This window comes from Nicotiana tomentosiformis, chromosome 11 (genome assembly GCF_000390325.3).
Source record: "Nicotiana tomentosiformis chromosome 11, ASM39032v3, whole genome shotgun sequence".
Taxonomy (NCBI): Eukaryota; Viridiplantae; Streptophyta; class Magnoliopsida; order Solanales; family Solanaceae; genus Nicotiana; species Nicotiana tomentosiformis.
The window spans coordinates 45,353,213-45,425,301 of record NC_090822.1 but is presented as its reverse complement, the minus strand read 5'-3'; the positions used below and the strand labels follow the sequence as shown (position 1 = coordinate 45,425,301).

Here is a 72,089-nt window from a genome sequence, read left to right as displayed (position 1 = left end):
CCTATGGAAGAGATCGGTACTGATGAACCCTGAATTGATGAAGCAAAGTACGAGCTTTGAGAAGGAAGTGCACTGAAAGATTATTGAACTATACGAGTGCTATAAGAACCATGGCTAGCTGAAGAACCACGAGAAACCTGGCGAGCCATCTGAGCGGGCCTATAAGGACGACCTCTGATGTGATGTGACTGACCTCTAGATGAGGTACCACTAAAACCACCTAAACCATGAGGCATCTTGCCCTCCTACTCCTCGTGCTCAAGCCTGCGAACCTGCTCAAAGTGCTTGGCAATCTCGACCACCTGGTCAAAGGTAGCATTCATCTCGAAAATAACCAATTTGCATGGCAAGAATGTAAGAAAGTAAAGTTTCCTAACTGTTCGGTAGCCTCTCGAAGATAAGTATGGATGTATCTATACTGATCCCCAAGACTCTACTAAACTTGCTCATGACTCGTGATACCTAAGTGACCTAGTGCTTTGATACCAACTTGTCACGACGTAAGAGTAAGTATCTTGCCTAGCTTTGATTGAAGAAATATTTCCTATTAATTGGTATTGTTTGCTACATGCTGGAGTGATGTATATATGAGGTGACGAGCGTATACATATATGCCATGGGTATTCATGCTCGGGGTAGATTTTAGATTAATCAATGCCTTGTTTGGTTACGTGTTCTACTTGATCTTATGTGTTATTCAATTAATTGACTACGTAAGCATAATAAACTAGGATAGAACTAATGCTAAGGCTATTGGTGTCTTAGTTTGAACATGATGAACTAATCTTGAGATTTGTCCTAACTTGCCTCGGAGGTAGATACACGTATGTTACGAACAGACATCCATACTTGTTCTTGTGTTGTGCCTTGATTGGGACATGTGCACTCTGTGACATATATTTGATCATTTGTATGACTATTTAAACTTGGTTGTTATATTTGATTTGGCCATAGTCATGTTTTATATGTTGAACCCTATCCACATTTTTGTTGTTATTATGTCCTTGTGTACTTTATTGATGAGTTATGAGGATATGCCTCTTGATGATGATTTGTTATCTTGCATTGTTGTGATTGTGGCACATACGGAGATGTTGGGCGTATTGATTAGGGTGATGGCACGAGGTTTTTGTCATGCGATTATGATTATTGTGATTTTATCAGGGCGGAGAAAAATGGTTGGATATTGTGATTGTGTCAGGGTGAAGCGATATTATTGGATATTATGATTGTGTTAGGATGGAGTGATACCGTTAGATATTGTGATTGTGTCAGGATAAAGTGATACAGTTGGATATTGTAATTTTGTCAAGTGTAACGACCCGACCGGTCATTTTTCTTTCTAGATCCCTATTCCCCTATTTAAGACTACCTGTATGCCATTTTACTATTTTATGACTTACGGGGATGGTTGTTTTGGTTTTGGAAGGGTTCTGGTTGAATTCGGAATACTTAGTTCCCTAGTAGTGGTCTAAGGTGGCCAAGTTTGACTTGAATCAACACTTTGAGTAAACGACCTCAGAACCGGGATTTGAATATTCAAATAAGTTTGTATGATTGTTTTGGATTTGGGCATATGTTCGGATTGAGTTTCGAGTGGACCGAGAACATTTCGGCGCTTATTGTTGAACGTTGACGTCTTGAAGGTTTTAGCAATTTCTAAGTTTGGTTTGAAGTAGTATTTGTTGTTATCGATGTCTGTTAGGTTTTATTGAGCCTTGGAATAGGTTAGTATAGTGATTTGTGACTTGTGCGTAAAATTTGGCATCATTTTGAGTTGTCTAAGTATGATTCGTCGTGCTCGGAGCTAGTTGGAAGAAGTTTGAAGTTCAAAGGTTTATTAATTTAGTTTTGAGGTGCGATTCTTGGTTTAGATGTTGTTTTATGTGTTCCGAGACTTCAGGTAGGTTCGGATTATGTTTATGAACATGTTGGTATAATTGAACAGGGTCCCAGGTGGCTCGGTGAGGTTCGGACCACCGGGAACAAAATTGAAGTCGGCAGATTTTCTGGTGCTAGTTTTGTTCTTCGAGAACGTGGAGGGAGTCTCGCATTTGTGATGAAGGATTTGGGCTGGAGGAACTTTTTTGCTTCGCGGTCACATTGGTGGGGTCGCGTTCACGAAGGCTTACGGCAGTGAAGCTACGCGTTCGCGAAGGGGAAGACGCGATCGCGAAGAAGTAGTTGGGGGATGCCATGCCGTTAGCCTTCACGTTCGGGAAAGGTTGTCCGTATTCGCGTAGAGTAGACCTGGTTAGCCATCGTGATCACTTGCCCCTGGTCGCATTCGCGATGAGTAATATTTGAGCGATGGAAGTTTTGCCTTCGCGATCACGAGGAGACTTTCGTGATCGCGAAGAAGGGTCACCTGGGCAGAACACATTTTAATATCGGGGCTTAGGCTCATTTTTCCCATTTCTCACTTTTCTTGGCCTATTTTGGAGCTTCTTGGAGGGGAATTTTCATCAAGCACTATAAGGTGAGTGATTTTTATATAATGTGAGTTAAATACATGGATTATGGGTAGATTTTAAAATAGAAATTAGTAGAATTATTGGATTTTGTTGGAAAACCTAGAGTTAGGTAAAAATGCAATTTGACCATGAAATTGATTATGGAATTGGGTATAAATTATATATTTGAGTTCGTAAGGTCATGGGTAACAATTATCCATGAAATATTTTGGAATCTGGACCCGTGGGCCCATGGACGTTTCGAGCGGGTTTGGAAAATCACTCTAATAGATAAATTATGAACTGTTGAACACATTTGATCGATTTATGCGTCATTCGATTAGTTTCGGGTTGCTCAGCGTTGTTTTGAGATGACTAGTGAGGTTTGAGAGTCGAGTAGAGGGCTTGGAAGCGAGGTAAGTCTCTTTCCTAATCTTGTAAGAGGGAATTATCCCCATAGGTGCTTTAATTGTCGTGTGCTACTTGTTGTGGGTGCTACGTATGCACGAGGTGACGAGAGTCCGTACGTTGCTAAAATCATGTTTATGTCCGGGTAGACTTAGTACTTTACCATGTAATATTTGTATTACTTGGACATAACTTGTTAGTGTATATATTTAAATTTATAATTGAAATTTGATTAGAGTTTATGTTAGGCCAAGCCTCAATACCTTGAGTTTTTGACGGGATACTCGATTGTTAGTACAAATCATGATTTCTTTATATTCCTATTCTTGAGTTGTATTTATATGACCTGTAGTTCTGAACGTTCCTCTATTCCTGTGGATCGGGTTGTACGCCTAAGCAATGCTATGAAATATCATTATGGATCGGGCCGTACGACCTCGACAGGATATGTGAGATGCATCCATGGATCGGGCCGTACGACCTCGAAAGTGTACACCATTATTAGGGATCGAGCCGTACGACCTCAGCATAATTCGTGAGTAATATCGCTAGGAGTAGAATATACATGAGATTTCTTTATTGATTTGAGACATGGAATTTACTTGATGTTCCTTATTTGTTGAGATAGTACATGATATTTGAGGATTGCATACTGTCATTACGTTGAAGGATCATGCTAATTACAATTACTTATTCCATTATTACTGTTGTGTTTCATGTCTATCTATAATTCATGTACTTTATTTATTGGACCACTAGTAAGTGTCGATGTCAACCCTTCGTCGCTACTTCTTCGAGGTAAGACTAGATACTTACTGGTATGCATTGATTTACGTAATTATACTACACTTCTGCGGGTACTCAGACAGGTACTTCAAGCGGTCATATGGGCGCGCATACACACTATCCGGAGGCTTAGTGGTGAGCTGCTCTCTATGCTCTGATCTACAACACTCGGAGCCTCCTTCTTGTTATATTTATCATTTCTTTTTTTTTTTCAAACAGTAGCTATAGTGGGTTGTATATATTCTATTATATTGCTCGTACATTTGTGACACCAGATTTTGAGAATTTCTAGTAGATGATTACGGTTTTACCTAACATTATCGTCATTTCATTTTATGTTTCATTTGTACCTTTTGGTATAGTAAGAACGTAATTATGTCTCCATGGTTTCTACTTTAAATTTTATTTACCTATTGAAACCCATGATTTTCAAAGCATAAAAAATGAACAATTAAGTTGATGGTTCACCGTTGGCTTGCCTAACGGCGACGTTGGGCGCCATCACGACCTATGGTGGGATTTGAGTCATGACATCAGGGCAGAGCGATACGGTTGGATATTGTGATTTTGTCAGGGCGGAGCGATACGATTACATATTTGATTGTGTCAGGATGAAGCGATACTATTTGATATTGTAATTGTTTTAGGGTGGAGCGATACATGTGGATATTGTTATTATGTCAGTGTGTATATTGTTATTGTGACTGAAATATGGGCACGAGGTGCCATATGTTTTTGTTTCTATTTGATGATTTGTTGTTATAACCTGGGTGTTACCATGATTATGCAAGTGAATTCTTTATGATTTGTCGTGCATTTTACATGTCTTTACGTGGCATCTAACATGTTAATCTATGCCTCTGTTGCTATTTGACAATTTGGTTGTCAAATGGAATTACCTAGGTTGAGTGAGTTGATATCTCATGTTTTATTGAGTTGTTGGTAGCGTAACGGACTGATATAAAAAGGATATGTAATCAAGCATTGATATATTTGATTTTGGAAAGTTTCTCTTAACGTGTTATTTGGAAATTGATACGAGATCGGATCATATTGGGATGTAAGGACCCAGCCGGTCGTTTTGAGTGTTGTAGCCTCGTTTCCCCATTTACTGCTTATTCTATGCTTAATTGTTTATATGTGACTTGCCGGGATAGTTGATTTGGTCCCAGGGATGTTTCAGAATGAAATGGGATATTTAGTCCCAAGGTTGGAAGCCTAAGTTGAAAGAGTTGATCGGATGTTGACTTATGTGTAAATGGCTCCAGAATGAAGTTTTGACGGTTCTGATAGCTCCATAGGGTGATTTTGGACTCAGGAGTGTGTCCGAATAGTGATTTGGAGGTCCGTAGGTGATTTTGGCTTGAAATGGTAAAAGTTGGAAAATTAAAAGTTTGGAGAGATGAGAAGTTTGACCGAGAGTTGACTTTGTGGTTACTGAGCTCGGGTTTTGGTTCTGGAAGTTGGAATAAGTCTGTTGTGTCATTTATGACGTGTGCAAAATTTGAGGTCAATCGGATTTGATTTGATAGGTTTCGGCATCGAATGCAGAAGTTAGAAGTTCATAAGTGCATTAGGTTTGAATCGATGCACGATGCATGATTTTAGTGTTGTTTGATGTGATTTGACACTTTGAGCGAGTTCGTATGATGTTTTAGGACTCGTTGGTATGTTTGGTTGAGGTCTGGGGGCCTCAGGTGTGATTCAGATCATGTTCGGCGCATTTTGAACCTTGGAAGATTTCTGATTTTGCTGGTGCTAGTTTTCTTGTACGCGATCACGAGAGGAGGATCACGAACGCGAAGTATTGTTGTGGCAGTCGGGATTTTTGTTCTATACGTTCGTGAGCTAGGGTCTGCGATCACGTATGTTGGAGAGTCAGTGAATCACGAACGCGTGGGTTAAGTCGCATTCGCGAAGAGGAAAGGCAGAACCTGGGGTCACGCGCTTTGTTCTTCGCGATCGCGTGAAGAGGGTCGCGATCGCATAGGTCCGGGATTTTGTGAGTCGCATTCGCCTGGGGTTATCTGCATTCGCGTAAAGTAATATTTTGGCATCTTGGATTTTGTGATTCGTGATCGCAAAGAAGAGTCACCTGGGCAGAATATAAGTTTCAAAAACGAGGGTCTGAGTTAGATTTCACAATTTGATTTTGGGAGCTCGTATTGAGGCAATTCTTGGTGAGATTTTCAAGGGAGTGATTGGGGTAAGTGATTCTAACTCGGATTTGGTTAAATTACATGAATATATCATTATTTTCATCATTTAATTAGTATTTTGGGTTGAACAATTGGGGAAAAATTGAAGAAACTTCCTAGGTTTAATTTGAGGATTTCAAGGTCGCGTTGCGATCGGATTTGAGTAATTTTGGTATGGTTGGACTCGGGGTTGAATGGGTGTTCGGATTTTGTAACTTTTGTTGGATTCTGCGATGTGGGTTCGGGGTTGACTTTTGAGTTGATGTTTTGACTTTTGTTTAAGAACTTAGCTTTATCATATGGAATTGATTCCTATAGCTTGTGTTGATTGTATCGAGTTGTTTGTCACTAGATTCGAGTCGTTCAGAGGCTAATTCGCGAGGCAAGGAATTATTGGAGTAGAGATTTGCACGGCTTGAGGTAAGTAACATTTCTAAACTCGGTTCTGAGGCTATGAATCCCTGAATTACGTGTTATGTGGTTGGTATTGAGGTGACACACATGCTAGGTAACGGGCGTGTGGGCGTGCACCGTAGAAATTGTGATCCGGTCGATTCTGTGGTACTGTGTAGTCATCAAACCTTGCAGCCATTCATGTGATATCTACGTGTTAGAGTAATTGAGCTGCAGATTCATGTTAGAAATCATTCTAGGTTATATGTTTATCCTGTTGAGACCCGTTGTGGTCATTTCTGATGTTGAATTATTTGCTTAGATGGCAATTTTGTACCCAGTCACATCCATCATTTGCATATCATATCCCAATCTCTGTTGCTATTTATTTTTGTGTTATATATCATTGTTTGAGCTAATTGGCATGTGATTTGTGAGCCCGAGAGACTGGAGAGATTGATGATTGAGTTGGGGCCTGAGAGCCGTGTTGTGAGTGAGATTTGTGGATCGGGTTGCATGTCGCAGCAGTCCTTATGGCTTACATGTGGATCGGGCTGCACGCCGCAACAGACCTTTTAGGCTTTATCATTATGGGATCGCGTTGCACATCGTAGCAGGCCAGATTGGCTTATTATTAGCGCTTGGGAAAGATCCGCTCTTCTTGAGTCTGACATACCAGCAGTGAGCACAGGTACCGTATAGTGCTGAGTGACTGAGTGTATTGAGCAAGGATTGAGACAGTCAAATTGAGTACTCTGAGAGTGTGAGTACGTGAGGTTTTCATTGTGTTACATCACATGTGATATGCACACTGGCATGTAGATATAGAGATATAATAGCCCTCATATCAGTCATACTTGGCATATTTTATCTTTACTGAGCTTAACCTTTAAACCTTGAAGCATGTCTACATTCCTACATTGTGCACCAACAAATTATGAGTTTCTCCGAGATATTATTGTCATATTTCCTGTCATTTCCGTATTGTTAAACTCTGTATTTGGACTGTATTGGTTGAGCTCGTCACTGCTTTCAGCCCAAAGGTTAGTCTTATTACTTATTGAGTTGGTTGTACTCATACTACACTCTGCACTTCGTGTTCAGATCCAGGTACTTCTGGGCACGGAGGTTGCTAGTGTTGGAGCTTATTTAGTTCGAAGACTATCGAGGTAGATGCCTTGGTATCCGCAGACCTTGACTCTCCTCCTTTATCTCTTAGTTTTATTTATACTGTTCTACCTTCCTAGACAGTGTTTCAGTTGTCAGACCGTGTTATTGTATAGATGCTTATTTACTCAGTGACACCTGGATTTTGGGTAATTCTGTATTGGGTTGCGGTGTTTTCATCCAGTTATTATGAGATTTTTATTTACATAAACCTATTTTAGTATGTTTTGAATTAAAGATGCCTGTATTTGTGAGTTGTCAGCTTGCCTAGTATCGCGATAGGCGCCATCCCGACACATATGATTTTGGGTCGTGACATGGGCATCTTTACTGTTGGTATTCTTTATTCCATAACTGTCTTTCTGGAATAGTTTCGCTGTGTTATACATATAATTGAGCTGCACAGGTTCTACAAAGTGAGTATCTTTTGAATCAAAAACCTCGTCACTACTTCTTTGAGGTTAGTTAAGATACTTACTGAGTACATGGGATCGGTAGTACTCACACTACACTTCTGCACCTTACGTGCAGATTCTAGAGCTGAGTAGTTATGGAAGATGAAGCCTTACATTGGAAATGTACCAGCGTGCCGCATTCGTGCTACCTTTTGTTCATGGTAGCTTAGGATATCATTTATGTTTATGTAACTTTCAAACATATGTTGTATTTATTCCTTACACTAGCTTTATAAATCCAAATCATAATGGCTCATGACTTGTACTACCTGTCTTTGGGATAGTTGTGTTGAAGTTTGTTGCAGATTTATTAATATATTGATGATTTCTCATTATAGTAGTAACTTATAATATTTGGCTTACCTAGATGTTGGTTTAGGTGCCATCACGACTTGGTGAGGCTTTGGGTCATGACACCTTAGGTGCCATCACGACTTGAGGTCGTGACAAATCAGCAGCAAAAGTAAACGACTATGTCAGCATGAACTAGTGTCGTCTTCCAATAGAACTAGTGTCGTCTCTACTCGTCATGAAGCGGAGGCTACGGAGTCTTCCTCTTCTTCTAGATCTAACTGGAGCCACTACGTAGGAAGTTCGTCGACTATGTCAGCATGACGATGAGATGTAGCAGGGTTATAAGAAGTAGAAGGTTTGGAAGCCAATACAAAGATGAAGAAGGTGGTTGAAAGAAAAGAACGATAAGGTAGAAAGGATTTTTAAGAAGAAGGAAAAGGCAAAAGAGAGTAGAAGAAGGTTTTGAGGGTTTGTGATTTTGGATTTATAGAAAAGAGTTGCGTCATCATGGGATTGTCACTTCGAAGTCACAAAGTCGTCGGTGCCAAGAAAACCGCTGCAAATCTCAAAGTCAATCATATTGAGCCATGTGTTCCAAGAAGTAAATGAAGGAAACAAATGTCTCTTCACTTCTTCATCACGTCATTATAATCTCGGAAAGAGGCAGCAGACATTTCTGCCATAAATAAGTTACCAATTTCGAATATTTAGTCGAGATTATCCGAAAAGTGAGGGGACAATCTGTATTAGTGAAAAATAAACTTGCCACGTAGGTCAATTAATAGGTGACACGTGTCAGCAAATTTATAAAGTAACTGAAGGATGAGGTGTAAAGTATGCTCGAAGCTAAGCATAGTAGTACTGTGAGTATTAGCCCCGGGAATGATCGCGAGAAAATAGCACCGGATCAATTCCAGGGAATTATACGTAATTACAAAGATAGAGAGAATTAATTAATCTCTGATTACTTGGGATTCGTCAGTATTATGCCATCGATTATGCATCAGTTATATAACATAGACTAAATACAATAAATGACAGTAACGAGTAGGAGATGCGTAAGGCAATCAGTTACGGACATAAATACAATTTAAACCCCTATTCCTTACTTTGTATCCCTGTCTGAATATTATTCACTTATTCTCTCAATCACATTATTAAATCTCATTATTTTATTTATGGCAACTCAATATTCTGCTTACACGGAAGAAGTGCTACTAACATCAATAAGATTTCTCTTTTCTTTTATCTTTCTATTATTTTGTCCAATTATTATTCATTTTTATATTGTTTATATTTGAAAAAGTTAATTAAATCTGTTGTTACTGTCCCAAAATATAAAGTTAATTGCTTTAACCGAAACCATTTTACCATTTAAACTTATCTAGTTGAGAATATGTAATAGATATATATGTCCCCATGTTTTTGTGGCCTAAGTTATATTCTTTTTGGCTAAACTACTAAAATCAGCTTATTCTGAAAAATATTTTTCTTAAAAGTACTTTTTGAAAAGTAGTTTTGGAGAAGGCAGTTTGTATTCAAAAATATTTTTTCCTCCTAAAACCTTGGCCAAATATCTCAACTTTGAGAGATAAGTACTTTTTGGAAGGAAAAGTTTTGCCAAATAGGCTATTAGTTTGATGTGATTTATGCAAGGGATACACATATTAAAACGGCATGGAAGTTCTCACAATAAACGGTAAAAGAAAATGTCTTAATATAGATTATTTCATCATTCTTATCAACGAAAAGTCCTATTCCACCATTGATGAGCTATGAAGCACTATTTTAAATCTAATTGCTTGTTTGATCAAGCTTTTAAAATCAGTTTATTTTGAAAAGTATTTTTTAAAAAAGTACTATTGAAGAAAAACAGTTTGCGTTTGGTTAATCAATTCAAAAAGCACTTTTGCTAAGCTTTTCAAAAAGTAGTTTTTAGTGTCAAATTACAAACAAGAGCATGATATGAATAGATTTATCTAAAAGTTACTATTATTGAAGTAAATAAATAATTTCAAATATTAAAATTACTCTATTCTTTCAAGTTTCAATTGTTTAAATATATGAAAATATCATTCAACAAATATAAAAGTATTCATCCCAAAAGTCATATAGTAGAAATCCATCCTAAAATAAAAAGAAGTATTAATACATTAGGAGAATTGCATTTTTAATAGCTAAATATTAGGTAACATTGAGTAGGGTTAATTTGGTAAATATAATGTTTTGTCAATGGCATTTTTGCCAAGAGACAAACTATACAGACTCTGCTTATGCTTTTGGGGAGAATGTAACGACCCGACCGGTCGTTTTGAGTATTTTAGCCCCGTTTCCCTATTTGTTGCCTCCTATGTGTTTATTTGTGGTTATGTGACTTGTCGGGGCGGTTGGATTGGTTCCGCAGAAGTTTTAGAGTGAATTGGGATACTTAGTCCCAAACTTGGAAGCTTAAGTTGAAAGAGTTGACCGGAGTTTGACTTTTATATAGACAAATCCGGAATCGAGTTTTGATGGTTCTGATAGTTCCGCATGGTGATTTTAGACTTAGGAGTGTGTCCGGATGTTGATTTGGAGGTCCGAACATCATTTTGGCTTGAATTGGCGAAAGTTAAAATATTGAAGGTTTGGAAGGTTGAGAAGTTTGACAGAGAATTGACTTTATTAATATCGGGTCCGAATTTTGGTTCTGAAAGTTTGAATAAGCCCGTTGTGTCATTTATGATTTGTATGCAAAATTTGAGGTCAATCGGGGTTGGTTTGATATGTTTCGGCATTGGTTTTAGAATTTGAATGTTTATTGATTACATAGGCTTGAAATGGGTTGTGATTCGTAGATTTGATGTTGTTTGATGTGATTTTAGGCCTCAAGTAGGTCCGTTATGTGATTCGGGACTTGATGGTATGTTCGGACGGGGTCCCGGGGGCCCGGGTGTGATTCAGATTGAAATCGGGTTCATTTGGACTTGGTTGATTGCTGAAGAACTATTGAGTCTGGTGCAATCGCACCTACGCACTCTGGGCCACAAGTGCGGCACGGTAGAAGCGGTCTCAGAGCCGCAGAAGCGAGGAGGATCTGGGTTGAGCTGGTATCGCAGGTGCGGACACTTGGGCGTGGGTGCACGCCCGCATAAGCAATTTTCTTTCCGCAGAAGCAGATCTTGGTCAGCCGCATAAGGATCGCAGGTGCGTCGAGCGTCCGCAGAAGCAATCACTGGCCCGCAAAAGTGGTTTCTGACCGCATGAGATGATTTACCTGGGCTTAATGAAAAGCCGCACCTGCGATGGATTTTTCGCAGATGCGGAGCCGCAGAAGCGGCTGTTGGTCCGCAGAAGCGGAATAACTGGGCAGAAAAGGAGTAGATTGAGGGTTTTGTTTTATTTTTCATCTTTTGAATGAGAGAGCTCAGTTTTGGGCGATTTTGGAAGGAAATTTCAAAGAGTTGATCGGGATAAGTGCTTTTGACTAGGATTTGATTATTATCCATGAATCCATCATTGTTTTTATCATTTAATTAGTGTTTTTAGTTGGAAAAATTGGGGAATTTTGTGAAAACTTCCTAAGCTATAATTTGAGGAATTGAAGGTCGATTTGAGGTCGGAATTAAATAATTTTAGTTTAATTGAACTCGTTATCGAATGTGTGTTCAGATTTTGTAAATTTGGTCGGGTTCCGAGACGCGGGTCTGGGGTTGACTTTTTGAGTTGACTTTTTGATTTTCTTTAAAGATTGCAACTTTATTATCCGGAATAGTTTCCTATGGTTTGTATTTATGGTATTAGTTATTTTGGCTAGATTCGAGCCGACCGGAGTTGGATATTTACAGAAAAGGCTTACTAGTGGATTGAGTTAGCTTCTTTGAGGTAAGTATCTAGCATAACTTTGTGTGGGGGGACTACCCCTTAGGATTTGGGTTGATTGTGCTATTTGTGATATGTGAAAGCCGTGTACATAAGGTGACGATTGGGTATGCGGTCTATATGTGGTATTCGACTGGTTTAGGCTATTTGGACTCTTTTCAAGCCTTAATTTGAATTGTCATAGCATGTTATATCTTTCATTGTTAGTCTATCCTTATATGTACTAATATACCCTCACATGCTTTATTTAACACTGTTAACACTTGCTCCACCTTTTACTTGTTATTTACTCTTATATGCTTTAGTTGAAATTATTGTCTTCCTTATTGTCTTGTTACTTCTTTAATTGTTGAATTATTTACTTGAAATTGGTGATTTCATGGAACATCTTCTTGTTGAATTATTGGTATCGAAGTTGTAAAAGTCGTGATCACATTGAGGCAAGGTTGTTAATTGTTGAAATATCTTGTTGAGTTATTCACTTTCAGTTTGCCACTGTTGAGATTCTTGTACACATTTGGTTGAGCCATGGGATATTTGTTGTGGAAATATTGATATTCTTGATTCTTTTGGCAAGTTGTGGCATTGGGAACTTGAGGTATGAGTTGTGATATGTTGTGATATTGATACGCATGCGGTGGTAGAATGCTAGGGGTTTATACGCATGCTGTGGGATAAGGTGGACTTGATAAGCGTGTTCCTAGTTGGGGAACTACTTGAAGTCACGTGGTGTGATAAGGTGGGCTAAAATGCGGGTAGCTATTTTGGAAAAAATGATTTTCAAAACTAAATGTAAGGCTCCAGCGGTGATATAAGGAAAGATTGTGATTTTGAAATGAGATAACGAGGTGGTATCTCGGTTGTTTCTTGTTGTTATCTCTCATTTACCTCACTTGTATTTGTATACATTATTTTCTTGATGTTCTTACTATGTGTTCCTTCCTTGTTGCCTTTATTACTTTAAATTTAGTTGTAGCTTATCTTGTTGTATTACTTTATAGCCTCATTTCCTCGTTTTTATTATTAGATTGTACTATACTTGTTCAGCTTCTTTTTTCTTATCCTAGTAGGTGTCATGACCTGGCCTCGTTACTACTCTACCAAGGTTAGGCTTGATACTTACTGGGTCCCATTGTGGTGCACTCATACTATACCTTTGCACATCGTTTGGTGCAGATCCAGGTACCTCACTTTAGGTTAGGCATTAGTGATTGGCTATACATCTTGGTGACTTCAAGGTATACCTGCTTGGCATCCGCGGGCCTCGGAGTCATCCGTAGGCATCAGTGATTTGTTTTAGCAAAACCAGATTTGGATTATGCCTCACTTATATTTTGCACGTAGGGGGAAAAATCGATCCGTTATACCTTTAGGACCAATTTATCATGTGCACGAAGCCACTCCCTTTTATTAGCTCTTTACAAGTCCAATAAAAAGCAATTCAATATAAAGAGAAGAAAGAAACTTTTCACAACTAATGAGAGACACTTTGTCTTTCATAAAAGACAAAGAAGTGAGAAAGAAAAGGAACCACAAAGGAATATTTGACTATGCATTATTATTTATTAATAATACCAATAATCCCCCGACTAATGCAAAGATAAAGAATAGAATAAGAACAATTCTGGGCAAAAGAAGGAACTTGTACTTAAATGTCAATATTTTTCAATTTGAATTGTCACGCAATGAAATAAGGCAACAACTAACACTTACAAAGTGAAGTACTCTTGAACTGAATGGACATGAGTTGAGACTCCCATAACACATACTATATCCTTAATTTTATGCAAACTCGGTAATACTAACAAAGTATTTTTATGGTCATGCACACACCTTGGGTCTCATATATTCTCTAGAAAGACATCCAAGTATTTCATAAAAGGCAACCGCACCTTCACACTAATATAGGTAATTCCATAAAGTCTATCTATACATAGACCACCTTAAGGCTAAGGAATCATTAAGAGCAAAAATAATCTCAACCATATAAAGCACTACCACAGGCCAAACAGATAGGAAATATAGTGCATATTGAGGTCTCATATGGCTTCGTTTGACCATAAACGGGTATCCAGTATACTTCCTCAATCCATGGGCTTTAGCCCCATCCCCCTCGGCATTTCAAGGATAACTCTCTTTGCTAAACTATTGGTTAAAAGATTCACCAAATTTCTTTCGGATCTTATATATTCCAAGGAAATAAAACCATATTTCAATAATTATTTTACTGCACCATGTCTAATGTGGATATGTCTTCTTTCTCATTGTACACACTATTTTTGGCAATTCTAATTGCCCGCCTGTGAGCCACAATGTAGAGAAACTGGTGAAGCTTGTCTTCCCCACAAAGGCACATCTGCCAATGAGTTTCTCAGCCACTCAGCTTCTTGCCCCGCCAACTCAAGAGCAATGAATTCAGACTTCATAGTAGATCGTGCTATACAAGTCTGTTTTGAAGACTTCCACGAAATAGCACATGCACCCAAAGTAAACGCATAGTCACTAGTGCAACTAACTTCATCATTGTCAGTAACCCAGTTTGCATCACAAATCCTTCTAAAACAACAAGAATTTTATTAAAATGCAAACACCAATCTATAGTACCTCTCAAATATCTTAGACTATGATGAAGAGCATTCTAGTGTTCACTATTGGGGGTGTGAGTATATCTACTCAATCTACTAATAGCATAAGCAATATTAGGTCATGCATAATTCACGAGAAACATTACGCTACCAATTATCTTAGCACATTCGGTTTGAGAAAAACTGAATTCTTTATTCTATCTCAAGTGTATGCTAGGATCATAAGGAGTTCTCATAGCAGCTACATCAAAATAATTAAATCTTTTCAATATTTTCTCAATATAATGAGTCTGAGACAATGAAAAACCATTAGAAGTTTTTTTGATTTTCATTCCTAAAATTACATCTTCTTCTCCAAGATCTTTCATTTCAAATTTAGAAGACAAAAGATTCTTAGTCTCATTAACAACATTCACATTAGGGCCAAAAATTAACATGTCATTCATACATAGACAAATAATCACACAATCTGAACCTATCATCTTGGAATAAACACAAGTATCATATGCATTAACAACAAAACTGTCACGACCCAAAACCCATCATAGGTTGTGATGGCACCCAATGCTACCATTAGGCAAGCCCACAATTAAATCAACACGTCAATAGTTAATCAAAAATGCATTTCAAGACAATTAAAGAAATAAAGAGGGAATATATTTAGCTTTTATAAAAAGTATAGATGTTATTATTTTAAATGTTCGAATGTGGCCAAAATAAAAGCCCGAAATCATAACAGAATACAACCAAGAGCAAAATCTAAATCCCCAAAATTCGGTATCACAAGTGCATGACCATCTACTAAGAAGTACAATACTAATATAACATATGTCTGAAATATAAAATAGACAAGATATAATAAATGAAAAAGACGGGGACTGCATGTGTTGCTGATCGTAACATGGAATGCATGTCATGACCCCAAAACCCCACCTTAGATAGTCGTGATGGCACCTAGTCACTGGAACTAGGTAAGCCTAACACATGCTGAGAATTAACAAAATTTATCTGTTACACTCCTTGTTTTCATACGTGAAAGTACACCATAAGTAAATTGATGAATGCTCGGAAATGAGATGTTACATCCCGCATTTTCGTTCGTTAAAGTTTCGTCGTAAGTTAATCGACGTATGTTCGGGAATGAGATTATTTTGGGATTATAAGTATTATGCTATTTCAAATAAGGGATAAGTGAATCCGTGAAGGTGAGAGGGTAAGCAAATCGAAGAAAATAAGTTCCGTCAAAATTCAACAATTTGGGATAAAATACGGTCCAAGCTATAATACCGGTATTTATGGACTAGTGCCATACAAGGTACCACATGACCGTGATAGAAAGGTGTACAAGGTATATTAAAAGTGAGTAGTATTTTAAGTAAGTTGAGATAATTCTTAATTATTAGGTAATGGGATATTACCTAATTAATTAGAGAATTATGTGGGTAATTGGTTAATTATTGGGTAATGAGATATTACCTAATTAATTAAGGGGATATTGAATAAGGATTTAATTTCATTAGGTGGCAGCCCCCCCTTCAAACTAAGTGACTAAGCCTTTAGACCATTGAATTAAGAAGACACTTGGACAATATCCTAATCATTTAATACAAACACATAAGAAGTGGACTTTGTGTTAGTCACCCTACAATTTGTCTTTGAATATCAAAAATTCAATTTGGAGGAGATTTAGAATTTCATAGATATTACAACAACAACGGGAGTTCTTGATTAGTAAAGGAACTTATACGAAATTATATTGTGTAATCGTAATGGGATTTTGTGATTCTAAGAGAGCACGGTTCAATCTTTTCCAAGAATATCATACGGATTTTTCTCTACTCCAGGTATGTTAAGGCTATCCCTTCTTTCTTTTGGCATGATCTATACGACACGAACGAAATGAGCAAATGCACAACTTCCATAAATGACTCTATTCATAGAAATACTAGGGGTGTCTATATTCTTGATTCTCCATGTGAATTATTATTATATCTTCTGTTCATGGGTCTCAGAAAAATACGTATTTGATAAAGTTTATCCGATAGGCATATTATTTTTATGACATTTTGTGAAATCTTATTAACGTATTTCTTATGGATTTCATGCATTTATACATGTACATTGACCCATGACCAGATGGCGTTATATATATATATATATATATATATATATATATATATATATATATATATATATATATATATATATATATATGGGATATGAAAAAAGGTTACGGCGTTATATACGCACCACTACCTGATCAGCTGGTATACGTTGATGATTTGCCCACAGTGGCCGAAATGATATGATGGGATGCCCTCAGAGGCTTGATGATATTATGAACGCATATAGCTATGCATGGTATGACATTTATACGCATATGCATGACATTATAAAAATGAAATGATTCACAGAGCTATGCAAACGTACATGTCGAGTCTTTTACTCCATGTTTCTCTCAAGTCTATTATTTACTGATTTTCATTCCTTACGTACTCGGTACATTATTTGTACTGACGTCCCTTTTGCCTGGGGACGCTGAGTTTCATGCTCGCAGGTCTCGATAGACAGGTCGAGAGTCCTTCAAGCAGGCGATCAGCTCAGCAGAAGATGTTGGTACACTCCATTTGCTCCGGAGTTGCTTGTTTGGTCAGTATAGTTTAGATGTGTATTATTTGGTATGGCGGGGCTTTATCCCGACCTTTATGACAATTATGTATTCTTAGAGGCTTGTAGATAGATGTCATGTATATAAAAGATTGTATGGCCTTGTCGGCTTATGTTTAGTGTACGAGTAACCGTTTTGGTCTTATAGGCCAGTATATCATATGTATAAGTTTATTACCTCATGCTTTACTCCGGTTCATTTACCTATGATGGAATGATATGAAAGATACGTTATGTTGGTACTCGGTTGAGTAAGGTACCGGGTGCCCGTCGTGGCCCATCGGTTTGGGTCGTGACATAAGTGATATCAGAGCAGTTCTGTCCTAGGGAGTCTACAAGCCGTGTCTAGTAGAGTCTTGTTTATGGGTGTATTGTGCACCACACTTATAAGCAGTAGGCTACAAGGCATTTAGGAATATCATTCTTTCTTCTTACTCTAGATCGTGTGTTAGAGCTTAGTTGTAAGAACTGAATTTCCTAAACTCTATCTTATTCATAATACGGCGATGCCTACATCCAGAAAAATGCTTGATAAAAGATATAGCTGTGGAAGAGTTGAGTAAGAGGAACTCGATTTTGTATGATGCTTATGATGAGTAAATAAGGTGTTCAGCAGAACATGTGGGTACTAAGACGTGTAAGCTTCTTGATAAGGAGCCTTAAGGCAAGAATATCTATCCATCCTATGGTGAAAGGCAATGAGAGATTCAGAAGATAGATACAAGTTTAAACAAGTAAAAGGAGCAAGATTAGAAGGGTACGAGGTACCCTGTTAATGAAGATTATTGGTATTTTCAACTCCGGCAGAAAAACGTAAGCATTGTGAGTTACCTCCAATAGTAACAGAGGTATGTAGATTTGGCCACATCTATCTCAGTTATGCCCTATGGGAACTAACAGATATGGTTTAAGAGAAGGACAGGATATCAGGATCCGGCTGGGGTTAGAGTAACCCAAAATGGTGAATGGATTGTTTGCATTAGTTGACATTTTCGAAGGATAGTGCAAATGTGCTAATAGATCTCCTTGTGAGACACCCAGATGATGTACTCTAAAATAGTACAACTAGATATGAGTACTACAAAGATAGGCACTGGAAGCCTTGAAGGGATAAATATTACCATAGTGTGGCTCCCGTCCCTAGTAGAGAAAGAATGTTAGGCAACCGAAGAGCCAGTAGATGGAGCAAGAGGAGCTAAAAGCAAAAGAAAGTACTGTTCGAGTTTTTAGAATAAAGTGATAAATATAAATGTTAGCGGGAAATACGAAGAGAGTTAATGAAGCATTATGAGTAAGCTATAACACATGGATGACAACGGTAGATCAAAAAGTTGACAGTATTACAGAGTCTATAGTCAAGTGAAGGAAAAGACGAAAGGTGACAGGTCTTGAGACAACAAAAGAGTATAGGCCATAAAGTCATATCCTTATTTCGAGAAATAAGTTCGTGACTCTAGCGTGATTACCAGAAGGAAAAGCTAGACCCCAGAGTAATACAAATAAGTATGTCCTGGTGAACAAGGTAAACTAAATATGAATTAGGGATTAAGTGATTTGATAATAGTCGGCATCATGAGAATTTCAGAGATTACATTCCGGCGATAATAAAATGGACGACAGGGAATACCCTTTAAGGGTCATTCAGGAAGACGCTTCCCTAAAGCAAGCAATGTGAGCAAAGTTAAGCTTAAGGGAATATGTGTGCCATTTACACTAAGTGTCACCCTCATGAGTAAGGAATTTCATTATCCTTGGTACAGAAGGATTACCGCAAGGCGAGTAAGGGTCATCGATGATGTGAAAAGACGCCAGAGATGAAGAGGTAAGACATCTATGGGTAGATCGTCGTAGCACTAAATCTTAGTACTCCTCTAGGGGGGGGGATATGGAGTAATATGGCATTAAGTCAAAATTAAGTAGTTCTAATAACTATGGAGTGGTAAAGAACGAATGCGATAAAAATAAGAAAGGGATGAGATGATACTCGTTCAAATCCTACAAATGTGCTATGATTCCAAAACATTCTGCGAACACGACGTTAAGGAAAGGAAGTAAGAGTTCCTGCCTGGGATGTTATTGGTAAATAAGGAGCAAGTGCAAGAGGTAAGTTAATACAAAGGAAATAACCCAAGAAAGATTATACGGAATATTGATATGAGAGTGGACCAACGAGTGGTTAGTAGTTGATTCAGGAAGAGCCTCGTTATGGCTAGACTGATACAGACAAATAAGCAGATCATGCAAGATAAACATAGTGAACCCCAACATGGTGAATTCAGGCTCGCAGTTATAACATTGTAATGCTTGAGAAATATTCAGATAGGAGTTGGGGTAGTTAAAGGTACCGTATGAATGTTACGGAAATAAAAGAGAGTGCCACTGGAAACACAATCAAAATATCAGTTCAGAAGCAAACCCTACAAGTACAAGGGTGTAGAGATAAGTAACTACAGATAATTATAGGCGAGGAAGGACATCAAAAATTCCGTCGAGTATACGATGTAATAAGCTCGCAACTTCACAAGAGTCATAGGGTCCTCCCTAAGTACTACAACGAAAGACTAGCTGAGAAAATAAGGAAGAAGGCTTCAACCTAAGGACAGTGACCTAAAGAGGAAATGGTCGTGTAACAACAGTCTCACAACAACATTGTATGCACTCCATAAGAAAGTGGCACCTATCGTGGCTAATGAACGGAAAGTAAAATCAAAAGTAATATTCGAAATCATATGAGTTGCACAAAAATTCCGATATGCGTGGGAACTAAGATAAGCTACTTATGCACGCAACAAGGAGGCAAAAAGACCAGGAAAAGTAATAGCTTATGTTTAAAGAAAGATGGGGGGAACAAAAGGAATTATTCGATCAATGATCCATAGTTAGTTACATTATGAATGCATATACCTATGCATGGTATGACATTTATACGCATATGCATGACATTATAAAAATGAAATGATTCACAGAGCTATGCAAGCGTACATGTCGAGTCTTTTACTCCAATGTTTCTCTCGGGTCTATTATTTACTGATTTTCATTCCTTACGTACTCGGTACATTATTTGTACTGACATCCCTTTTGCCTGGGGACACTGCATTTCATGCCCGCAGGTCTCGATAGATAGGTCAAGAGTCCTCCAAGTAGGCGATCAGCTCAGCGGAAGGTGTTGGTGCACTCCATTTGCTCCGGAGTTGCTTGTTTGGTCATTATGATTTAGATGTGTATTATTTGGTATGGCGGGGCTCTATCCCGACCTTTATGACAATTATGTATTCTTAGAGGCTTGTAGACAGATGTTATGTGTATGAAAGATTGTATGGCCTTGTCGGCCTATGTTTAGTGTACGAGTGATGGTTTTGGTCTTATAGGCCAGTATGTCATATGTATAAGTTTATTCCCTCATGCTTTACTCCAGTTCATTTACCTATGATGGAATGATACGAAAGATACGTTATGTTGGTACTCGGTTGAGTAAGGTATCGGGTGCCCGTCGTGGCCCATCGGTTTGGGTCGTGACATTATCCAATTTAACTATAAAACAATAATTAATAGATGAAATAACACAGTTGAACCAACATCAGTCTTATAATCTCAAAACGGATAGTACAAGTCATAAGCTTTTCTAAGAGTAACTAGAAATATCAAGTACATCACTGCCACGGAAGAATAGTAAATAGTGGAAATGAAAGATAACAGAAGGTGACTCTGGGGCCTACGAATGTCAAGCAGGTATACCTTGAAGTCTCCAGCCGCGCAGACATAAGTCTCAAAACTAACTTGATTAGAAGTACCTAGATCTACACAAAAATATGCAAAAGTGTATCATGAGTACACCACATCGGTACTCAGTAAGTATCAAGCCTAAACTCGGTAGAGTAGTGACGAGGCCAAGTCAAGACACCTACTAGACATAGAAACATGTGCAAGATATAACATAAAGCTAACAATAAAAATAACATCAATGTAATACTAACAGTGGAAAGATTATTGATTTAGAACCAACAATAAAAATAATAGAAGCACAAATAACAACAAGAAGTAGACGGGAATAAAGCAGTAACATAATCAGAACACATAAGAGATATGAATGGACTCAAATAAGGGAAACAAATGACATCTCAATTAATTAAATCGTTCCCAACGCATGGACTTGCAACAATAATTACCCTGAGGCTCCATACCTCGTAACCACAAATCATGAGTCAATTTCCAAATCCTCATGTCTGGCACCTCGTGCCCACCATAACAATCACCTTCGCACGGCAAGGCCCACATACTACCACGTACATTGTATCCATGTCAAATAGCAATTAAAGTGATCGAGAGATATATTTAAACACAATAAACCATAATAATAATCTGGAATAAAGTAAGGCGTCAAATGAGATAATGAGTTTATTGTAGAAATTAATTAAAGTAAAATAAGTACAATTTATCCAAAATAGAGTATCAGATGGGTTTAGTTTAGAAAAAAGTAAAATAAGTAAATATATCGTGTTTAAACAAAATAAAAGATCAGTTAAATTGATTAATTAAATATCAAATTTGTTAAAAGTAAAACGTAATAATAATTTTTAAGTAAAGTGAACATCATATAGGGTGGAGAATATAATTTGAAAACCCAATTAAATAAAAAATGTGATAACCATTTAAAATAGTAAAGCATCGAGTGGGATAACGTGTTTTATTTTGAAAGTCACCTAAATGAAGCACCTTAATAAATCTTTTATTTTGAACCGCTAGGATACTAACAACTCAACCGAATATGAGATAATGACCCCATGCACGTAAATTCACCTTGAAAATTTATTTACCAAGAAATAACGGAGGCACATATTAGCATGTTGAAGCAACACAATAAATCACATAGAATGCATGACTCACACAAGAAGTCACTATCGTTTCATTACTAGAATACTGACAGTCAACCAAGTACGATCAAAATGCAAGTGATATGATTTAAGAAACAAAAATAACCGTTCAACCGATAAACCATTCCAACATAGAATGTACCATGAGAATCACAATTGAGAATAACTTTACTGTCACAAACAATTATAATATATCAATCTATTGCAGCGTGCAACCCGATCCCACCTATATCATATCATATGTCCTTATCGCTCCATATCATATCTTTTCATATCATTCCAATACCGTTGTAGCGTGCAACCCGATCCCTAAATAATATGAATTAAACAAACAAACTACAACCAACCACGACGTATCACAAAAATTAAACGAAATAACGATGCTAAACAAAGAAAGTAACAAGCGGAAAAAATGGTTACATGATAACTCACAAAATCAAATAGCAAGTAATGACAATTTATAAATAAAGGAACAGTTACTAAGAATCAATTAACATTTAAGACATGTAACGGATGAGGCATGAATTCAACAAGTAATTGCAATTAACAATCTAAGCATATAAGAGTAAACTTGACAATAAAAGATAGAGCATGTACTAACATCTTCAAGCAAAGAACGTAAGAGCAAGCTTATCAATGGAAGATACAACATGTAATGACAACTTCAATTAGATGCATGAAAGAAGCCTAATAGTCTAAACCGGTCAAATAGCACATATAAGCCCGTGTACACACTCGTCCCCTCATGTAAACATCTTCCACACAATTCAAATAGTACCATCAATACAAACCCTAAGGGGTAGTTTCCCCCACACAAAGTTTGGCAAGATACTTACCATAATTAGGCCAAATTAATACTTAAAATAGCTTTTTCCCTGTAAAATTCACCTCCGCTCGGCTCAAATCTAGCCAAAAATGACTTAATAATATCAAACAATGCAAGAGAAAGCAATTCCAATTAATAAAGTTATGATCTTTATATAATTCCCCAAAAGTCAACAAATTCAACCTCGGGGCCGCCCGCTCAAAACCCAAGTCGAAGAGTAGGTCTTGACTACCCATACCCCACGAGTTCATATATGTGTTTGGTTTTTAAATCCGAGTCCAATTCGACTCTCAAATCTCAAATTTTTATTTTTCAAAACATAGACAAAAATCCCTAAAATTTCTCTTAGATTCTCATGAATTAGATGTTAAATCTTGTATATAATCATGAAATATAATTGAAAATTGATTAAAATCACTTACCCAATCGTTTGATATGAAGACATCTTCACAAAATCGCCTCCTATCGAGTTTAGGGTTCATAATAAATAAAATGAAACTAAGTCCCGGAGTGCTCAGCTATAAACCAGCTACAGGTGTCGCATTTGCGACCTGGGATTCGCAAATGCGACCCTCGCAATTGCGGAAAAAGGATCGCAAAAGTGACCCAAGCTAGACCTGCAAACATCGCATTTGCGACACAAAACATCACAAATGCGAAGTTGTTCCACCCAGCAGCTCGTCGCAAAAGCAACCACTATCTCACAAAAGCGATCCCCCCTGTATTCGCACATGTGAGGTCCCTTTACCAGCAGCCCAGATTCACAAAAGCGAGGATGACCTCTCAAATGCGGTCGTCGCATTTGCGACTAAAACATCGCAATTGTGATCGAACCCGCACCAGCACTCTGAATTCTACAAAACTAATCCAAAACTCACCCAAGCCCCCAGGGCTCCAAACCAAACATCCACACAAGTCTAAAAATATCATACGAACTCGCTCGCGCAGTAAAAACACCAAAATAGCATCTAGAATCCCGAATCGGACACCAAAACACATGAAAATCACAATGAACTTCAAGAACTTCTAGAATTGCGACCAAGAGTCTGAATCATATCAAACCAACTCCAAATTACACCAAATTTTGCAGACACGTTCCAAATGATAAAACATACCTATTCCAAGTCCCTAAACCAAGGTCCGAACCCGATAGCCTTAAAGTCAAACCATGATAAAACGTAGGGAAAATTCCAAACCTATAAATTGCTGACTTCTGCCAAATGGTGTCGAAACCTTCTAGAAACATCCGAATGCAAATACGGGCATATGTCAAAGTCCAAAATCACCATCCGGACCTATCAGAACCATCAAAACTCCGATCTGAGGTCAAATACACAAAACTCAAACTTGGTCAACTCTTTCAACTTCAAGCTTCTCAAGTGAGAGTCATCCTTCAAAATCAATTCTGAACCACTCGAAAACCAAAACCGATGATGCACGCAAGTCATAATACACCATGTGAAGCTATTCGTGACCTCAAACCGCCGGGCCGAACGCAAATACTCAAGACGACCGGTCGGGTTGTCACAATGCAGCTCGCCACAAAGTCTCCTTAGCAGCTGTGCCTATGCACCAAGATGACCACCAAATGTACCTATCTCAATACATGCACAATTAGTGCAGAAGTGTAGTATGAGTATGTAAATCAATGCGTACCCAGTATGTATCTAGCCTAACCATGAAGAAGTAGTGATGAGGGGTCAACATCGACACTAACTAGTGGTCCAATAATCAAAGTACAATAAAGCAAACAGGTATGAGGCATAGCAGGTAAAAGCAATGAAACTAATATATATGCATAATACGATCCACAACAGAAGAGTAAATACGAAGTTCTCAATTACCGGATACTACTTTATCAAATATTATGCACGATTCTACCGATGCGAACGACCCGATACCATTAGAGTAGTGGAACAATATCCTACTGTGGCGTACAATCCGATCCCATATTAATAGTGTAAAATGTCGAGTTCGTATAGCCCGATCCATAGATGCATCTCATAATACTACCGAGGCGAACGACCCAATCCCATAATGGTACTGCTGAGGCTTTCAACCTGATCCCATAGGAATAGTGAAATTTGACGGGTCACTGGCCCTACTCATGAACATATGTGTGAGTTATGAAATTCAAGAGACTTTCGGACAAATTTGTACAACACGAGAGAAATCCATAAAAGGAAGTATAAATTTCCACTACTAATCTAGTAGCTCACCAAGTATCTAAAATAACAAGTTAGATACCTAATGCAAGTCTAGTCTCAAGCGAAAATGTAAATTAACGCATTTAAATAGGCAAGAATGACTCAAATAATACAATTAGAATATGGCGTGAGTCTAAGTCTACCCGGGCATAATCAGGAATTCTAGCATACGCATGGCCACTCGTCACCTCATACGTACGTAGTTCCCAAAACACATAGCACATAACAACTATAGCACATACTAGGTAAATTTCCCCACACAAGGTTAGACAGGAGACTTACCTCGCTCCGAAATTCGATAACTGGATCCAATGCCTCTCTAACACCTAAAAACATTGCCAAACGATCCAAAACTAGTCAACGAAGGTGCAAACTAATCAAAATATACTCAAAGACTCATAATTTAACATTTAAAAACATTTCCCAACTCCACATGAAAAGTCAATCTCGGGCCCACGTGCTCGGATTCCAAAAATTGTAGAAGATAAACATTACCCATCGTACCACGAACTCAAATATATAATTTATTCAGAATTTCATGTCCAATTGCGTCGTCAAAATCCAAAAATACCATTTCTAGGTTTTTTTCCAAAATTCCACAATTCCTACATATTTTCATGCTCAAATCCATATATAATCAATGTATTTAGCTCACAATGGGTAGGAATCACTTACCTCATGATAGATGATGAAAATGGCTTTTTAAAATCGCCCCAAAATCATCTCCCATGGAAGAAATGAGATAAAACTGAGCCAAGACCCGATTTGTTAACTTATACACTGCCCAGGCTTTGCCCATCGCGATCGCGGTCAAAAGCCTCGCGATCGCGATGTAAAAATACCTCTGCTGCCCAAAATGTCCTACGTGATCGCGTCTGACACCCTGCGATCGTGAAGCACGAACAATCCACCCAAAACGAATGCGGGACTACTTCGTGTTCTTGAAAACCAATTCACCCCAGTCTGACTTCAACTCTACACGGATGCGGAGCTCGACACGCGAACGCGAAGCCCTAGCCCAGGTTACTACGCGAACGCAGAGCTTCATTCTCAAACGCGGAGCTTCATTCGCGAACGTGAAGAACATCAGACTCCCAGCTCCAGATCACCCTTTGCGATCGCGACTCCCTATCCACGCTCGCGATGCATTCCAAAGACACCAGAAACCAACAGCTGTAAATCAAAGGGAAATGGTCTGAAACCATCCCGAAACACCCCTGGGGCCCCCTGGATCCCATACAATCATACCAACAAGTCCCCATACCTTATCCAACTTATCCAAAGGCTCGAAACACACGAATAACATCTAAACCATGAATCGACGATTAAAATCCTTCTTTTCACTTTCAAACCTTCAAACTTCGTCGAATGCATACGAATCATGCTTAGACATACCGGATCATGACCAAACTTCACACATAAGTTCCAATCAATAAAATGAACCTATCCAAGGTCCCGAAACACCGCCCGGAGTCCGATAACACCAAAGTCCACTCTAAGTCAAACTTTGCAAATTTTCAAATTTCCAAACCTCCAAAATGCAAACTTCCGATATTAAGCGCCAAAACACTCCCGGACTATCCGATACTCAACCAGAACATACACCCAAGTCCAAAATCACCTTGAGAACATATAGGAACCTTCAAATCCCGATTCCGACGTCATTTACAAAAGTCAAATCTTAGTAAACGCTTCCAACTTAAAGCTTCCGTATTGAGAATTATTCTTCCAAATCAACTCTGAACTTCTTGAAAATCAAAACCAACTACACCTACAAGTCATAATACATAAAGTGAAGCCACTCAATGTCTCAAACTACCAAACAACATGCTAGAGCTCAAAATGACCGATTGGGTCTTTACATTCTCCCTCACTTAAACATATCCTCGAACGTGCCAAGAATTGTTCCAAAGTTTCCAAAATCACTATATAACTCCTCGTGCACCTACCCATGCCACCATAAGCCATATGAGCACATTAGCTCAACCCAGACTAGAGATCCTTCCTGCTACCTTAGACTACAAGCCTTAGAACCAAATTCTAACATCCGAAATTTCCTGTAAGATCCGATTCTAGCATACATACACCGTATCAATCTTAACAAGACATACCAAAACATGATCATACACTCATGTTGTAATCACGCAATGCACCACATAATTCATTTGCCCATAGTAGTATCTTGCAACCACAATAGCTGCAATCTCCAAACCCGGTACCGATAATATATCTCACGACACATAAAAAATCTTGTTCCAAACCTCGCAGTACTGCCATGATGGAAGAGATGTGCAGAATCTCATAATAACCCATCAAATCAATAAATTATGGGTTTCTTCCATTCGACAAGAACCACTATCGCATTATGAACTGATTAGCGCCATTATCCCTCCAAACATACATTATACAAATCCGTTTGCGCTGATTTCAGGTCCAACAACATCGTCTCACCCAGTACAAGCTGCTCGGTTAACAAGCCACATAAAATACCATCTAAAATCTCATACGATGCGATTCGCGTGCCACGCCCTACAAGCCACAACTTGAATAGGACAAATAAGGAAAGGAACCCGGATACAAAACTATTTCGCACGTGTGATAGATATAACCACCGAACAAAATACTATGAATTGATCCCACAGAGGGGAAGTAAAACACACAAATAGTATAAGGAGTAGTACACAGCATCTCACAGTTGCGGCATACAACCCGATCCACACATGATTTTGTTACGGAGCATAACCCGATCCAACATCATACCCGTGGCGACATGCCACATGATCCACACAAAACAATCTGCATGGGAATACCCATCGAGCCAACATGCTCGTACTCTCTAGACATACACATTTCAATCACAATCATGCCAAGTGCATAAACATAACTCTGGGGAGATGGATAGCATCATGCGCTAGAAGGGCCAAGCACGACTAAGGTGCAATAAAAAACCAGCATCTCGAGAGCCATCTCACTTATATAACACCAAAAGCCTATGCAGAACCACAACACGTATATGAATAATCAAGTCGTCTCACAACCTACTTAGCATAAAAGAGTAAAACATGAAATAGATGATGACAGGAATAGCATCCACCATGCCCGAAGACTAATCTATAGCCAAATGCTATGATGTAGAAGCATCTTCGATCTGGTGTAGAATATACGTTCACATTAGGCCCGCCAATGGAACTCTAAACTGATTTAGAACATCTCAAAATAGGCAAGTATCCTTTCAATATCCACAATGACCCTATCCTGACACATACAACCTTCAAATCTTGAACAAACTTCCACTATCTGTAACCACAAGAATAGTGCGTTTCCTTGACATGAACTCTCCAACCCGTGACAGTACCAAAATCTCTGTACCTGACCTCAATCTCCACTACTTAAATGATCGATACATCATACCTACATAATCATCCCATGGGATAAACTCTCACACCTTCAGCACCAAGTAACAAAAATATGTACATCCATGGCTACCAACCATGCTATTTTTATAGTGCTAATCAAGAATTCGCAAATCAATTCACATTGCCTCTTCCATAGAACACCATTCTCAGGCGGCACTAATATAGTGCCAGTATACTCTAAACATCTGAAATATTCCTCCGCTCCTTCGAGCTCATGACATCCCTGCTAAAATTGAACTATAACCTTGATCCTTCAATTCTCATTCCACACTGCTCACTGCACTTATCATGCTATTACGTGAGAGTACAAGAATTTCCTCATAACTCGGAACCACCAGTAGAATAAATACTTCATCAACTAGAAACCTTTCGCTTAACTCGTTTCAGGAAAATAATCGCAACACACAACCAACTTCCCTTCACCGCAGAAGACACAAACCTCAAGCCGTGGCCTAAATCGCCTTAACTCTTTCGGGACCCATTTGCACATAACCAAACCATCAGGATTAAATCCTTCCAAAGCAACCAAATTACGAAAACTGCCAAGCCCGCAAATATAGCCATGAAACACCTGCATAGCCTTATCGCATTGAAGGAACCTATTATTTCCTTTGCTATGCTGATCCAAACCACTATTAAACTGACTCAACTTCTTCCGATTTCTTATTGATTGGTTTTCAAGTATCCTAGTGGATCCCAATTAACACTCATCCTAAGTGACCCCAAACCGCAAGACCATATCACCCCAATAGCCGTAAGCCATTTTATACTATCCTTATGCACTCAATAGTATCTCCAACTGATACACTCGTTTTGAAAAGACCTTCCATGAATCCGAAATTGTTTGTTCCATCTTTCTAATACCGCAACATGGACCCGGTGATATTCATAGAAATATTCCAAGTCTCTTTTACTGTCATGCCCCAAAATCGAGGAGCGCGACCGGCGCTCAACCGAGTGAACCCGACCGAGCAAGCCTGTTAGATTCCTTCTACCCAAACTCATTCATGAATAAAGAGAATATATGTTTTCCTTAATTAAACAATAAAGTGGTCGTGTCTGCAATTACCAATTTCTTACCATAAGTTTCACCATTTTTAAAGTCTCAAATGGACAAGTAATACAACCATAACATAGCATAGTTTGTCTTTCCCAGCACCAATACACAACCCACACTATGTCTACAGAGCCTCTATAGATAAAGAAGGGTGGAATGATAATGCCGGCAACAAGGCCCCGGCTATACCTCAAACAGAATACACAAAGTACAAAAGGTTCATGACCCCGGAATGAAGTGGGGATCACCAAGTTAGCTGGGAAAAATGTGCACTACTATCACTGATCAATATCTCCTGTTGTGGAACCACCTGGATCCATTGAAAGATGCAGCACCCCCGGCAAAAGGGACGTTAGTACTGTCGAATAACACTAGTATGTATAACTAAACACCCTCTCAATAGAATGACAAATAATACAAACAAGATTATCATAATATCAAAGGAAGCTTTAATCAACATCAAACCTCAATTTAGGATCAAGACAGTGTTCAAATTAATTTTCATATCTCACATTGGGAGATTTTTAGTATCGATATACCATTGTCCACAATATCAGTACCATTATTCACCATACCAATACCGCTATTCACAATACCATTATTCACAAAACCAGTACCACCGTACTCTTAGCATGGATTCCGATCACGACCCGACCGGCTAGGCTATCTCAGTAGAGACATCAACCACAATTTCTCCCAATATCAATACCACCGTCTTTAACATGGAGTCCGATCATGAACCGATCGGCTAGGCTATCCATTAGGGATATCGACCACAATCTCAATTTCAATTACAATTTCTAGCACAATCACCACCATGTGTGCGTCATGGTGTCCGATCACGACCCGACTAGCTAGGCTGTATTATTTGAGACATCAACCTTTTTATATCAATCATCGCATTTCATATTACTTTCACATCTTTTCATTTCATTGGCACTAATGGCCATAATTATAAGGTCATTCTTGGCACGTTGGCCATATTCAGTATTTCATGCTCACCTTATCAATTTCAAATATCATTATCATCATCAACAACAAATACAACTCAAATCAAAGTGTGTAATACACATGTGAGCAATTTAGAGTCTAAGGCACATTGAGATATTTCACAAAATTTGGCATAATAGCCTTCATTTGAACTTGACTTAAAGTCGAAACATTATTAATGCACAGTCCATATTTTAACACATCCTCAATTGGTAACATAACATGAATAAATCATTTAGAATGCTTGTTGAATAGATATCTTTCAACCCAATCTTACTCAGCATGGCCAGTCTCATAATGAATCACTCGGGACTTACATAATTTACATGAATATCGTGGGATTCAATTCTAAGAGAAGAGTTTAACCAACATACCTCACTTGAGCTTCCTTACACTATAAATGTTCCGGAATTCTTAGCAACTTCAATCTATTGTAAAAATATAACAAATTGAATCAAAATTAGGAAGATGATCATGGTTCGAGCTTATTTGAGCATTTTATCAAACACTAAGTGTTCATTAAGGTTCCAAGGTCCTTTTATGGAGAATTCAATCATCCCACAACCCAATCTTTACCATTTTTATCTCAAAATCTTCCTACACCCTTTGATAACACATGCATGTAAACTAAAAAACTCTCATGCCCAAAAATTATCTTGCTAGTTACCCATTTTCAGAAAATTTCGAAATTAGCATTTAGGGTGTAGAATCTTACCTCTAGGATGAAGACCTAGTGAGCTTCCATTCTTAATCTTCCAAAACTCGAGCCAGAATTGAAGAAAAAATTATTGAAAAACACCTTCTCACTCTAGGGCACTCTCTCTCACTCTAGAATATCAGATTATGTCTCAAAAATGGCCCAAAGAATGTATTTAATGAAATAGAGTCGGGTTTTAAAAACCCAAAAATGGAGCTCCGGAATAAGGTATGCGATCGCATAACCGATATGCGGTCCGCATATCTGTCGCATTATTGGTTACAAAATAGCCCAAAAGAACTGTCTGTGTATGCGGTCACTATGCAGTCCGCATAACACTATGCAGTCGTATAATGCACCGCATAATAGTTATGCGGTTGCATAGTCGACTGCATAGTTGCTTCCAAATGACCCAATCAACTGCCTAACTCTGCGGCCATTATGCGGTCCGCAGAGTGGTTCTGCGGTCTCATAATGGACCGCAGAAATGCACTTTTCCACCGATTGTTCAACCCAACTCAACACGTAAGCCTAGTCCGGCACCATGAAACATTATTTTTTTTGCAAATTTTGCCGGGCTTTACACTTAAGTACTTCGAAATTTTCCGGGGTGTTACATTCTCCCCCGCTTAGGATCATTCGTCCTCGAATGAGGATAAAAATCCGTCATTAGCATCTTAAGCAACTTAGTTTAGTTTATACCACAAACTAGCAGCCCCAAATTTGACTAACTCCCTAAATTTCCAAACATTTCACCAGAGTTTCCTTTGTAATTAGGCCTATCCACCTGTCAGAGAGCTCCAGAAACACATCCTAACAACATATACATAATCCAACGACGTAACATAATATGAAACAACACCAACTGTGGCCTCATAAGCAATATATTTCCAGAACAGAACACCCTCAACATCAAATGTACAAATCATACATAATTCATAGAAAGTAAGTCTTATAATTTTCTAGATCACAACCTTATACATACATGGTCATTCAAACAAATAAGGATACTTTTTCTTTATTTCTTCCTCGGCGTCCCAAGTAGCCTTTTCAACCTATTGGTTTTGCCACAACACTTTCACGAAGGTAATTTCTTTATTTCTCAATTTCCGAACTTGGCAATCAATAATAGAAACCGGAATCTCTTCGTAAGTCAATTTCTCATTTACCTCAATAGTCTCAACCGGAATAATGAGTGTCGGATCTCCAACTACTTTCTTCATCATAGACACATAAAACACCGGGTGTACTAATGATATCTCAGGTGGTAGCTCAAGCTTGTATGCCACCTCACCAATCCTCTGAATGATTTTGTACTGTCCGACATACCTCGGAATCAATTTCCCTTTCTTACCAAATCGCATTACCCCTTTCATGGGGGAAATTTTCAAGAATACCCAATCATCTTCTTTGAACTCCAAATCCCTACGATGAACATCCGAATAGGATTTCTGACGACTCTGAGCAGTCTTTAACCGCTCCTTAATGATTTTAAATTTTTCCATATCCTGATGCATGAGGTCTGGCCCTATCAACTCTACTTCCCCAATTTCAAACCACCCAATGGGAGATCTACATGTCTTACCATATAAAGCCTCGAACGGTGCCATTTGAATTGTAGCATGATAGCTATTGTTGTATGCAAATTCTATGAGTGGTAAATGATCATCCCAGCTACCTTTGAAGTCTAGGACACAAGCACACAACATATCCTCAAGCATTTGAATAGTCCGCTTTGCCTACCCGTCAGTCTGCGGGTGAAAGGCTAAAATTTCTTCCATAAGTTATCAGTGAATTGTGCTCCCGATCATAAATGATGGAAACTGGGGTGCCATGCAACCTGACTATTTCTTTGATATACAATTGAGCATACTGCTCCGCTGTGTTGGTAGACTTAACCGGCAAAAAGTGTGCTGACTTTGTGATTCGATCCACAATCACCCAAATTGAGTCAAATTTGCGCGGTAATCCTACCACAAAGTCCATATTAATCATTTCCCATTTCTACATAGGAATTTCTATGTTCTGTGCCAACCCACCGGTCTTTGGTGTTCGGCCTTCACTTGCTGACAATTCGGACACCTTGCCACAAAGTCCGCCACATTCCTCTTCATATCATTCCACCAATAGACTTCCTTAAGATCATGATACATTTTTGTAGAACGTGAGTGCATGGAATATCTAGAAGTGTGTGCTTCAGTCAAAATTCTTTCACGGAGACTATCCACATTTGGAATACATAGTCGCCCTTGGTACCTTATTGTACCATCATCCATGCCAAGAGAAAAGTCCATGGTCTTATGTTTATGAATCCCCTCTTTCAATTTTGCCAACAATGGATCGTTGTATTGTTTCTCTTTGAATTCCACAACAAGCGATGATTCAGCCCTATTTTGCACAATTACCCCTCCTTCACTAGAGTCCACAAGACGAACTCCCAAACTAGCCAATCGGTGAACTTCTTTGGCCAATGGCCTTTGATATGCCTCCAAGTGTGCTAAGCTACCCATAGATTTTTGGCTAAGAGCATCCGCCTCAGCGTTAGCCTTCCCCGGATGGTATAAAATATCAATGTCATAATCCTTGAGTAATTCAAGCCATCTTCTCTGCCTCAGATTCAATTCCTTCTGTTTGAAAATATATTGAAGGCTCTTATGGTCCATGAATATATCCACATGGACCCCATATAAATAATGACGCCAAATTTTCAATGTAAATACCACTGCTGCAAGTTCTAAATCATGTGTTGGATAGTTCTTTTCATGATTCTTGAGTTGCCTAGAAGCATACGCTATCACCTTTCCATGTTGCATTAATACACACCCAAGCCCGATTCTTGAAGCATCACAATATACCATAAATCCATCTATACCCTCTGGTAGAGTCAACACCGGTGCCGTAGTCAATCTTGCTTTCAATTCCTGAAAATTCTTTTCACAAGCATCAGACCATTGGAACTTAATTACCTTCTGCGTCAGTTTAGTCAATGGAGAGGCAAGAGTAGAAAACCCCTCCACAAACTTTCTGTAATATCCATCTAAGCCTAAGAAACTGCGAATCTCTGTTAGAGTTGTAGGCCTCGGCCAATTCTTCACAGCTGCCATTTTCTGAGCATCAACCTTAATCCCTTTACTAGAGATAACATGACCCAAGAATGTGACCGATTCAAGCCAAAATTCACACTTTAAAAACTTTGCATACAACTGGTGTTGGTACATGGTCTGCAACACTGCTCGGAGGTGACCGACATGGTCCTCTCGACTTCGTGAATATACAAAAATATCGTTAATGAACACTATCACAAAGGAGTCGATAAAAAGCTTGAAGACTCGATTCATTAGATCCATGAAAGCTGCTGGGGCATTTGTTAGCCCAAAAGACATCACCAGAAATTCAAAATGCCCATACCGGGTTCTAAAAGTTATTTTCGGAATATCTTGCTCCCTGATCTTCAATTGATGATACCCTGATCTTAAATCAATTTTGGAGAAGTACCCGGCACCTTGCAATTGATCAAACAAGTCATCTATCCTTGGTAGTGGGTATTTATTTTTTATTATGACCTTGTTGAGTTGCCAATAGTCAATACACATTCTCAATGACCCATCTTTCTTCCTTACAAAAAGGACCGGTGCGCCCCAAGGCGACACACTTGGCCGGATAAAACCCTTTTCTAACAAATCTCTCAATTGTTCCTTTAGCTCCTTCAATTCCGCCGGTGCCATTCTGTAGGGTGGAATATATATAGGATGCGTATCTGGCATCACATCAATCCCAAAATCAATCTCCCTATCTGGTGGGATCCCAGGGAGTTCATCCGGAAAGACTCCTGGAAATTCATTAACAACAGGCACAGACTCAAGTGTAGGTGCCTCAGCATCGGTATCCGTAACCCAGGCCAAATGGTAAATACACCCCTTGTTGATCATCTTTGTGGCCTTAAAGTAGGAAATAAACCTACCCTTTGGCACCACATCATCACCCTTCCACTCAATAACCGGCTCATTTGGAAATTCGAACCTAACAGTTCTGGTTCGGCAATCGAGCTTGGCAAAACATGAATAAAGCCAATCCATCCCCATTATCACATCAAAATCGACCATTCTCAATTCAATAAGATTGGCCACGTTCTCCCGACCATGCAACGTGACAACACAATCCCTATAAACCCGCGCGGCCAAAATAAATTCACCAACCATAGTAGATACAGAGAACGACTCATGAAGTTATTCTGGTTCTATCCCAAATCCCATAGCAACATAAGGAGTAACATATGACAAAGTGGAACCGGGATAAATAAGAGCATACACATCATGAGACTGGACAGTCAATATACCTGTGACAACATCTGGAGAAGCCTCTGATTCTCGATGCCTCCGCATAGCATAAAATTTGTTGGGTCCTCCCGAACTCTGTGCTCCACCCCTAGCTACACCACGCCCTGTGGGTGTTGGAGTGCCTCGAGCTGGAGGAGGTGTTACGGATGTAGTAGCTGCAGAACTGGCTAGTTGTGCCATGCCCCTGCCCGTACCCTGGCGGGACGAACGACAATCCCTTTGAATGTGACCCTTCAATCCGCATCCGTAGCATATGGGTAAGTCCATGTAGCATATTCCTAGGTGCATCTTTCCACACCTAGGGCATGGGGGATTCCTCTGCTACTAGAATCTACCATCATGACAACCCTGCTGATTGGATCCTCTGTTGCCCTGACTGGGCCTGAAATGGCTCCACTGCTGCTGTTGACTAGGCCCTGATGGCAGTGCACTAGCCTAAGACTGAGCAAAAGATTGTGATGGCCCTGACGACCCTCCTCTGAATGTTGACTTTCCACCACCTGAAGAACCACCAAAGTTGCCCGTAGACCGGGCCTTATTACTACCCTCCCGCTCCATTCTATTCCTTAATTTTACGGGTCTCTCTGGCTTGAGCGAATGCCACCATATTTTCATAGTTCATATCAGAATTCAAGGCTGCTGTAGTGGCCTCAGTAATTACCAAGGGACTAAGGCCCTGTACAAATCAGTGAACTCTAGCCTCCATAGTAGGCAGCATGTAAATAGCATATTTAGACAGGTACACGAATCTCATATGGTAATCCCACACACTCAGGCTACCTTGCCTCAAGTTCTCAAACTCAGCAGCACGGGCTGCCTTAGTCTCGGCAGACAAGAAATGATCAATGAAGGCATCGACAAACTCATTCCACCTCACCGGAGAGCTCCCTTCTTCACGGGACTCCTCCCATAGTTCAAACCAAGAATATGCCACCTCTTTCAGGCGGTAGGAGGCCAATTCCACTGCCTCTGTTTCAGTAGCACGCATAACTCTGAGAGTTTTGTGCATCTCATCAATGAAATCCTGGGGATCTTCCTCTGGGTTAGTACCCGTGAACACTGGAGGATCCAACTGGAGAAACCTGTTCACCCGAAACCAATAGAATCCCCTGGCTAACTGGAAGAAGTGGGTGCATTATTTGACCTCTGGGTCTGGGAAGACACTATTTGAGCCAACATCTATATGGCTCCCCTAAGATCAACATCAGAAACACCAAAATCAAAAGCTGGAACTGGAGGTGGAACTGGTATATCAGTTGGAGGAACTGTTGCACCTTCAAAAGGTGTAGGGACACGTGCGGTTTGATCAGTTGTAGCAGAGTCAGGCAGTGTAGTAACTGGAGGAATATTCTCACTCCTCGAGTGCTCACCCGCATCATCAATTATACGATCAACTGTTACTCCTGGGGTGACATTGGCTCTTTGGCCAGTTCTTGCCTTCTTCTTAGGTGCCATGTACTGAAAATTAGAGCAACACATGAGTTAAAGGAAATCTTACAACCAGCTTTATCGCACGATTAAGAACATGAAAGAAGGGTATTATTCCTAAATGCCCATGTAGCATCCTAATTATAGATGTGGTCGACAACATACCCATAATAAGGACTCTACTAGACACGGCTCCGAGACATCCTAGGAAACTTTAAAACCTTAGGCACTGATACCAAGTTTGTCATGCCCCAAAACCGAGGAGCGCGATCGGTGCTCAACCAAGTGAACCCGACCGTGCAAGCCTGTTAGATTCCTTCTACCCAAACTCATTCATGAATAAAGATAATATATATTTTCCATAATTAAGCAATAAAGTGGTCATGTCTGCAATTACCAATTTCTTACCATAAGTTTCACCTTTTTTAAAGTCTCAGATGGACAAGTAATACAACCATAACATAGCATAGTTTGTCTTTTCCAGCACCAATACACAACCCACACTATGTCTACGGAGCCTCTATAGATAAAGAAGGGTGCAATGATTATGCCAGCAACAAGGCCCCGACTATACCTCAAACAGAATACACAAAGTACAAAAGGTTCATGACCCCGGAATGAAGTGGGGATCACCAAGTTAGCTGGGAAAAATGTGCACTGCTATCACTGATCAATATCTCCTGCTGTGGAACCACCTGCATCCATTGAAAGATGCAGCACCCCCGGCAAAAGGGACATTAGTACTGTCGAATAACACTAGTATGTATAACTAAACACCCTCTCAATAGAATGACAAATAATACAAACAAGATTATCATAATATAAAAGGAAGATTTAATCAACATCAAATCTCAATTTAGGATCAAGACAGTGTTCAAATTAATTTCCATATCTCACATTGGGAGATTTTTAGTATCGATATACCATTATCCACAATATCAGTACCATTATTCACCATACCAATATCGCTATTCACAATACCATTATTCACAAAACCAGTACCACCGTACTCTTAGCACGGAGTCCGATCACGACCCGATCGTCTAGGCTATCTCAGTAGAGACATCAACCACAATTTCTCTCAATATCAATACCACCGTCTTTAACATGGAGTCCGATCACGAACCGATCGGCTAGGCTATCCATTAGGGATATCGACCACAATCACAATTTCAATTACAATTTCCAGCACAATCACCACCATGTGTGTGGTATGGTGTCCGATCACGACCCGACCAGCTAGGCTATATTATTTGAGACACCAACCTTTTTATATCAATCATCGCATTTCATATTACTTTCACATCTTTTCATTTCATTGGCACTAATGGCCATAATTATAAGGTCATTCTTGGCACGTTGGCCATATTCAGTATTTCATGCTCACCTTATCAATTTCAAATATCATTATCATCATCAACAACAAATACAACTCAAATCAAGGTGTGTATTACACATGTCTAAGGCACATAGAGATATTTCACAAAATTTGGCATAATAGCCTTCATTTGAACTTGACTTAAAGTCGAAACATTATTAATGCACAGTCCATATTTTAACGCATCCTCAATTGGTAACATAACATGAATAAATCATTTAGAATGCTTGTTGAATAGATATCTTTCAACCCAATCTTACTCAGCATGGCCAGTCTCATAATGAATCACTCGGGACTTACATAATTTACATGAATATCGTGGGATTCAATTCTAAGAGAAGAGTTTAGCCAACATACCTCACTTGAGCTTCCTTACACTATAAATATTCCGGAATTCTTAGCAACTTCAATCTATTGTAAAAATATAACAAATTGAATCAAAATTAGGAAGATGATCATGGTTCGAGCTTATTTGAGCATTTTATCAAACACTAAGTGTGCATTAAGGTTCCAAGGTCCTTTTATGGAGAATTCCATCATCCCACAACCCAATCTTTACCATTTTTATCTCAAAATCTTCCTACACCCTTTGATAACACATGCATGTAAACTAAACAACTCTCATGCCCAAAAATTATCTTGCTAGTTACCCATTTTCAGAAAATTTTGAAATTAGGGTTTAGGGTGTAGAATCTTACCTCTAGGATGAAGACCTAGTGAGCTTCCCTTCTTAATCTTCCAAAACTCGAGCCAGAATTGAAGAAAAATTATTGAAAAACACCTTCTCACTCTAGGGCACTCTCTCTCACTCTAGAATATCAGATTATGTCTCAAAAATGGCCCAAAGAGTGTATTTAATGAAATAGAGTCGGGTTTTAAAATCTCAAAAATGGAGCTCCGGAATAAGGTATGCGATCGCATAACCGATATGCGGACCGCATATCTGTCGCATAATTGGTTACAATATAGCCAAAAGAACTGTCTGTCCGGTCACTATGCGGTCCGCATAATTGGTCACTATGCGGTCCACATAGCTGTTATGCGGTCGCATAATGCACCGCATAACAGTTATGTGGTCGCATAGTCGATTGCATAGTTGCTTCCAACTGATCCAATTAACTGCCTCACTCTGCGGCCATTATGCGGTCCGCAAAGTGGTTCTGCGGTTGCATAATGGACCACAAAAATGCACTTTTCTGCCAAAAATTTTCTTTTACTTTCCGGTGCATTGTTCAACCCAAAAAGTCCGAGCCACACGATGTTAAACTACAATCTTCAAACACGTAAGCCTAGTCCGGCACCATGAAACATTATTTTCTTTGCAAATTTTACCGGGCTTTACACTTAAGTACTTCGAAATTTTCCGGGGTGTTACATTCACACTCCGCTGTTAAAGTAAATCCTTAGCCACACGATGTACTCGAAAATCCTTAGGCACCACACTTTAATTCTTGAACCTACTAGAACCATTGTTGAGAGTCGCCCACTCTAAACCAGTCCCGATTTTATAACCAAACAACTAGTGCTTCCTTAGCATACGAATACTCTAAAGAAGCAACCGAATGAATCATTTCTCTTGCACATCACATTTAAAAAGAAATATCAAATCCGGGTCATTCCACAACCTTCACATATCAATAAGGTGAAATGTAGCACACATCCATCAAATTCCTTGCTCGAATTCACCACTGATGTTCTCTTACTCAGTCATAACTAATCCACTAACATATAGATAACCAGAAGTTGCAAAGACACATAACCACGTGATGTAATCATTGATTGTTGGCACCCCCACTTTGCTTTGAGCCAAAATCGCAGAATCCAAGGACCCACGGTGACTTTTCCTCCTAGATACCCTGATCTCACATCGTTACTCAGCCAAATTTCTCACAAGCTTTTGTTTCACTAATCATAACACATCCCGAATCATCAGCCATAACCGCACACTTGGCCTCTTGACAGTTGCACCATCTTTTTCAAGTTATCCAAGCCCCATACCGTAGAACATGCATCCTATTGGATAGAAGGTATAATCCTCAGAGGAACTTCATCAGAAATCACGCAACTCCTAACCTTCTCAGGAGATAGCCCGCCTACATAACCCCATATTGACATCCTCTAACAACGTTGCCATGGTTATAACAACTATGAAATAAGTTAGTCCTCCAGAGTCCACACTCGTCCACCAGCGATAAGAGTCAGTTCATTCCATTAACATCAACTGAATGTCCAATAATTCATTTAAAACTTGAGCCTATATTGCATCCCAAAATGACAATCAAGCATTCCCATTCCTCTACATTCCAAGCAAATGCTTTTTGTCATATTCGAACTTCCTAAGTACAGAAACTACCACCTCAAATGAAATAAACAGAATTTATCATTTGTTCACCCACTATGATTTCTCAAAGCATGTGGCTATCCTACCAAAAAAATCCACACGATACACTACCATTCCCACTATGGTTTAACCATCTTCCTATGAAAATTACTTGATTCCTGCTGCTCGTACTTGACCTGCTAACAAGACAACCACTGCGAGACATATCCCACCATGTCCCCTTTTCATAATCTGCCACCAATCATGCCTCCCCAAATCACGATGTATCTCCGTAGCACCTGAACTAAAAGGTTGACATCAACTCTAAGACTTCTTAAGGATCATCCCCCTCAAACCATCAACACTTGAAACACCGATTCGACCCTGAAGTCGCAACACACCGTCATCTTTGATAATCGCTTCTTAGGTACCACTTCGCAATACCGTGCTCCCAAAGCCCAACAAATGAGGACCACCATACTGACGAGTCCTAGTACACCCAATAAGGATGACGACACCACAACACAAATAAGAATTCTACTAAGTTCGAAAATATCCAATATCGCTACTCCGCCAACCAAATCCTAATCATGCATAATCTTATTGCCTCTCTTATACTAGAATTAAATAACGAATCTTCCAATCACGAACAAAATAATCCTCCCCCTGAAGCATTCACTGTCGTAACACAAAAGTGAACACCATATCATCCACACCAATACTGTGTGATAACAACACGAGAAATATCATAAAACATCGTGTATAGACCTGAACTCATGGGCAACACCAACACTGAACTGAAATGACTGAACACCCCTCCACACGGCGATGATAGTAGTTCACACGCCTACGCAGGAAAAAACATCTTGCACCACATCTATAACATCTCCATAATTCGTCGGTGCCCAACTAATATCAAGTGATCAACGTCGTATTCAAATGAGTAGGAAGGAACTGAAGACATACGCTTCAACCGAAATCATGTTGCACGATGAGGGATAAAGAAAAGAGAATTTCCCCTAACAATCTTGTAGCCTCTCAAAGATAAGTACAGACGTCTCCATACCGATCCATAATACTCTACTAGACTTGCTCATGACTTGTGAGACCTAAGTGAACCTAGTGCTCTGATACCAAGCTGTCATGACCCAAAATATACCAAAGGTCGTGATGGCGCACAACACTACCATTAGGCAAGCCAACAATTAAATCAATACGTAAATAGTTAATGAAAAATGAACTTCGAGACAATTAAAGAAATAAAGAGTGAAAATCATTTGTTTTCCTAAAAGGTATAGATGTTATCATTTTAAATGTTCGAATGTGGCCAAAATAAAAACCTAAAATCATAACAAGATATAACCAAGAGCAAAATCTAAATCCCTAAAACCATGTGTCATAAGTGAATGAGCATCTACTAGCAAGTACAATACTAATACAACATTTGTCTTGAATATAAAATAGACAGGATATAATAAAAGAATAAGATGGGGACTGCATATGTTGCGGATTGTAACATGGAATGCATCTCACCACAAGTCACCTCAGCAACTATACCTATGCGCCAAGATGAACACCATATGTACTTGTCTTAGTACTTACACAATTAGTACGTAAGTGTAGTATGAATGTATAAATTAACGCGTACCCAGTAATTATCTAACCTAGCCTCGAATAAGTAGTGATGAGGGGTCGACATCGACACTTACTAGTGGTCCAACAACCAAAGTACAATAAAGTACACAGGTATGAGGCATAGCAAGTACAATCAACGAAACAGATATATGCGCATAACACGATCCTCAACAATAAAGTAAATACGTCCTCAATTACCCGATACTACCTCGAATGGAATACCTAGTCAACACCTAATAATAAGTACAATGTCTCCTTATCAAATATTATGAACGATTCAACTGAGGCGAGCGACCCGATCCCATAAGAGTAATGGCACAATATCCTGCCGTGGTGTATGGCCTGATCCCATAATACTTCACTTTTAATGGCCTCTTTTCAAAAATTAGCATCTATTGACCTCATTGCTTCATCATAAGTCTTAGGGTCTTCTTCTATTAAATAGATAGACACTAATTCATCATTTAAAACATCAAGATCAAGATTTTTAGTCAAGGTAGTAGTGATAAAGTCAGGACCAAATGTCACCACCCTAATTTGCCCTCCGTAGGATGTCGTGATGGCACATAGTCTATGCGACTAGGTAAGCCTAACAATTGATAACAACTGAACAGATATAATTAACAAAATACTAAAACCCAATCTGATAAATTCATATAAACTTCTGGAAAAAAAAAATCTCAGCCAAACACTCCCCAAGAACAGTGGAACAGAGTCATAAGCTCTACAGAGTAAGCTAAAGTGTGTAGTACATCATTGTCTGAAAGAAAATGCAACAATAAATAAGAATAAGGTAAGGTGACTCCGAGGCATGCAGATGTGGAGCAGGTATACCTTGAAATCTCCAAAGCAACAACTCAAATCAACTCTACCATCCGGCACGAGCAGACGTACCTGGATCTGCATAAAAATTGTGCAGAAGCGTAGTATGAGCACACCACAATGGTACCCAGTAAGTATCAAGCCTAACCTCAGTAGGGTAGTGACGAGGCCAGGTCAAGACACCTACTAGGATATAAATAAATAGTATGAAATGTAATAAGGATAAATAATGGCAAGCGAACAAATAACTGATACGAAACAAGATAATATCATGAACTAATACCGGAAATTAAACATGGAAACAACATAAAAGAAGAAACTGAAGAGAACCAAAATGATCATATGCGGACAACAACAACTAGAACAAAGAAGAACAAAACAACAAGAAACATTCCCGCCAAAGCTCTTTGCAACATGAGATAAACAACAAAATAACACAACAAAGTATCGCCTCATGTGCAATAAGAATCACCACCGAGGTACCGCCTCGTATAAATCAAGAATAACAACCGAGGTACCGCCTCGTATTCATATTTCACAATTTCAATCACAATATTTCCTTTTACTACCGCGTGAGCCTTACATTTCAAATAGGTTTTGAAAACAGTTTTCCCGAAATAGCTACACGCACTTTAGCCCACCTTATGAGGCCGCGTGGCTTCACGTAGTTCCCCTACAAGCAACACGCAAATAAGTTCCACCTTATACCGCCGCATGCACATTAACCCCAAGCCTTATACCGCCGCATGCACGTAATTATCACATTACAATAACAACTCGCACCACAAGTGGCCATATATCATATTTTGCCAACAATCAACAATATCAATGTTTCCGTGACAATAGCCCACAGCTCCACCACAACGGGTACAAGAATATCAACAATAACAATGAATGTAAAATGCTCAACAAGGAAGATGTTCAACAATAATAATTTCTCCTCAACGTGATAACGGCTTTCACAACGTCAACACCAATAACTCAACAATGAGAGATAATGCATAATCGCGTTATTTAATAAGAATAACTCACAATGGAAAATCTAACCTGTAACAATAGCTTCAAATAATGGAAATCAACAATGAAAGAGATAACATGTAACAATAATAGAGGCAACAAGTTCAACTAAAGCATGAGAGCAATTTATCAATTAGAATGTAGAACAAGTGTTAACGAAATCATTTAAGGCATGTAAGTATAGACTAACACAAGTAGGAATAGATTGCCTATGAGAATTTAGAACATGATACTACAATTCAATTAAAGCATGGAAAGAGTCTAAGTAGCCTAAACTGGTCAAATACCACGTATAACCCGTGTACCCACTAGTCACCTTACTTACACGACTTTTACATATCACAAATGAATTAAACAATACCAATCCCAATGGGTAGTTTTCCCCACATAAAGATAGGCAAGACACTTACCTTAACTAGGCCAATTCAACACTAGAAAATAGCTTTTCCCTTAAAATTTGCCTCCACACAGCTCAAATCTAACCAAAATCGACTTAATATTATCAAACAATGCTAGGAAAATCAATTGAAGTAGATAAAGCTAAGATCTTTACACTTTTTCAAAAACTCAATAAACGTCAATCCGGGGCCAAGGCGGTCAAAACCCAGGTCCAATGGTAGATTCTGTCTACCCATGACCCCACGAGTTCATATATGTGATTAGTTTCAAAATCCGAGTCCAAATCGACTATCAAAACTCAATTTTTTATATTTCAAAAACTTGACAAGGTTTCACAAACTTTCACTTTGATTCACATGATTTTTTGTGTTAAAATCTAAGACATATTGATGGAATATGATTAGAAATAGATTAGAATCACTCACCCAAGGTTTTTAGGTAAAAATCCCCTCTCCAAATCGCCTCCTACTGAGTCTAGGGTTCAAAAATATGAGAATGAGAGATGAAATCCCGACTTTCAGCCATTATGTTCAGCTGCAGTTATTGCAATTGTGATACGGGTTCGCAATTATGATACAGGTTCGCAATTTCGATACGGGTTCGCAATTGCGAAGAAAATCTCGCAATTGCGGCACTGATAGGCATGGGAAGCTCTTCGCAAATATGAAGATGGGTTCGCAATTGTGAACCATGCTGCCCTCGCAAAAGCGACATATTTGTTGCGAATGAGACCTACCCTCAATCCCAGACCACTTCGCAATTGTGAGCCTGGCATCACAATTCCGAAACCTGAGGCCCCCCTGCTAAGCTCGCAAATGCGACCCTGGTGTTCGCAATTGTGACACCAGAGCACCAGACACCAGATTTTAGCAATTTCAGTCCAAAGCACTCAGGAACATATCTGAAACTCATCCGAGCCCTCAGTGTTTCAAACCAAACCTCCACACAAGTCTTAAAATATCATATGAACTCACTCGCATGATCAAAATAAAAAAATAATATCTAAAACTAAGAATTTAACTCTAAACGCATGAATTTCAAAGTAAAGTTCAAACATTTCTAAAGTTACAACTAAACGTCCGAATCCTATCAAATCAACTCCAAACGATACCAAAATTTGCAAGCAAGTTGTAAATACCATAACAGACCTATTCCAAGTCCAAAATCAAATTTTGAGCTCGATAGCTAAAAGTCAACCTACAATCAAACCTTTCAACTTGAAAATGCCAAATTTCGACAAACCAACATAAATCAACCTACAGGCTTCCAAAATTAATTCCGGGCATACGCTCAAGTCAGAAATCACGATATGAAGCTATTGGAGCAATAAAAATATAGTTCCGGAGTCGTATTTACAAAAGTCAAAGTTTGATCAATATTTCTAATTCAAACTTCTAAGTCAAGAATCAAAGGGTCCAAATCAACCTGAAAGCTTTCCTGAACGAAACTAACTAACCTCGCAAGTCATAAAATCATAAACACACATGTGTGAAGCATAAAAAGGGTTAATGGGGCGCAATTACACAAAATAACTGATCGGGTCATTACACCAAATCCGGCTTCAATTCTACGTCTCTTAATCCTTCTAAGTTTATTTTCATGCTCATTAGCAGTAACACTAGAAGAAGGCACAATATGAGAACTAATAGAAATCAATATAGAACCATTATTAGACACATCACTAGGCACATTATGTTTTAATGTAAAAACATGTTCAAAAAATTCTGCATCTCTAGATTCACGAATAAAATTATCATTCAAAGACATAAATCTATACGCAATACTATTTTGAGCATAACCAATAAAAATAGCATCAAAAGTCTTGGGTCCAATAGTTACTTGTTTAAAATCAGGTAGACCAATATTAGCCAAACATCCTCACACTTTCAGAATTTTTAAGTTAGGGGCAAACCCTTTCCATAAGCCATACAGGGTTTTATCTAAATTTTTGTGAGGGACTTTATTAAGAACATAGCATGCGGATAAAACAGTCCCCCCTCACATATTATCAGATAAAGCCGAATTCAAAAGCATAGAATTCATCATTTCCTTAAGGGTTCGAATTTTCCGTTTGGCTAAACCATTTAGTTGGGGGAATATAGGGAGCACTAACCTCATATATAATACGATTTTTCTCACAAAAGGAATCTAGAGAATTAGTATCACAACCTTTGTCAGACCTAAATCTCTTAATTTTTCTATCTAATTAATTTTCTACTTTTGCATTGTATTTTCAAAAACATGCTTTCAGCCTCATCTTTTGACTTAAGAAGATATACTTTAGTGTATTTAGAAAGTCATCTACAAACATGATGTAGTAATTCTTTTCGCCCTTACTAATAGTGTTCTTGAAATTTGCTAAATCTGAATGCACTAGTTCAAGCAATTTTGTCTTTCTACTAATTATATTCTTAAAAGGCTTTTTGGTATGTTTCGCTTCTACACAAACAGGACACTTAGAAAAACTATCAACATTAACTGCAGGAATTAATTCCATTTTTTTAAGTTTATTAATAGAAGCAATATTAACATGACCTAGTCTACTATGTCACAAAGCAATAAACTTAGCAATATAAGCAGAATTAGAAGTACCAGCATTATTTGTAATCTATTGAACGATGTTCAGTAAAAATAAACCTCCACTGAGGTAAACCTTTCCAACAAAGTCTCCCAAACGAGAAATAACAACTTTATATGCTTCAAAAACAAGTTTAAGACCTGCTTTGTTGAGAAACTCACCAGAAACTAAGTCTCTACGAAGGAAGGGTATGTATAGAACATTGTTCAAGGCTAAGGTTTTTCAGAAGTTATCTTAAGGAGATTTTTCCTTTGCCCATAACTCCAGCCATAGCGGAATTACCCATGTAGACACACTCGCCATCAGTAGATTCCTCAAAATCGTGAAATAACTCCTTGTTGGCGCAAAGGTGCCTTGAAGCGTCGGTGTCCACTATCCAGTTACTCTTGTTAGCCACCATGTTTTTCTCAACGACCATAACAACAATGACATCACCACGCTCAGTAAGGTATCTTCGACTGGAGTTTCCCTCCATGCTTTGAGCTTTGTCCTTGTCTCTGGTTACACTGGAAAGCCTTGTGACCATTTTTCTGCAGACATAGTAAGGTCCTTTCGACTTTTGAATTTGGCCTCCGGCTTATTGAAGTAATTCTGCTTATTCACATGTCCTTTCTTCTAGCATTTCTTCTGTTTTTCTTTAAACCTGTCTTTTAGAAAAGTACTAGAATATTCCACAAGATTAACTGTAGAAGAATTAAGAGAGAGAGAGATTTCATCTTATCCTTAAGCCATTCTGCCTCCTCATCTTTGAGATAGTTTGCTTCCTCAATCCTCATGTGACTGATCAGTTCTTGAAGAGTTAAGTTTTTCTTCTTGTGTTTCAGTTGATTCATGTAATCACTCCAGGAAAGTGAAAACTTTTCAACCAGAACATGAGCCCGAAGAATCTCACACATCTCCATGCCTTCATTCAGAACATCTGCAGTCAAGTTCTCATACTCGTGAACCTGCTCCATGATTGGCATATTATCAACCATCCGAAATTTGATCCACTTTTCAACCACATACTTCTTTTTTCCTGCATCATCTGCACAATATTTCTTCTCCATATTGCTACATGACTTTAGCAGATTTATAATTTATAAACAACTCAAACAGAGGGTTAGTCATATGGTTAAGTAAATGCCCTCGAACAGCTTTATTATCCTTTTTAAATTTCTTTTTAGCAGCATCATCAGCAACAACATTAGCAGTACTATTAGAAACGACATCAACAGGAGGTTCGTTAAACAAAACATAATCAACTTCTAATTGTTCAAAGAAAATCAGAAATTTTTGGGACCAATGCTTATAGTTATTTTCATCCAAAGGCTCAAGCTTTGGCAAGTCAGGAAGTGTTTTGTTAAGAGAACTAGCCATTGATCAATATTGTAAATTCGCTTTCAAATTGTAGGAAAAATAACTGATAATATTGACCAAGAACAAGAAGGAAACAAAGAATAACTTATCGAAAATACTGTTGTCGTGGCAAGACACTGCCTTGAAAGCGATTTTGGCCCTACTGGGTGCAAATCGTTAAAATCAGTTGCTCCCCAAGGTTCCATAGCACCTCCAAACATGCGCACTCGTGGCTGGAAGAATGGAGTTTGCACAAATCAATTGCCGAGTAACCGACTGAAGAAGACGGAAAAATGAAGGTATTTTCTGTGTTTGATAATTCACAAAGAAGACTGCTTTTCGTAGGCTTAAAAAATGAAGAATTAATTTTTTTGTTAGCAAAACCAGATTTGGATTATGCCACACGTATATCTCGCGTGCGGGGAGGGGGGGGGGGGGAGGGAGGAATCAACCCATTTTGCCTTCAGGACCAATTTCTCACGTATGCTAGGCCACTCCCTTTTAAAGAGAAGCCCAACAAAGACCAATTCAATATAAAGAGAAAAAGAAACTTTCCACTACCATTGAGAGACTTTGTCTTTTATAAAAGACAAAGAAGTGAGAAAAAAAGGAACTACAAAGAAATTTTTAGCATATATGATGCTTATAAGCCATATTATTTTTAATAATACCAACATATATGACGCTTATAAGCCATAGTTTATGACTTTTAGATATTTTTAGGCTATTGAGCCATATGTTCCACTTAATGTTATGCATGTTTTATGAGATGTTGCTTGTATGTTCATGATGATGGGTGTTAGATATGTTTAGTTGATTCGCTCTATAAAATTTAAAGATATCGAATGTCGTCCATGTGCTCCTTCAAAATTGAGGCGTGACACATTAGGTTTACGTCCCATTTAGATGTTATTAGATGCTTCAGGACCGCTGTGGATATATTAAATTTGGCATATGATATTTTATCAGTATTATTCTGACTAATTATTGAGGCGTGACACATTAGGTTTACGTCCCATTTAGATGTTATTAGATGCTTCAGGACTGTTGTGGGTATATTAGATTTGGCATATGATATTTTATCAGTATTATTCTGACTAATTATTATAATATTACTATACATTCGACTATTGCGTATGAATATGATGTTATGCTTTGCGAAATATTAGATAAATGATAAATGTTTGACACTCATTAAATGGGTAAGTCTAAAGATAAAGTGCATTTTAGGGCAAATATGCAAATGATCCTCACAAAGTAGATATTCATTTTACCAATTGACAATCATCTTGATCTAACCATTAGTAAAAGCAGGCACAATGTATCCACAAGAAGCACATATTCAAAAACCATGACCTGAGGAATCAACAATTCCCTATGCTTATCCACAACTAGTTGGTACAAAACAGATAATACAACTGGCCACGGAAAAACAACTGGCAAGCACTCGAGTCAGTAGTTGTTGGAAAGGATATATATGACGAGCGTAACACCTAAACGTTCCTAAGCGACACAGCCTCCACACACGATCCCCCTGCTGTCGAAACCAAGCGAGACATTAGAGATTGAACAAATAGAAGATCAACAATCAACAATCAACAAATATATCATGGTTTCAACTTTCATCTGTAGAGTTAAAAATATTGGCAGAGCAATCAAAAGATTTTATAAATGTGGACCACCTGCAGATGCCTATCGTTAGTGAGAGCAACCAAGGATGCCTCAATATTATGGCATATGGAGAGAAAGATTCAGTGTGTTCTTAGAATTTTGGAACAAACCGTACAGAACTGAAACTAGAAAAGCACTGATCAATAAGGGTGTGTTTGGTATTAAGGAAAATGTTTTTTCATGGAAAATATTTTCCTAGAAAATGCTTTCTAGGAAAATGGTTTTGTCAATTATTTTGCCTTGTTTGATTGGTGAGTGGAAAAAAATTTCGGAAAATATTTTTTAGTGTTTGGCTAGAGAGTAGAAAATATTTTTTTTTTTGAGGGGTCGGGGTAGGGTGGGAGGGGGGATGGGGTAGGGGCAGGGGGGTTGGGCGAGGGGGAGTTGAGGATGGGGCGGGGGTAGGGTTTGGGGTGGGTGTGGTAGGGGTAGGGGTGAGGGTTGGTGGGGGTTGGTAGGGATGAGGAATAGGATGAGGAAGGTTGAAAAAGAGTTTTGAAAAATATTTTTCCAATGAGTTAATGAGAGAAATATTTTTTAAAATATTTAAGCCAACCAAATATCGAAAAATTGGAAAACCCTTCATACAAAACACACCCTGAGCCAGAAACAATTGCCTTGCTTGCTTATGACTTATAATCAGACAACACTAGATCCAATTTCGCATGCTCTAATGAAGCATATTTCCGAAGTTACTTCTTAACCTGGTAATAGCAAGTAGTGTAGTTAAAAAAAGAAAAAGAAAATATGAAACGTACCAACTCCAAGAAAGAGGCACTTCGCAACAGGTATCGGGCTTTATTCACACATTGCATAAACATTTTCACTCTATGTTGTTTGCCAGATTAGTATCTTTATGTCAATTGACCGTTATAGTTTTCTTTTCAAACTCATTTTGCTAGTTTAACAAAATATCCAAAAGCGAGTTCAATGTTGTGGTTGTGGTTTGCACTTGATGAAGCATCTGACTTAAGTTTCTTTTTGTGTTGCTAATGCAAGCGATCAGGCTAACTCATAAGGATACAGATGTTTAATAGCATAAGGTCCAATTCGTCTTGACAAGATACATATTAAAATGCTGAACTTACACAATTGAGCAACCAGTGCTTCTGCGCCTTTTCTTCCTCGGCACCTCCTTCCTCCTAGGAGGTTGAAGCACAACCTTGATTGCAGTGTCAAAAACAGCTTTCACATTCTGACAGATACATAAAACAGTTTAGTAAAAAGGCAAACTTTATATATTGTAGTAGATTAATAGCGAAAATTTTCCTAGTAGTCAACATGTAGCTGATAATACTGTTGGTATTCTGGAAAATTTATTTTGTAGCACACTTGAAATAAATACCTGCTGTGTTTTAGAGCTGCACTCTATATAAGCTGCTGCACCAATTTGTTTCCTTAGCTCTTCACCCTACAGTGGAGCCAACTGAATTATTGTTGTACAATCTATACTGAGCATTTTCAAATTCAAAATGATATAGTCAGTACCATATCAGGTGTTATAATGTTTGAACCCATATGATCTGCTAGATACCGATTATCTTCTCGAAGATCTGTCGCGAAATTAATCACAGGTTATAATACTATGGACTAGGAAGAAATCTCGGGACATCCACCAGCTCCACAAAGAGTAAATCATGATCGTAATTATATCAGTTCAATACATACCTAATTTTGTCCCAACGAGCACAATTGGAACATTGGGTGCGAAACGACGAAGTTCAGGCATCCACTGCATACAATTCATAATAAAATTAAATCCTTGTAACTGAGAATTGCTTTTATTGGAGTAAATCTATTCATTTAGGAGAAAGATTTTTCATTTTTCAAAGAATGAGACCAATGTGGCTATTAAGTCGATAAAGTGTTGGATAATAGTAGTACCTTTTTTAGAACATTTTCGTAGCTGGCCCGGCTGATTAAAGAGAAAGCTAGCACAAAGATGTCTGCACCCCTATAGCTTAGTGGTCTCAGCCTGCTATAATCTTCTTGACCTTTAAGACACAGTTAGAAAACCATTAGCAAGTAGTATATTACTAGAAGCTAAGATACCTAATTTCATTTGGGAAAAATAAGAAAATAAAAATCAATCATTAAATAAAAAGTGGAAGTACCTGCAGTATCCCACAACCCCAAATTGACAATGCTCCCATCCACAGCCACATTAGCACTGAAATTGTCAAACACAGTTGGAATATAATCCTGCAAGTAAAAGCCCAAAATAGCTAGGTTAACCAATAGAGTACTGCTAAACTAGCTACCTACTTCCCTGGGGACAAATGAAGAACAAGGTTTCTTTTAAGTGAAAGAATCTTTTACATCCAAATCCCAGAAAAGAAAAGAAATTAAGGAAAAATAAAGAAACAGGAACAAGTAAAACCACAATCTCTTTCCAAATGAGGTAAAGAGGAGGGTTGGGTAAGTAGAAACTCACAGTGGGGAACTTGTTACTAGTGTAACAAATGAGCATGCAGGTCTTGCCAACAGCACCATCACCTACAGTTACACATTTGATGAACTTTGAAGCACTCATCTTCTCACAAACTTCTACAGAGAAGCACTTACTTGTATTTAAACGTCTTTTTTCAAGTTAAAGGAAAAGGAGAGTATCAAAGTGTGAAGGAGTTTCTTGAAGACTGACCCCTTGTTAGTACAGACAATAAGATACAGGTAGAGAGAGGACCAGGACCCCCTCTTCTAGTTTCAAGAAAAACACATTAAATAAACTACAGAGAGTGGCAGATATAGAAAGAGGGGAGTCAAATTAACTTTTTCAAACCTCTCAATAAATTTGAAAATCTTTCTATTGAAAAAGGTTGGACGATGTGGATGTGGATGTGGATGTGGATGTAGATGGGTCCCCTGTTTTCAAACGGCTCAAAACGACTTTTGTGGGCAAGCTGGTTTCCATCTTTTGCTACACTATCCTCCTGCTCTCTGCCTTGTACCACTCATTTGCTTCGCCAAACTATCATTGGCATAACACTATGGACAACTAATATACAATTAATAATCAGTATCTCGAATATAATATAAAATGTATAATTACATATTTTTTATCTAGCAAAAAAGATACTCCATATATATATATATATATATATATATATATATATATATATATATATATATATATATATTATACCAATGAATAGAATGTGTAACAATTCAATTTCTCATTTTGAATTTTAGGGTCTCATTTCATGTTTTCAGACTTTCTATGGGTTTGTATGAAGTTTTTGGATTTATTGGTATATGCTTGAATTGGGACCCGAGAGGCTCGGTGGTGTTTAAGCGCACTTTTAAACCATATTGCAGTTTTTTGTTTTTGGGTGGTGTTGATGAGTTGTGTGATCGCAGTCAAACGATGGGATCGCAGTGGTTAAGGATATGGGCTTCAATGATATCGCGTGATCACGCAAGGTAGGGGGTAGGTTAATATGTGCATCGTGATCGCAATTGTGTGTGCACAATTGTGATGTGTTTCATCCGGCTAGTTCGATCTCATTGGCTAGTTGTAATCGCATTAAAGACTACTTCAAATATAAGAATATATTTTTGGGGCAATTTTATTCATTCTTCCATCGTTTTTAAATTTATTGAGCTCGATTTTGGATGATTTTTTTCAAGAATTTCAACTAGAAGTTGAAGGTAAATATTCTCAACAAGTACTGCTGGAGTCCTGCTACTCTAAGCAAAATTAGGAGTGGTTTGGGGCAACCACTATATGCTGATGATTTTACTACAAGCTATGCTAGAATATCTTTTGCTAGAATCCTTGTGGAAGTGGATGTCACTAGGGAATTACCTAGTAGTGTCAAGGTCAAGGATCCAAAAGGGAGGGTGTCTGAACAAGTATTGTGGTATGACTGAAACTAATCTATTGTCCTAAGTGTTGGCAATTAGGGCATATGTGTCAAACTGAGAGGCAACAGCAGAATCAGAATGAGAGTAAACTAGTGCCACAACAGAAGGCCAAGCCACAGCAGCAGAAAACAGAATGGAAGGTGGTTGGAGCTAACGACAAAGCCAAACATCAGGAGCTTGTTGAAGCAACAGAGGCAACTCAACAGGATGGAATGCCAACAAAGCAGACAATGCTTGATGATGCTGGAGATTGGAGAGAAGTGAGGGGCAGATCAGCAACAAATAATCCACAAGTGCCTCAACATGGTAATCATGTAACTGTCATAAATGGATTTAAGATGCTGGTTGAAGGAGGACACCCTAATGAACAGAGCTCAAATCAAATTCAGACTGTAAAATATAGAACATATGGGAAGGGTGAGACTGCAGGGTATAGGGATACTCATAATCCTCAAACATGATAATAGTTGCATGTAATGTGAAGGGGTTCAATAAGGTGTTCAAGCACAAGGAGATGGAGTTGTTTCTGAAGAAGTAGGTTGATCATGGGTGATTTTAACTCTATACTATCTACTGATGATAGAAGCCATGGCAGTGAAGTACAAGAGCATGAAACCAAGGACTTCAAAGAATTCATAGAAAATTGCAGGATGAATGAAATGCCAACAGTTGGAAGAACATATACATGGAATAATAACCATGTGTATAGTAGGATTGATCGAGCTATTGTAAATGCTGCTTGGATGGTCAACATGCCTCCACTACAAGTTCAGGTAATGGATCCTCATTTCTCAAATTATTGCCCCCTGAGCATACAGATAGAAGCTTCACCTCAGACTGGAAAAAAAAAATATTCAGATTCTATAATTACTTAGCTGAACATCTAGAGATTGGTAAGATAGTACAGGAAAATTGGGCCCTGACTGATGGGAATATGGGTAGTATATGGTGTTGATATCCAATATTGTCCTCATATTTTATAAAATATTCTATATGCTTTCGAAATATCATTTTGCATTATTACCCAATTTACAAGAGTCATATAAGTATTTTCTATAATTTCTTATAATTTTTAAAGCTTTAAAATTGATATTAAATATTTATTAATTATTCCTTCAAATTATTTTGGGCTGATTTAATCATCTAAATTTATTCTTTATACCCACATGTATGTTTTATAATATTTTACTTCATTTCATATAATTACATTTGTTTGTTTTTGAGCTATTTACATAATTTTTACAATAATAGCTTATATCCTATAAATAACTGCATTTATTATATTATTTATGCCAAAATAGTATTTTATATTTTTATAATGGTGAGTTATTATTTTCAAGCATTTTTCATAGCATAAATAATATTTTTATCATTTATTAGACGTTTTAATAATTCATTCTTTTGGTAAGTAAAGATTTTATTTACCAAGTATAATTATGTACAAACTAGCACATAACAGTACTTTGTCTAAGCATAGCTTCAGCTAGACATGAAGCCCCAGCTTGGAGTTACCTAATAATGACTACCATTCTACTATACTCCTCGCATACCTAGGCCATTTCTAGGCACCAATTCATCTGTTTCATTGTGCTCATTAGCCTAGGAAAACAACCAGCCCTCACATGGATTTCCTGAATGATCAGTCGAGTTATGGCTTTGGCTGATCTCTTCTTCTTTTGGAAAAAGACACAATTTCTCTCCTACCAGACATGATAAACCGTTGCTGCAAAGGTCATTCTACATACTGCAGCCCCAGCACTCTTGCCTTTCGCAAACTGCTCTATCCATTGGATCTCTTCTTGCCACTTTTTCTTCACTCTCTGTATTCCTTGCCAGTACAGCAGCTGCTGCCATATGCTTCCAGTGACTTCATACTCAAAGAAAAGATGTTGCACTGTTTTATTCTCCTTTTCACATAAGTGGCATAGTTGATCTGGAATGATACCCCATTTGGCCAATCTGTCTTTTGTAGCAAGCCTATTAAGCAATGCTAATATCATGATAAAGGTCCACTTTGGCAATCCCTGATTATTACATACTAGCTTTCTCCATGTCGCCTTCTGGAATTCACCTTGCATATCTTTATAGATTTGTCGAATTGAGAATCTTTTCATCTGAGAAATATCTTTTTCAGTGTATCTAGCAGCCTTAAAGTAGTATTTAGGCTTGAAAAGTTTCTGCATGATCTAAGAAGTATTGTTTGGTTCTGTGCCCCATACAGTTTTGTCTTTAATGTAGTATGAATGTACCCATATCACCCATAATTTCTCCTTTTTTGTGAAGATGCTCCATAAGAGCTTACATATTGCTGCCTTATTCCACATCTCAACATCAACGAAGTTAAGGCCCCCTGCTACCTTTGGAGCACAAAGCTTTTTCCAAGCAATTAGTACATTTTTAGTAGGTTCAGCAGCCCCTGTCCATAGAAATCTTCTACATATAGCCTCAATGAACTATATTATTTTGTTTGGTAAGATGAATACTTGAGCCCAGAAAGTTTGGACAGCAAATAAAATACTTTTCACTAGCATAGCTCTTCCTGCATAGGATAGAACTTAAAAGTCCAGTTCTGAACTCTTCCTAGCATCTTATCGATCAGTGGTTCACATTGAACAGTTGTTAGTCTCTTTGTGCTAAGGGGAACTCCCAGATATCTACATGGTAGATCACTTTTAGAGTAGCCAAGTAGCTCCATAATTTGTTTCTGCACCTCACAACTAACTCCACCAAAGTAGACATTGCTTTTGTTTAGATTTGCTACTAAACCTGAGGCTGCAAAAAATATTTGGAACTAGTTGTAACGTATACTTACAGACTGAAGATCTCCTTTACAAAATAATAACAGGTCATCAGCAAATCCAGTTGCACCAGATTGATTTTTGCACATTTTGTGTGAAATTTGAAGTTCTTTTTCTCCTTCAAAGGCTTTAGTAACCTACTCAAGTATTCCATAACCATTAAAAATAGAAATGGGGATAGGGGATCTCCCTGTCTTAGTCCTTTCTTTGTCTCAAAGGGTACTGTTGGCTTGCCATCGATAAGTACTGAATATGAGACTGAACACAAACATGCCATTATCCATTTGACAAATATCTCAGGAAATCTCAGCAGCTTCGTCACTTGCTCAATGAAAACCCATTCAACAAAATCATAAGCCTTTTGCATATCAATTTTTAACATGCACCTTGGGGATATATTCTTCCTCCTATACCCTTTAATTAGCTTATAGATCATAATTATATTATATGTAAATAATCTCCCATGTACAAAGGTTGTTTGACAGTTGTCAATTATATCATGCATGACTCCCTGCAATCTAGATGTTAGAACTTTAGAGATAATCTTATAAAGGATTGTGCAGCAAGAAATTGGCCTGAACTCCTTGATATTGGCTGGATTCTTCACTTTAGGAATCAAGGTGATGGTTGTGCAGTTGATGGACTTGCATATTTCAGCAGTATGAAAGAACTCCATCACTGCATAAGTGACTTCCTCTCCTAAGATTGGCCATATTTTTTTTAAAAAGAAAGCATTGTATCCATCATACCCTAGTGCTTTATTATCCTCAATATGCATCATAGCTTGTTTTATTTCCTCCCTTGTGATTGGTCTGATGAGCTGCAGTTTTTGGCTATGACTTAAGGTGTAACCATTCTGCATAATGTTTGGCAGGACAACTGGTAATTGAGTCGCAGCTGACCCAAGTAGTACTTTGTAAAAACTTAGGATCTCCTTTTCAACTTCATCAGGATGGTTCAGTATTTGCCCTTCACTACTAGTCAACTTGCCAATGTGGTTCCTTGCTTGTCTATTTTTCATACAAACATGGAAGTATGCTGAGTTTGAGTCTCCCAATTTGAGCCATTGCACTCCGTATTTCTGTTTCCACACACTCTCCTTAACCATCAGCCATTTCTCCAATTCCATTTTTGCTAGTCTTTCCTGTTCCATTGGTTCTGAGTCACCATCAAGAATGTGCATCTTATTCTGGATGGTGTTTAGCTTGTACCTTGTCGTCTGAATCTTGTTTTCTACTCCACTAAACTCTTGCTTATTCAGCTGTTTTAGATTGCCTTTCAGCATTCTAAGTTTCCTCCATACATTCATCATACATGTGCATATACTCTTCTGCCTCCAGCATTGCTGCAATACTTTATCACACTCCTCATGATTTGCCAAGCAATTGAGGAATTTGAAAGGCCTACTTTCTTGCTCAGAGATATCATCAAATCCTACACTTATTGGGTAGTGATCAGAGAAACCAGGATTCATAACAACCCTTGTCATATGTGTCCTTTTTTGCACCCATTTAGAGTTCACCGGGATTCTATCAATTCTACTGTGTATCTGATTGTTTGTCCATGTGAATTTTCTTCCTAGTGTCTTTAGCTCCTCAAGCCCACTATCAAGCATAAAGTTTTTGAAGTCCCTAACTTCACTTTCCTGAACTGGATTCCCCTGTATTCTATCTTCATTGGATAAAATGGTGTTGAAATCACCCATTACCAGACTTGGTCCACTTATACCATTTAGTAGTATCTTCATGTCCTCCCATTACCTCTTCCTATCTTGAATAGTATGCTTTTCATATACTGCACAAAAATTAAAATTGGAACTATGCTGACTTGTCCCAGTATGAATTGTTCACGGGTTTTGATCAAAGAGAATGTCACTTGCATTTGATCCCATGTTATCCATTTTCTACCTCCTGATGCATCTTCATAATTGTCTACCCACTTCCAGTTGTTTAGGCTCTTCTTCATTATTGTTGCTGCATTTTCCTTTTTGACTCTATTTTCTATAATAGCTATTAGTACTACCTTATTCTCCTTATAAAATATTTTGAGCTCTTTTTTTTATAAACTTTATTCATCTCCCTTACATTCCAAGTTACAATGTTCATCAGCATAAGTTGGATTGTTGTAGGGTACCTCCTCTATCACACCTGTTCTGCTGTCCTCTAGTATTGTGAGCCTCAGACATTTGTACTATTTTTTGTGTTGTGTCCACTAGGGCCTTGAAAGCATTCCTAATATCAACTTCACTCTCCTTTGCAGTTGCTATATTATTCTTTAAGGCAAACTTTCCTCTAGCAAGTTGCCAATTCTTATCTGGTTTTACTTAGATTACTTGTTCACTGCGTGCACTCTCCATTTGGTCAAGGAATCTGCCTTGTGTATCAATTTTATCTGTTGCAGGGTCCAGTTTCCTCACTGCTCTCCATTCTTGCTTTAGTTTCACAGTAATACCTTTTTGTAATTCATCATCGAGCTTCTGTTTCTTTTGATCTCTGCATGAATGACCCAACTGACAACAAGTTTGATAGTAATGTGGTTTCCAATCATAGTGCATTATCTTCTCCAACACCTTACCCTTAGGATCGTGTAGTTTGATCTTCTGAGGTAGGCCTGGTGATGTCCATTTCAATCAGAATTCTAGCATAGGTAATCCTCTCTGTAATTGTAGTACATCCATCCGCATATAGCGGTTTGCCTAAGCCACTTCTAATTTTAGTCAAAGCCTGTTTACTCCAGTAATTCAGAGGCAAATTAGGGAATTTAACCCATAGTGGAATAGTTTTTAGTATCTCTTCATTGAAGTCAAAGGTTTATGTCCATGGCCTCATGATAATAGGCCTGCTATTGATAGTGTATGGTCTATTCATCAGTACATCTTCCCTCTTTTCGCTGCTAGACAACAAAATTACAAAGTAGCCATCATTATGGAAAAGTACCTTTGGTTTTTTGACCCTGCTCCACTGGCTTGCTATGAATCTTTCAATTGCCCCAATGGTCGGAGTATTTCCCACCACATATAGTATCACAGCTCTATTCCACTTCTGGTTTTCCTCTTCAAGGTCTTCTTCTAACAATTGAACTACTATTTCTCCAACTTGTATCACCGGAGGGATGTATGATAAGTTCATCCTTTTTGCAGCAAGTTTATTCTCCTGAAATAATCTTGCCCAAGATCTGCCGCCTTCTCCAGCTTTCTCATCAACTTTATCTTGTGTACTCCTCTACTCTTTGCTCTCTGCAACTTGTTGCTCTGCTATTGGGCTTGCATGCATTGTTCCATTGGGGTTTGTTTTGCTAGTAGTCGCCTCACCTATTTGAATTGGTGATCTCGTTGCCTCCTTGACAGTTGATCTTACCGGAGTAGCCAATTTAACCCTAGAATCACTCAGATCTGGTCAATTAGGGTCACTCTCAGTGTCTTCTTCTTCATCTTGCATCTTTTCTTTGGCTTTAGCTATTTATTTTCCTTGTTCCCGCAGTATGATATTAGTAAGATTCTTCTCTACTACTGGCGTTTTACTGGTGTTCCTCTTTCATCATCCTCTTCCCTCCATTTCCGGTGGATGCGCAGGTTAGCAAGGTCACCTAACGTTCGCTGAGAGAAAAAAGACCCTTTAATAATTTATTTTTAATTAAATTCGGGTATTTTAAATGCTGGCCCAAAATAGGACAAATTCCGGACCAATTCAATGGCCTAAACGTCCAAAATCCTTGACCCAATAACCCCAAGCCCAAACCAGATGAGCCCTTTAATAAACCCGGTCGCCACCCGCTCCTGTTGACCCGCCCTGCTCTTCTTTTCATCTCATCTGTTGATCTTAGAGATCAACTGTCACGACCCAAAAACCCACTAGTCATGATGGCACCTAACCCAACCCGTTAGGTAAGCCAATTTCCAACTATCTAATTCTAATAAAATTAATTAAAAGAAAATATCTAAAACCGATACTCTCCCCAAGAACTGGTAGTACAAATCATGAGCTTCTCAGAATAGAGTATACAAAGCGAAAATGAAATAAATACATAGTCTGTTTGAATAATACATAAACAGAGCTTTTATAAATCTAAGGCTACCCTGAACAAGAGGCAGCTACAACAGGAACGCAGGTACATCTTCAAGTCCCGCAACCATCGAGCACAGCAACAACAACAGCCAACATCTGCACGCAATGTGCAGAAGTGTAGTATCAGTACAACCGACCCCATGTACTGAGTAAGTAACAAACCTAGCCGTAGGTTGAAAGTAGTGACGAGCTTCCACCAAGTCGGGTCCAAAACCAATAGTCCACAACAATCCATAACAACATAAAGCAAATAATACCAGAAGTAACTCAGAGACAAAATGTTCAGCCAAATCATGATTTCAAAATAGTAGTTCTTTCTTTCAAATACATCAGTGAAAACCCCAATCGTTTGCTGGAGTTGCCAAAAATATGAATAGTTTGAAAACAATAAATTTCTCCCAAAATCTTGTCAATAATAAATAAGATGTTTCATTTTCCTTCCGGATAACCCGTGTAAAAAAACAAAAATAAATGCATCACTATGCCCATCTGTCAACAATGTGTGAAAAATCATGAATGATGTGATGCAATACAGCACGAGAAAATACATCTCTATGCATGTATGTCATGTGTGCATGCCAATGCAATGCAACTCAATGATAAAAATCATAAACAGCCCGTCGGGCAGAACATTACTCATATACAACCCCTCGGGCAAACCTCACAGTCACTCATACCACTCGGGCATACCTCACAATCACTCTTGCCACTCGGGCATACCTCACAATCACTCATGCCTCCCAGTCACTCATCACTCAGCACTCGACACTCGCACTCAGTAGGTACCTGCGCTCACTGGGGGTGTGTACAGACTCTGGAGGGGATCCTTCATCCCAAGTGTTATAATCTACATGGACAACTCACGTGCCATCATATCAATACCTGGATCCGCACGGTCAACTCACGTGCTACGCGGACAACTCACACGCTATGGTATAAATACCTGGACCCGCACGGTCAAGTCACGTGCTACGTGGACAACTCACGTGCTATGGTATTAATATCCTCACAATCAGGCCCTCGGCCGATATCAAACATGCTGCGGCGTGCAGCCCGATCCCATAAATATACAACATGCTGCTGCGTGCAGCCCGATCCCATAAATATGCAACATGCTGCGGCATGCAGCCCGATCCCATGAATATGAAACATAAATCAAGCCCTCGGCCTCACTCAGTCATAAACCTCTCAAGCCACTTGGGCATCTCAGTAAAACAGGGCATTCGACCCAAAATATTTTTATGCATCAAAATAGAGTCATAAAACTGAGTTATGATATGCAATGAAATGAATATGACTGAATATGACTTTTCAATTCAACATAATAATTCACAGTAATATGACCTCTGTGGGTTCCAATAATACTGGCACATAGCCTCAACATGATTTGTAATATGCTTTTCAGCTCAATTTCTTTAACACATAAAACCACATGGAAAATACGAAGGTTATTTAACTATAAAATTCCACATAAACAATTATGTCATAATTTCTATAGTGCACGCCCACACGCCCGTCACCTAGCATGTGTGTCACCTCCCAACAATTCATAAAATACATATATTCAGGGATCATACCCTCAACTCCAAGATTAGAAGAGTTACTTACCTCAATTCAAGCAAATTCTTTATTCCAATAAACCTTTTCCTCTTGATTCGGCCTACGAACGCCTCGAATCTTAGTCAAAATAATTTGATACAATCAACACGAGGTATAGGAATCAATTCCATATAAACCCTGGGCGCTCGTGGCGATGGAAAATTATTCCCGACACGGAAATAGGCATAACTCTCTCATATGATGTCCGAATTCAATGATTCTTTTTGCTATGGCTCCGTAATTTCAATATGGATCTAATACTTCAATCAAAACCGAATTTGGAGCTCATTCTCTTAATGTGATACCACATATTCTTGAAGAATCGACATCCGGTCACTATTTTAACTTAAGTTTTAAACCTTGGAACAAGATGTTCCAATTCATTCCAAAATCTCACCGGACCCGAACCAATTTCTCCGGCAAGTCAAACAACAACTGTAAAGCCAAATTTGAGAAGTAAATAGGGAAACGAGGTTGTAATACTCAAAACGACCGGCCGGGTCGTTACATCAACAACCCTTGCTCGCCTAACCCTCTTTACTTAAACAAACCCACTCGAAACCCTACCATTTTCCCTGAGACTGCCGCCCTAAAAACCTCTCATCCTTTCCTTCTCTCTTAGAAAAACCTCAATCGCCTCCATTCAAATCTCAGTCCCTAAATTGATATCACATGGAATATCTCCCATGTTCCCTTTCCTTTTTGCACACATGGTGGTTCTTGCCATTTCCTCGATGTTACAGTGTTTGTTACTCAGTTATTTATGGAAGTTGAATCATTGGGTGCTTGTTCAGCTCTGATTCTGTACTATCTTCATGTTCTTGACTTGATACATTCCTTACCAAGCTATGTGGGTTCGATTCAGTGAGATTTTTTGACTATTTCGTTTTCCGTGTGGAACTAGCGTTTGCCCGATTTTTCTTCTAAATCGATTCTGCATGTTTTTCTTTCCTTATTTGTGTTTGATTAACTGCATTTCCTTATTTATTCATTCAATGTTGTCACTATATAAGCCCCCCTCCCCGTTACCCTTCTAAGACTTAACTACTCTTATCACTACTAATATTCTCTCAACTCGCATTCTTCTATACTTTCTGTACTCTTAGCTCTTGGCCGGCTGAAAGCCAAGGCCACTGGAATTCGACTAATTGACCTTTCTCAGTATGAGCAGTGTCCGGGGTTCATCTGAAACCCTTGAAAACTCTGACGCCCTGAGATTTTAGGTTTCGCTGCTCTACTGTCTTTTGAAGTACTGCTAAAACTGTTCTTCTTGTTTATTTGTTCGTCAATTGGTAACTGGTATGTTCTTTGGTCTTCGCAGTTTCTTCCCATTTCATTTGTGTTCTTGCTCTGCACACTCATGCCACTGAAAGTTTTGTGAATCAATATGTTACTATGCCACCTCTATTTGCAGCCTTATTTGCTCTGAAGTTGTTTCGCGACTTTGAACTTTTTCTTGCATTTGAACTTGCCTAAAATTCCAACTCTAATGTATCTTTATTCTATGTGTTCAATATGAATAATTTTTAACTCTTTTAAGCTTGTTTAGCCTAGTGTGTTTTACATGAGTGCTTACATCTGCTGCTTGCCATGAGCTTACTTCTCTACCTTGTTCTAAAGTCTTGTGATAAACCAATTCATGCCTAGAGTGTGTTCTAATCCCTATTGATTCATTCATGTGCAACTTGACATTTCCTAAAGCTAATACTTGATCATGTTTCCATGCCAAGAATGCTTTCTTGCTACTTAATGTGTGTTCTCTGATATTCTGCTTTAAATCTTGTGCTCTCTAATACTGCCTAAGACTTTAGGCTGAAATACCTAGCCTCTCTCCTATATATGGTCAAGCCCCAGTACCTGCGTGTCCTGTTAATCTAAAATTGATATAATATGAGTTTTGGTATTGTTTTGAACCCTTTGTGCCATAACTGATACTTAGCATTAAGTTTCCCATGTTCAACTAAGTGATTGCTTGTCGACTATTATAGACCATGCTACCAGCCTGTTTGTTATGTTGTTTGTGATCATATTTTTACTAGACTCTCATGCTATAAACTCCCATGTGAAGACTACTATTTCACTTGTCCATGTCTGTGATTCTGTTTAGATACTCATGTTAAAATCTCATGGTTAAAATCCTTTAGGTTAATTCTGGACTATACTTTGCGATGGAACTTTACCAGAAGTAGCTTATCACCCTATGATAGTTACTCCTGTTACTTTAATTTTACCCCTGAAAAAACAAGCATGAACCAACCTTGTCTATTTCTTGCGAATGCCTTATGTGATTTTGTCCACATACTTTGCTGAGAGTTGTTGTTTTAAGAGTCAAGTATATATACTTCAAGTTTTCTCCATGTGTAGTATGTCGTTTGTGTGGTTAAAATTGGCATCCAGTTGGATTAGTGAGTAATGCATTTTGTTTTGGTGTTGGGCCATACATGTTAGGTTTGGGCACTGAACTCATCTTACTTTGGTAAGCTAGTGTTTTGAGTTGGCTGTCGTGCAAAGAGTAAGACTATTGAAGGCCTAGGGACATTCCTGGGTCATTTTCACATTGGGCCTGTAATTGCTTCACTAGGCTTGTATTTTTTCAGCCTGTAATATGTCATCTTGTATTCTTTCGTTTGGGCCTGTAATAACTTGTAATAACAAACGATTGGGGATTAATAATAATGGGGGCTGGGATACTTTAATTCTCGCATGAAAGAGTAGAAAACATGCCTATAGGATCTAAATGCTTCACTCACTCAACATGCTCTATTTCTATGTGTTGTTATATGGCATGCCTATAGGATATAAATTTTTTATTTGCCACTTGCTATACTGTTATGCGCTATTAGACAACATGCCTATAGGAATTGCATGTCAATAACTAATTGCTTATTTATGTAATTACAATATGATTACTAGATAGCATGCCTATAGGATGCAATAATACATGCCTTTGCTAATGTTCATCTAGATACCATGTCTATAGGGCTTTAACTAATTAATTAATCGATTGCTTCTGTTTCTCTTATTATGCTGCCAACCTAGATAACATTTCTATATGGATATGCATGATGAATCTGCATTTAAATACCAACTATAGAGAACCTTCCTATAGGATACTGTTACTCGCTTAGAACGCATGCCTATAAAATCAAACGCTGGTAATTCAGAGTTTTCAAACGGTTTTACTGCCCCATTGCGCAAACAACTTAGAGACCATGTCTATAGATTTGTAATACCTACAATCTTCAAACTCGATAATCTAAAATAGCTGCACTGCCTGTAGGATGACTTGAACTGAGATCACATAGAAGCTTTTTCTATAGACTTAATGACTCTAATAAACCTTAATTTCTGAAGCTGTCTACTGCCTAATGCAAATTCTGCCCGCGTGCATTTGTTGCTTAAGTGTGGTGGCTAACTTGAGCCATTTACTGATTTTATGTGTAGTCCTACATGTTTTAAAAGTGCGCCTAGTTTTATCATTTGAGCACCCTAAGTAAGTCTAGAACAACCCAAAATAGTAGGTACAAAGCCTCATAGGCCATAGGGATGGGACGGGTAGTGCACGCATAGGACTCGACTTAGAATTGAACTAGAGTGCTTTAGCTAAACAACTTTAACATAGTAATCGGGTAGCAGGAGATGATAGTTTGTGCCCATTGAATAATATAAGCAACCCCTACCCTAAGGGAGTTTCGAAGTATTATTTATATTGCAAGGGGTGATTCTTTAGGCTAAAAAACATAGGGCTATAACTAATTAATTAATCGATTGCTTCTGTTTCTCTTATTATGCTGCCAACCTAGATAACATTTCTATATGGATATGCATGATGAATCTGCGTTTAAATACCAACTATAGAGAACCTTCCTATAGGATACTGTTACTCGCTTAGAGCGCATTCCTATAAAATCAAACACTTGTAATTCAGAGTTTTTAAACGGTTTTACTGCCCCATTGCGCAAACAACTTAGAGATCATGTCTACAGATTTGTAATACCTGCAATCTTCAAACTCGATAATCTGAAATAGCTGCACTGCCTGTAGGACGACTTGAAATGAGATCACATAGAAGCTTTGTCTATAGGACTTAATGACTCTAATAAGCCTTAATTTCTGAAGCTGTCTACTGCCTAATGCAAAATCTGCCCGCGTGCATTTGTTGCTTAAGTGTGGTGGCTAACTTGAGCCATTTACTGATTTTATGTGTAGTCCTACATGTTTTAAAAGTGAGCCTAGTTTTATCATTTGAGCACCCTAAGTAAGTCTAGAATAACCCAAAATAGTAGGTCCAAAGCCTCATGGGCCATAGGGATGGGACGGGTAGTGCACGCATAGGACTCGACTTAGAATTGAACTAGAGTGCTTTAGCTAAACAACTTTAACATAGTAATCGGGTAGCAGGAGATGATAGTTTGTGCCCACTAAATAATATGAGCAATCCCTACCCTAAGGGAGTTGCAAAGTATTATTTATGTTGCAAGGGGTGATTCTTTAGGCTAAAAAACATAGAACCCCTCCCCCCAGTTCCTTTATATGTTTATTATTCGCGCCTTGTTTGTTTGAACTTAGAATCATTAGGTTGTATCCTGTAACCTCTAAGACCTGTACTGATCATTTATATATAGTTTAGTTCTTTCACATGTGCGATTTTCTTTACACTTTTTTACATTGTAATTGAACATTTGAATTCCTTGTCTTCCTTCACTTACATGATCACATATGACAATTATAATCCAATAATCCCACATAGTATAAATTTGAGCAAGGACCCACAGTTGTGGATCTCGAAGAGTGCCTAACACCTTCTCTTCGAGGTAATATGAGCCCTTACTCGATCTTTAGTGACATAGACTAATTAAATAGAGTTATTTGCAAATCGGTGCCCTAACGCACCTCGAATTCATTAGGTATCGACTCTTCTCTTTTAATACCCATTTAAAAGAGTTGTCAAATGTCGAAACCCGCTTTCGTAAGAAAAAGGGGCGCGACATCATGGCGACTCTGCTGGGGAATATACTTTGGCTTTTACCATAACGAATTTTGCATGTGTGGGATTGTTCATCGAATTGCTTTATTTGATTTCTTTCATGTACCTCCCTTTCCCCGCCCCTTTGTTTGTTCAAAATTACTACATCATGAACCTCCCTTCCCCATCTCCTTTATATGCTTCATTTAATTATGTTTTTCGAATTTTTTGAACCATGCTAACTATTTCTTTTCCCTTTCTCTTTCTCTTATTTTATCGCATTATTTAATACTGACTTTATGTGCTTTCACCATGTAAATTACTTGACTATATGTTATCACTTTCGCATAAGCATGTTTTCAACATCATGTTTCACTCATGCCAATTATCAACATAGCGACGCTTGATGAGTGTTCGCGCTTTTCATAAATACCCTTGTCAAATCGAAAAAGCTTATTAGCGGTAGACTAGTCGATCAACGGTGTAGTCGACGGTCTCGTGCCTTTCCCTCTCAAGTCGTCTGCTTGGGAGTATCGGTCTAGACCCTTCTAGAAGCCTACTCTGATTGAAAATGCGCATGCATCATGTTGAACCTAGGATGGATGAATACCCTTGGTATATTAAGTCCATTTAGATAACCTTTCCAAAAGTCTAATGGGATTTTTACAATCCTGAGTGACAAATTCATACTTTATGTGCATTATTTGGAGAAGTATGTGCTAATATGCTGACTATTTATTATCTTAAACTGTTCCAATTTAGGAGGGGTAGGGATAACTCATTCAAAGCATCCTTATCTCTTGTGCCATACACATATCAGCTTATTTTTATATCTATATCTCTTACATATCTATATTTATTTGCTTGCTATTTATTTCAAAGCATGCAGGACATATTTTTCTAAATCACTCCACTCTTAACACAATCAAGTCCTGAACATTTCTTAGACTTCTATTCTTAAGCTCAAATAATACAAATCTTGGGCCTGAACAATCTATCTTCCTGTACCACGGCCATAACCTCCTATTTTGCCTAAATGAAGTATTACATCCATTGTTTACATAAAAGGATTGATCTATAATTATCATCAATCATAGTTAATGGCGTTATTTATTTCTCAAGGGATATTTCATCTCAATTGTCCTTATGTGGACATAACTTTTTCAAAAGATTACCCTTCAATTGTCGATATTCTCTATTCAACCCACTCCAAATCATGCCTTAGGTCTAGCATCCGAATAACGTCATTCTTGGATATTCATTCTGTATCCCAACTTATGCAATACTCGAGTTATATAAAACTTTCTTAACTTGGGTTCTTTAGACTTTTGTCCAATTGACATAATATTCTATTTTTAAAAGATAAGGCATTTCGCTTGTTCATACAATCAATCTCTACTCTATCTAAGTAATTTAACTCTATCTTAGCAGTCAAATGTATCCTAATAGTTTCAATTCCATGCATATCTTGCGCATCTTTACATCCAACTCATAGCATCCGAAGTCCAAGGAGGTTAGACCCATGAGTTTGCTTTCGGCACTTTGTTTGCTTAACTCCAGAATATGTGCCCGAACCTTAGATCGTTTGGACCTTCCCGAGAATTGCAGTCTTAATGGTAAATACCACTATGCGCTACGCTATTACTCTACCAATCTCAACCCACCCACCCATGATACTCTTCTAAAATTATTTTGTCTAAGCTCGATCTTGTAGTCACACTCTATCTTTTTGGAGCATTCACTAGGACTTCAATAGAGGACTATCCTATCATATAAATCTTGCACTCCCAAGAGATTCTATAAGTTTCAAATATGAACTATGTTTTGACCTGATTTTTCGTTTAAGAAGGGATGCATAGGCATCCCTATGGGTTCGGTCACATCAAAATAAAATTTTAATTTCCCTCTACGATTAGGAATCGGGGAAAGATTTTGAGTTTTTATCAATCTCATTACGTCAAGGATAGCCAAGAAGTGTATTGCCGGGAGTATACATTCAAACTGGGACAGAATTTTGAGGAGGGTCCTCAAAATTTTGAGTTGAGAAGGTTGCAATGTCTCAAAATATGTCACATTCTTCGATTCAACCAAATTATTTTTTTTATTCATCATCACATATTTTGAACAACTGCATTTCTCACAAATGATTTATCACAAATGCATATTTTCGAAAATGTCATTTATGTAGTAGCCAGTTATTACCCAAGGTGACTCGAACAAGGCATCAAGGCAAGGAGCAAAGGCGAAATGAGGAATCAAAGGCATGAACCGACCTTTCCCGCCAAAAAGTCACAATTTTTCTTTGGTTGTAGGCATAACGGACATAACAAGCATGTCCACAAATATATAATAAGAATGCTATCTTCACACCGACAGAAGCCACCAAGCGCAAACGCGTCAAGATAAGGACCACTTTCCCTCTCACATTCAATCGTTGCTTTCTCTGCATAGGGCTAAGCACTGCCCTCGTTCTTTGCATGAGGCTAAGCACTGCCTCCATTATTGCATAGGGCTAAGCACTGGCCTCATTCTTTTCATAGGGCTAAGCACTGCCCTCATCATTGCATAAGGCCAAACGTTGCCTTTCCTTGCACGAGACTAAGCACTGTCTCAATTACATTGCATGAGGCTAAGCACTGCCTCCACTATTGCATATGGCTAAGCACTGCTTGTCCTTGCACGAGACCAAGAATTGTATCCATTACATTGTATGAGGCTAAGCATTGCCTCCATTATTTCCTAAGTCTAAACGCAACCTTCCTTGCATGAGACTAAGCACTGTCTCCATTACATTGCATGAGGCTAAGCATTGCCTCCATTATTGCATAAGGCTAAATGCTGCCTTCCTTGCATGAGACTAAGCACTGTCTCCATTACATTGCATGAGGCTAAGCATTGCCTCCACTATTGCATAAGGCTAAACGTTGCCTTTTTTTTTCATGAGACTAAGCACTGTCTCCATTACATTACATGAGGCAAAGCTTTACCTCCACTATTGCATAAGGCTAAACGCTGTCTTTCCTTGCATAAGACTAAGCATTGTCTCTATTACATTGCATGAGGCTAAGCATTGCCTCCGTTATTGCATAAGTCTAAGCACTGCCTTCCTCCGCATGAGACTAAGCATTGTCTCCACTACATTGCATGAGCCTAAGCGTTGCCTCCATTACTGCATAAGGCTAAGCACTACCTTTCTCTACATGAGACTAAATATTGTCTTCATTAAATTGCATGAGACTAAGCACTTCCTCCATTCCTTTTCATGAGACTAAGCATTGTCTCCATTCCTTTGCATGAGACTAAGCACTGTATCTATTATTGTATAAAGCTAAGCACTGCCTTCCTCAGCATAGGGCTAAGCACTGCCCTCATTACTGCATAGGGCTAAGCATCGCTCTCCTTATTTCATAAGGCTAAATGCTGCCTTCCTATACATAGAGCTAATCACTGCCCTCATCACATATAAGACTAAGCACTGCCTTGTCTCGCTCTCGCATATGACTAAGCATCACCTATTCCCTCTATCAAATGATCGATATCGCTGCATTTTTGCATTTCATGGGCTGAAACATTGCCACATTGTCTGAAGGTGTCATAGTCTGAAGGAATCATCTTCATAGCTCGAAGACATCATGTCATGTCCTGAGTATCTCTCAAAACTACATATCAGTATTCAAAGGCATCATAATCTAAAGGCACCATCCTAATGGCCCGAGGACACCATTTCATGGCAAGTGAATCCCTTATCATACACGTTATATCCCAGGACATCATGGTCTAAGGAAATCATCCTCACCATCCAAAGACAACTCTCATGGTCCGAAAGGAATTTGCATCATGTTAATATTTCCACAATAACCCTATATATTCGCGTGCATCGTGTTTCAAGTTTTGCAGGTAACTCGGGAGGTAACCGTTCTACAAACGAGAGCAATTCTCGCTCTGGTTTCCGTTCACAATGTTCACATCCTTTGATTATTTCAAACGTAACCAATGATCGGCAATTGATTACTCTTTGTTCCATAATCGTCCAAACATTTATCTCAAATATCCAAAACATTCAAATTTGCATTCATAGCTCCACCTAAAATTATCCATTTCTCACGACAGTATCCTATCCAAGAGATCTCTTTTCGAAACACACAGCTACTCTTATAACAACTTTATCGGTTTCGTTCGTCGTTGGATCCAGAACTACACATAACCTGATTCCTGTAATACCAGGGATATGTGGAAAACTAAAGAACCAGGGTTTGGCCCCCATTTTTTTCAAACATACATCATCCTCGCTCCTTTCGGACAAAACTGGTCATCATTTTCTTTTTCCGACAATTCTTTCATCATTCCCGGGTAAAGAGGGGCAGCCGTTGATGCCCAATTATGCCCTCATATTTTATAAAATATTTTATATGCTTTTGAAATATCATTTTGTATTATTACCCAATTTACAAGAGTCATATAAGTATTTTCTATAATTTCCTTTAATTTTTAAAGCTTTAAAATTAATTTTAAATATTTATTAATTATGCCTTCAAATTATTTTGGGG

General features: G+C 38.4%; 2 protein-coding genes across 3 annotated transcripts; both read right to left on the bottom strand.

Moving 5' to 3' along the window:
- Window positions 1-47,290: 47,290 nt before the first annotated feature.
- Window positions 47,291-53,010, bottom strand: LOC104103596 (rac-like GTP-binding protein ARAC7). 2 transcript variants are annotated; one of them, XM_070188176.1, is made up of 8 exons: window positions 52,686-52,965; window positions 52,366-52,453; window positions 52,136-52,245; window positions 51,920-51,983; window positions 51,740-51,804; window positions 51,597-51,662; window positions 51,340-51,446; window positions 47,291-48,813 (listed from the first exon to the last, which is right to left on the bottom strand). In XM_070188176.1, the coding sequence occupies exons 1-8, from the start codon at window positions 52,782-52,784 to the stop codon at window positions 48,741-48,743; spliced, it is 672 nt and encodes a 223-aa protein (XP_070044277.1). In that variant the 5' UTR covers window positions 52,785-52,965; the 3' UTR covers window positions 47,291-48,740. The 2 variants fall into 2 exon arrangements, with proteins under 2 accessions (XP_070044277.1, XP_070044278.1); XM_070188177.1 differs by lacking the exon at window positions 47,291-48,813 and adding an exon at window positions 49,825-50,117 and having other exon boundaries at window positions 52,686-53,010.
- A 2,805-nt stretch (window positions 53,011-55,815) lies between these two features.
- LOC104113884 (uncharacterized) lies at window positions 55,816-56,298 on the bottom strand. The gene has a single exon (XM_009624198.1). It carries the CDS (start codon window positions 56,296-56,298, stop codon window positions 55,816-55,818), a length of 483 nt encoding a protein of 160 aa, XP_009622493.1.
- Between the last annotated feature and the right edge of the window lie 15,791 nt (window positions 56,299-72,089).

Bases quoted from the DNA above. Each gene is read 5' to 3' on its own strand.
- LOC104113884 (XM_009624198.1), bottom strand. From the start codon at position 56,298: ATGCAGAAACTTTTCAAGCCTAAATACTACTTTAAGGCTGCTAGATAC.
- LOC104103596 (XM_070188176.1), bottom strand. From the start codon at position 52,784: ATGAGTGCTTCAAAGTTCATCAAATGTGTAACTGTAGGTGATGGTGCT. The intron at 51,984-52,135 runs GTACTACTATTA...AATTGTATGCAG, and splicing joins ACGAAAATGTTCTAAAAAAG to TGGATGCCTGAACTTCGTCG. The intron at 51,663-51,739 runs GTACTGACTATA...GCTCCACTGTAG, and splicing joins ACATTATAACACCTGATATG to GGTGAAGAGCTAAGGAAACA.